The sequence below is a fragment of the Nilaparvata lugens genome, chromosome Y (genome assembly GCF_014356525.2).
Source record: "Nilaparvata lugens isolate BPH chromosome Y, ASM1435652v1, whole genome shotgun sequence".
NCBI lineage: Eukaryota > Metazoa > Arthropoda > Insecta > Hemiptera > Delphacidae > Nilaparvata > Nilaparvata lugens.
Genome location: NC_052519.1, coordinates 8,675,372 through 8,744,508, shown reverse-complemented (window position 1 = coordinate 8,744,508; position 69,137 = coordinate 8,675,372). Strand labels below are relative to the sequence as shown.

Genomic DNA, 69,137 nt, shown 5'->3' with positions numbered 1-69,137 from the left:
CTCAAATCACCAGTCTCCCTACTAACTTTATCCAAAGAGGCTAGCAAGAATGCAATTTTTCATGGAGCAGATTTGTGCAGCATACCCAAATCAATGCAATCTCAGATTTTAGAATATGGTGAAAATCATGAATTACAATGTACAACTAACAGCAACAGCCTTCTTTCTAAATTGTATGCTATATGCAAAAGACTCGATATTAAAGGCCTCATGAACATGATTGCAGCTGAACACTTGGCATGTGAAGATGTTACAGCATTGTATCTGCAAAATCTAGACTTTCGAGAAGAAGATACCAATTACATATCGTTTGATAAACAACAGGGTATAGATTTAACAAAAGATTTCCATTTACCATCATGTTTGGACCATCAGTGTTTGTGTCCCATAAATACAATAGTAACATACAAATATTGTTGTCAGGAATTCTTTGACATTACATCAAATATGTTTAAATTTCAAAATAAGAGTATATATATTGATCCATTCATTTTGAGAGAAATTAACCTGGAGGAATATCGTTCATTTGACAGAAAACCCGAAGAGTATACTTTTGATTATATTATGAGAAACCTAATCTATTTTCACTATAGGTAGTGGACACTAATAATGATAACAAGATAAAAAAATAAAGTATGAATTTGTTCGCACACACACACACACACCACACACACACACACACACACACACACCACACACACACACACACACACACACCACACACACCACACCACACACACACACACACACACACACACATACATACACACACACACACACACACCACACACAAACACCACCACACACACACACAACACACACACACACACACACCCACACACACACACCACCACACACACACACACACACACACACACCACACACACACACACACCACCACACACCACACAAACACCACACACACACACACACACCACACACACACACCACACACACACACACACACAACACACCACACACACACACACACACACACACACACACACACACACACACACACACACACACGCACACACACACACACACACCACACACACACACACACACACAACACACACACACAACACACACACACACACAACACACACACCACACACACACACTCACACACACACACACACACACCACACACACACACACACACACACACCACACACACACACACACACACACACAACACACACCACACACCACACACACACACACACAACACACACACACCACACACACTAACATGAACTCACTCTATACTACTGGATTGCTCTTTGCAATGAATGTAACTTACAAAGACAACGTCAGACATTCATCACAGTATTTCTACATAATTCAGCATCTTATGATACCCACCTAATTGTCTCTGCACACGGTTCCGTCTGTAGTGATAATTCTCATAAATTACCTTTAATTCCTCAGACAAGTGAAAAATATATATCATTTACTATACAATTGTCCAATCGAATCCATCTCAGATTTCTTGATTCGTACAAATTTTTACCTGATAGTTTGGATTCGTTAACATCCAATCTACTTCAACCTGCTGGCCTTACACCAACTATTGAGCAAATAGCTTGTATTCTCAAACACACATTGAAACATTTCGAACATCAAAGTTTACCTCTTGTATCATGTAAAGGAATTTTCCCATAAGAATATTGTGATTCTTGGGCTAAAATGAACGATGAAAGTTTACCACCTATAGAAGAATTTTAAAGTTCTCTTTGTGATAGTACAATAAGTGCAGATGATTATCAGCATGCACAAAAGGTTTGGAAACACTTCAATTGTCGCACACCTGGTCAATACAGTGACTTATATTTGAGAACAGATGTCCACTATTAACAGATGAGAATTTGCCTGTTGCATCTTCTTCTACCTTCTCCACCACCAACTCCTCCTCCTTCTCATCCTCTCCTTCTCCTTAAAGAAACAAGTGGTAGTAGCAATGATTTTATTGGTTGTGTTATTGTGTGTGTTATAGATGATATCAAAGATTATTAGGTTGAATGTTGATGCCATTGAAATAAGCTATAATATTGACCAACAATGCATGCAAATAAGACATGCAGATACTGCAATGGTATCAGCTCGTGTTCAACAAGAAAATTGTGGAACTTATTGTGATAAATTCATATTCAAAATGAATATTAACAGACTATGGTTTGAAATAGAATTGACAGTACGAAAAAGTAATTTTACATGTGTTGAAACAATTGTAAAGTCAAACAGTGTGTCATTTTACTTCTCATCATTTCTTTTGAAAGGTACATAATTATTAATGGTGAAATACTATGGTTCTTGTTCTCCTCAACATCATCATCATCAACCATATTATTGTGGCTTGTATGCCACTAACACTCTATAGTGTGTGTTCATGTTTTATATATGAATCTTTCACTTATTATTGTAATTATTATATGTTACCATCAACACTGACACTCTTTGTTTTGTAATTCAGAAGTAAATCATAGTGTTTATAGGATTGTGTATGTGTTTGTCAAATCAAAATTTGTGACTTGTATGCCACTAACACACTCTATAGTGTTCATGTTTATAATATAAATCTTTCACTTATTATTGTTAATATGATATGTTACTAACACTCTTGTTTGTTATACAACTGTCACTCTTGTTTGTTATTCAGAAGAAAATCAAAGTTCTGTTCATTCCATAATGTGTTTTAAAAAAAAAGCATAACTAACTCACACTGTCACTCTCTCTCTTCCTCCTCTTTCCCTACTCCACCTACTCACGCAAAATGACTATACTTACTGTAAGTGTTCACTTGTAATATAGTGTCTGTACAATGTACTAAACACACAACTGAACTGTGTCAGTTGTTTTTCTAGGGGAAAATCAATATAGAAAGTTTGTCTTGTGGCAGTTTTACATGCCTACCCCAATGGGGAAGGGGTAGAAAAAAGTAGTTGTGTAGGCCACAAAAAACACTTCAATCAATAGTGACAATTACAGACTAAGCTAAGCCGCTGCCACCCCGCCCTCCCTTCATTCCTCCGAGCTTGTTAGCCAAAAGGAGAAAATCAATAGCTCATAGTGTCAAGCTAACGAAAGGTAGTAATCAGGATAAGAAACAGGAGTTGTTTATGCAACCCGCTTCACATCAAATCAATACTTGGACTCGGGTGACACTGAAAATGCTTCCTTACTGGGTAAGGAGGGAATCAATAGTGTTGGTACTACTTATTAATATTTAATTTCAACATCTGAAGGGGAAACAGGACACTTGTGTTATTTCAATAGCCTATTAGATGCACAACAATTGTATGTCTGAAATCAAATCAATACTTGGACTGGGGGTGACACTGAGCGCACGCGCGTGCACCCTGCTTATGGCGGGAAAAGATTTTGTGGTTATGCTATCCAGGGAGAGGGAGAAAAATCTAGTTTGAGGTTGGAAAAGGAAAAAGGAGTGAAATTTGTGGCGGGAAATTTCAAGGTCAAGTGATGTCACTGATCAGCTGATGATGTCACTAACCAGCTGTCACGTGACGTCACAACTCAGCTGAGGTGGCGGGGGTGGGGGACATTGCTGGTGGTGGGGTGGGGGGACAAAACAGCTGATTTTGTTCTATACTTCCCCTTCTTATCCTACTCACACATACACTTATATATTTTGATCTTTCTCTGTCAATCCTGTTCTAACCCTGTCTCGTCTGCAGAATCTCATAAAAATCCCAGATAAGTTGATTTAATTGTTCTTCTGTTAAATGAGCATTTTTTTCTATGATAACCTTCTTAATTCTATTGATAGACTGTTCAAGAATTGTGCACTCACATTTCCATGACCCTGGGATATCACCCTTCCCCCAGAATTTATCGTATGATGTACCATATAAATCACAAACAACAATATGATCATATCTTTCACTGAACCAAAAACCTAATTTTTCATTATCTCTCACAAAAGTTAAATATTGTAGATTTGTCCATCCTTTTTCTGCTAAATGTTGTAATGTATCTAGGTGCGTGTCCAAGAGTTCACTTAATTTATATCGATAACTCATTTTTTCTAAAGGAACAGAATGGTATCCACTCAATTGATAAAAATGTCTATCTATAATGAATTGAACGCACAAATCTGAAGACTTTGAGTCAGACTCCACTGATGCCGCACCAAACACGTTATCCATCTCAGTACAGTAGCTTGATGTATCACCAAAGACAAGATCACTACTGACAGATTACCTTGCTCTAGCTTATTATTATTATGAAAAGCACACTCTAGCGATAATTTATTGTACTTCTCTCACCAAGCGCTTTACTACAAAGTCGATATGTTCCAATCAAAAGGGAATACAATTTTCTATCATCAATAGAGACTTGTCAAGTATGTTGTAATTTTTGTAGAAATTGCAAAGAATTGGACATTCATAAATCTATCTCTCAGACTAACATCGAGAGAAGCGTTTTAACACTTGATATAGAATAATGTTTGATTTCTTACTAGCAAGGATTCCTGCATCAATAGTGGTTTATCCCATTTCCTAATCTTATTTCGTACATTTTGTATATATTCCAATATTCTCTTACTATCACATTTTTTCGAAGCAACATGGAAAAGTAATAGCATATAATAAAGAGGAGAACAAATACTATTCTCCAGATATACTATTCTTCATTGCAAGCTGATAAAAATTGACTGTTGCTAACACTAGGGTATTTTCACTTGTGGAAAGATACAATAAGTTGAGGTGAGTATATGCATACCACATAATTCTATTTGAGTTCATGCAGCGCATCATTCTATACTACAGAGTGTGAGTTCACTTTCATCAAGATAATTCTTCAATATTCATTTTTATATTGTTGACTAATCGTTCAAGTAATGACATCATCCAATAGCTTTGATAAATCACTCAGACAGAATATTATTTTTCTCCCCACAGAAAACTAGCTATTTTCCATTAAACTTAATAGCTGCTGAATCTATCCAACAGTTGAGCTGTCTTGAGTGCTCACTTTGTTTAAAGCAAGCTTCTCCTAACATTGAGTTGCTGATTAACCACCAGAACAAGGTAACGATTAGGATAAAATATTTAAGATATATACATCTATTTAGATGCACAAGATTTACCTAAGAATTCACAAATAGTAATTAACCTGAACAAACACTAGTTTCACAATAGTTACTCAATTTATACCAATTTCAGATCAGTGAATTTGTTAATCTAACAAAAATCATAAACTATTACAGTTTTCATTCGAATCTCATTAGTCAACTTATTAGGAAGAAGAAATCTTCTCACTTTGTCCTTACAAAAAGAAACAAGAATCGTTATTTGGGATAAAGTTATCCAGGATGATGTGAATCTTTTTGGAAGAAATAATCACCACTGGAGAGATGTAGGAATGATTGCATTGAAACATTGCTGAAGCGTTTTTTCCAAAATTTGAATCAACATCTAAGAGGAGTGAGAACATGCAAGTTCGGTTACCAGCCATCAGGCTTGCTTTGCTCGCCATATCCGTCTAGCTCTGCCCCCTGGACCCCCAACTGGATCGTCCAAAAATGAGATCAGCGGAGTTTCTGGTTTTGTTAAATATTATCGTACACACAAAAAGAATCTTTCCACAAAAGAGATTGTTTTAGGAGAGGACTGCACAGGTTGTACTGAATGGTAGATAACACATCTAGTAAGCATCAGGCTGTAGTCACTACATGACTATGTGTTTTCATCAAACATATTTTTTACAGATTCCAATGAAACATTTAAGTTGGATGAATCACTTGATAATTTCGGTGCATTTTCATTATTTCCAGCTTCTGATAATTGTTTCTTGTCCTCTGCTTTTTCTATATATATATACATTATAAATCATCGCATATTGTACACCTTTAATTGTACATAGCTGCACTTATCGAAGCACTTAGCTTGTTCCTCCCATCCAGTCTCAATCCTCCCACACAATGATAACACACTTTTTTCCTGTATAGATGAATCCTACCTCACTGAGTTTGTTTGATGGAAATGGACCTATGTAGCAAAGGACTTGAGACTTGTGAGTAGAGAATTTAAGGTAAACAGCTGGTTTTATTTTTAAAATATTAAGTTTCTCTGTGATTCCAACAATATCAGTATATTCTCCAATATCTCTTTTCAGCATTACACCGTATTTAAGGTTGTAATCTCGATTGCTATCTACACTAGATATAGTTACATTTCCAATAGATAGTTTACAGCTAGGTGATGATCATGTATTGCATCATTAGACTCCAACCAACACTGCAGAATGCGCACTGCACTATATCATTCATTTTTGTGAAGTAAAACCAAGCCCTAAGCATTTCAGAAACACTTATAAATGGTACTCACCAACATTCAAATGTTTTCACGTTAAAATTTTGTTTACTGCACACTATACGTTCTTGATTCTTCACAATCCATTTTTACACAAAACTTTTCCAATAAAAAACACAATTTCAAATATCGATTTTAAGCTAGACAAACACTAAATCATCATTCAAGGATTAGCCTGTTCCAATATCTATTTCAACATTGGTTGTGTGATGTCTCTTCTCCCACCTAGTGCCAAGCTTGAATTAGAAGTGTATTTGCTAGCATACGAAGTGGATGGCTGGACAGTCTTCTCTACTTTCCTTCAATATTTGCAATAAAGACTCTACATTCAGTTTGGTTCTTATTTCTTCGTTTCTTATGTACTCCAACTTAGTGTAACATTTAACTGCTCGGAGGAACCTCATTTTGCGTGCATGCAAATACACTTCCATAAGCAATTAGTCTGTAGAACTTCATCTGACCGGCTTGTCTTGTATAAACTCTTCATTTTATGCAGACGATACTGTTAAACACAGAAGACCAACTTCAATTTGCACTTTTCATGTTAAATACAAACTTCTTAACAAAAACAGAAAATCCTTACTTGCATATTTTTATCTGAGAATAAAGCTAGTGAGAGATTGATTGTGTGCTTTACTCGTGTAGATTACAATATTTATACTGGTTTTTACACTTATATACTATACAGCTAATTATAAATGAATTTACATAATATAGACTAAGAAAATGTTTTTTGGAGTGCATATGATATGAAAAAAGCAATTGTCAATAGCTGTAGCTTATATTGTTATGCATCAACATGAATTAGTGGAGTTTTGTATTCTTTGCATTCTTTGGGAAGAATATTCAAAACATCCTTGCCACTAACTCTCTACCTCTAGAACGAGAAACTTGAAGAGTAATAGGGTTTTAGCACATCTACAAAGAGTTTCTTATCTATAGTAGTCTGGGATTGCTTCTCTCCCATGAGTCAGTGATTGATTCACTTTAATCTGTCAGTATAAGTTTAATTGGGTTCTTATATGTTAGAGATTCATGATGCTGATGGATGAGAGACAACCTTGTAAGCTGTCAGAAGTAAAACTTGCTAATGATCGACTGAGAGGAAAATTGGAGCATATCTTCCAAGGCTGTCTCTCACTACACTTGCATATGAGAGAGAGAGTTTCTTGTTGTGTTTTACCAGTAAATAGAGTCAAATATGGTCATATATCTCTTGATTTCAATTTCATCTAATGAATTAGATCTGATTGCAAAGAATATTAAATTTTTGATAGGTGAATGATGTAGCAATAGCAAAAAAAAAGTGATAAAGCTTCACCACATCGGGACTAGCAGATTATCAACAGAATCTCAAAGTGAGTATTATTATTTCTTGCTTTCATATTACAGAATCAAAAAGTGATTCATCCCAGGTAGCACACCTACGTGTTTCCAACGTTGAAATTTGGTTGTTGAGGTCGAATAACCGTTAGTGGTTGAATTTTTCAACGTTTTAAATGCAACATTGTTTTCAACAGTTGCTCTCTCGTTGGAAACACATTGAAAACGAGCTTCCAATTCTACCACTCACAGTGCTACAGTGCACAAAAAACAGATCTAGCAACTCTCGTCAACGACTATCGACAATCAATGCCATTTCATGTTTGAATTCTCATCACGTTGATGAAAGCTGTGAACACTTTTAGAAGTGTCTACCCATTCCACTTTGATGTCTTGGTAAGTTCATTTGATTTATTATTTTCATTTAAAAAATGAGATTGTTTGGTGATTTATTATCCAAACTTGAAAACAAATATTGTGTGTTATTCACATGTGTTTACATTTGAGGTTAGGGTTAGGTATATTTGTTGAATTAGAGAGCTCTGATTTAATATATTAGAAAATAATATAATACAATGAGCTTGGTTTCAAGAATATTGTACATGTAGTTTTCTACTCAACTTCCAAATAAATTACAATTACTTTGATTCCTGCACAAATATTTTCATTTTGCTATCTATGTATTGTTTTTGTCACAAGACTGCTTATGTTAAGAAATTCAATCGAACTCAATATAATAAAAAATATAAATTTTTGTCAAATATAACCCAATTCAACCTGCAAACAATGAAAGTATGTTGCTATGGCACTCATAAAAATAGTCTTTGTGGGCTAACATCAAAGTGATTGCTTTCAACAAGTTCAGTAATTAACTTGGTGATCCAAGAAATTGAAAATGGGTGTCCGGAGTTCAGCTCATGAATATTAACATTTTTCAAATATTGTCATTCCATGGTGACAAAATTTAGCTTGAACTTGTTCATTTTAGAATTAAATTTTCAATTAATTTATGCATGTTCACAACCCATATGTCAATGATATTTTTGATTAATTTCATTGCGATTTCAAACTTTTGGTCTAGGTTTACAAAATTTAGTAGGCCAATAAAAAATGGTTGAAATATTGGCATACAACTGTTTTTTTTTTCATAAAACTAAGTATGTACCTACAGTAACTATAAAATTTTACTCATAAATCTAAAAAATAGATTTTTGACTGTTTTTATATAGAGCCTTATTTTTTTAGTTCTATAGGCCTAATGAAAAAGGAGTATTACAAGTTGAAATTCGTCTATGCTACAAAATTTGGAAACCAAATATTCTTACTTCATTCTTAGTCTGTTTGAACGTTTCAACAAACAGCTGGCGTGACTTTCTTGTTTGACTATTGTATAGTAATGGACTATTTTTATCTGAAAAACAGTCATCACCTCGCTTTGTGATTCAAAATATCAATGTGTATGACAAAATATTATAGATGTGCATTTGAGAAAAATTTCTGTACTTGTTGTTAAAAGCAATTCCCTTTTAACAATGCAACCTTATGTTTCAGATACTATCAAAAAATCTTGTGGGTCGACTGTGGGCTTTGAGACCCAAATTGGAGACGTTATTAAGGATTTGCTAAAATATGTGACAGAGTATTTTCAGCAGAGAAAAATACAACTAATTTTGTCAGTAATTAAAAAGTATTATGAAATGAAAGTGGAAAGTTATTTTGAATGTTCGTTTCTATTGGAACACTGTAATAAAATATTTGTTTGTCTATTGCATAAATCACAGACTATCATCATACCTGAAAACTAAAATACAGGTAGGTTTATAGGATGCCAATTAGCAAGACTGTAATATTGTCTTCTGAAATTTACAGCTGGTGTAAAGTATCAATAAATTGAATCGTTTAATTCTAAAACCATCATCTAGGTATGGCTAAATAAAAACTAATTGACAACATCAGCTGATGGTTTAGAAAGACAATATTATTGTTTTGCAAATTGGCATAGTTTAAACCTGGCATAAATGTCAAGTAAAAATTTAGATGATCTATATCATTTACTAGAAAGAATTGAGCTATTTTTGCTCACCAAAGATGAAATTATCATACTAAAAATTCAAGATTATTAAACAACTGCTGAACTCTTGAAATAATAGTTTCAAGTAATGTTTCTCACAGACATAAAATGTTTTTGAGCTTGGCAGAGTATACTAAATTATCATGGTAATTTGGTTGTAACAATCTCAGTTTTTGAACAAACTTCCATCATACTAAATTTAGTGGATCAAAATTGAAGTAATATGGGAATGGAAAGGAAAATAAAAATCTCAGTACCCTTTTTGAATCATTTAAATAATGATTAATAATAGTGATTGAATAATTCAAAAAGGGTACTGAGATTTTCATTTTTTTTTCTATTTCTATAAAAAGTAGCCCTATACAGAAAAAGATGAAGTAATATGGTTTTATTGTGTGTTTGTCACCTTACCAATGTACTGCATTGCACGGTAATATTTCTGTTACATGAAATCATATGTGAATAAATGGAAATATGATTTCATATTTTCATCTTTTTTCAAACGATTTCAGAAATATTACCATGTGATTGATAAGGTACTGGTTCAAAAGTATGGCTAATTCAACGTCTATCTATAGTTGAAAATAATGGTTGTCACGACGTGCTTCCAACATCTATTTATAGTTGAAAATAATTGTTGTTACAATGTTTTTTCAACTATTATTCAACATTGAAAATAATGTGGAAACGGCGGACAATTTTTGGTGTTTTCAATGTTGAATTTCAACGTCTTTTCAACATTAAGGTATTATGTGTTTCTAACATTATTTCAATGTTTCTGTGCTATCTGGGATCAAGTTAATATGCAAATAATGTGCATAACTATTAAGTGAATCAGTAATTTCCAACACTTGTAATGTGAACAGATGTATTAGTATAATTTATCAAATAGTTTCATCAAATAACTAACACTAACCTTTGATTTGCTGTGTCCTCCCACTCCTCCTCCACTCCCTCCTCCTCCTCCTCCTCCTCCTCCTCCTCCTCCTCCTCTCCTCCTCCTCCTCCTCCTCCCCTCCTCCTCCTCCTCCTTATCCCCCACTCTAACTCTGCTGATTGCTTCTCATGTTATCAGATCATGAAATCATGATGAAAAACAACTCTAAGTTGAGTGGATTTTGGAGCATATGCTGTGAGTAAAAATAACACAGACACACTATCTCGCACTAGTAATTTACAATCTACACAGAAAAGTTTTCTCTCTATTTGTTATGCAACATGACAAGACTTCTGTAATGTTTCAGATAGTATACTTGCATATTTAAGGTTGAATTTATGCTCAGATTGCACATGCACTGAGTCAACATAAATGTGTAGTCTTCCTAATATTTCTGATAAAGGAAGAAGCAAAAGCTCGGTGAGTGGGATTTTATTCACAAAATCATTATGCTCAGATTGCACATGCACTGACTTGACACAAATGTGTAGTTTTCCTAATATTTCTGATAAAGGAAGGAGCAAAGACAGAGTGGGATTTTATTCGCAAAATCATTCAAGATTCGGTAATCCGAAGGTTCTTCCTTTTGAATTGAAATTTTCCTATAGGTTGACTACCATCTCTTTCCATTGATCATTATTCCTCTCCAATAATGTCATTCCACTAATATTATTTGTTAGCTCATTCTAATAATCATATAATAACAAATAGAGTGAGAGGAGAAAGACAAGTGTAGAATAAATAACAATTTTCGCCAAAACAAACAAGAAGAGAGATTTACTCCTGGTGTTCTCATAATGGATTGTTTTTCAGAATCAAAGATGATAACAGTATACACTGAATTCAAATGCAGCAGATCACATCAGCTTAAGTAGATGAGATTTAAGACTTTAAGGAAGTTTTTCTGCTCGAAATCCTCTCCCCCCTCGTCAATCCCGCCTCCCCTTCCCCCCGCCCGCAGGGTGGGGGGTGTTCTAAAAATAGATTTCCCCCCTCTCTCTCTCTCCCTCTCTCTCCCTCTCCTTCTCCTTCCCTCTCTACCCCACTCTCTCTCTCTCTCTCCCTCTCCCTCTCCTTCTCCTTCTCCCTCTCTCTCTCATATCTTATCTTATCTAATCTAATCTTATCTTATCTAATCTAATCTTCCCCTCCCCCAGTGAGGACGAGGGGGATGGAGAAGGAGAGAGTGATCTCTCTCTCTCAGTGAGGGAAAAAATAGTTTCCCTGTGAGGGGAGTAAGGGGAAAAATAATTTCCCTTTGAGGGAAAAAATCTCTACTGTCAGATTGAAGTGAATCCATTCGCTATCAAATTAAAGTGAATGCATATTTCTACATCTAATAACTTATACTGTCAAATTAAAGTGAATGCATATTTCTACATCTAATGCTTAATAATAATAATGGTTTGCTTTCCACCTGACTAGGTGGAATTGAGAATTCAATTGAGAATTCATTGAAACTTGTACAATCAAAATTCTCACTCATATTTGATCTTATTAGCTTGAGTGATTAGAGGCAGGTGACAAGTGTGTGTGCTTAATGAAAGTACATCGCGTGCTACACAAACTTTCCTTATCAACATGTTGATGGTATTAACTTAATGGATAAGAACGTGTGCTACGCCCTCACTTTCCTTATCATGATGGTGATGACAAACACTTAATGGCTAGCGCAACCCAGTGCTCGGCTCAAGGTTTTGACAGAGCAGGATACTCCCCTCGTTTCTCTGTCTCTCACAAGTAGCAGTCAGAGATTGAGCAACTCATCTGTCTAGCCAGATGGCACATCAGCTCTCTCCTTCTCTTACTCACTCCATCTCTTACTGGCACCCTTCCTTCTAAATTCCTTTTTTGCTATTCTCTATTACGAAAGGCGAGTGAAGCAAGAATACAGACAATGACTAACTAAGTTCCATTTTGATCGAGCGTTCCTATACTGTCAGATTAAAGTGAAACCATATGCTCCTCTCTGCGCAGCGATCTTTGCGTTACGAAAGGCTAGAGAAGGAGAATTCAAACAACACCTTTCTAAACTCTCCTTTGATCGAGCTTACTCTACTGCCAGATTAAAGTGAAACCATGATCTGCACTCTGATCTTTGCGGCTACGCGTTATACCCCTTACCAGTCTTTTTGAGATTTTATGTTTTCGGGGTCGATACGACCCCTTTGTACTGTGCTAACCCCATTTTTTCTGTAATTATCTCGGCTACCTGATTTTCTGTAAGGTTATGTTGTTTGGCCTCTATCCAGTTCATATGAAAACTAACCCGGGCATATCTGGACACGATATCATGTGCTATCCTGTGTATGAATGAATTAAGATAATCTATGAATGGAGCCGAACACTGCAGTCTCATGACAGTACCCTCTTCGAAATTTTTAATTGCCTCAGCTATTTCATCACGAACACTTTTCACAACGACTTCCATCTTGTTTTTCTTAATAAAATCTCCAATATCATTTTTAGTTGCATACTTTTCTGCAATTTGATTAATCAGAATAGCAATGGCATCTTTTGTAATGAATTGTTCAATACCGTCCATAATATTAGCTTTTATTGCACTTGTCATTTCAGATAATCGTTTTTCAAAATCTTCCTTTGTTAATGAAGAACTAGTCAATTTTTGCAAAGTAGATTCTGAATATTGCCTATCAATTAGCGATGGCTGTGTTTCATTTACTCTAGTAAAAATTTCTGTACTAAGCTGTTTTAATTTAGTATTGAGATAGTTTCTGTCCAGCACCTCCAAATTCTTAATTTTATCTGATATGGCTTTTAATTTCTCATCTAAATAAGCTTTACCAACTTTATCGTTGTTAATACTCACCAACTGGGATGAAAAGCTGTCTGTTTAAGTTTTTACTCCTCCTAGAGCAGATTCTAAAGTTAGAGTTCTCTCTCCAATAGCTTTATCAATATTAGCACTAACATTTTGTAATGTACTTAGAATATGTTCTCTTTCAATTATGCCCACTCCAATATTCTTCGTATTTTCTGAAACAAGTTTGGTTATTTGCGGATCTAAATAAAATTTCACAGCTTCGCTGCTTCCTTGTTCATTTATCGATTTGATTATCTTCTGCATTATCGAGTCAATATCAAACGTAAGATTAGCAACAGCAGCCCCAGCACTAGGTGTATCAATTCGACCGAATCGATGCAGAGCCATCGTAACACTAAACAATTAGTTTTGCTTCTTTTAGCTCTTCAATTATAGACGCGATCTCAACATCATGTGCAGTGTTGCCAGAAGCTTTTGAGGAATAGAGTAAATTTAATCTTTCCACTAATTCGTCAAAATTATCAAAGTATTGATAAATTCTATCATGAGAATTATATTTTGCAAATTTCAATAAACCCCATCCCTTCTTTTTACCAATTTTTTTACTGGGAAATAACTTCTGAATCATTTGCAATTTAATTCCCTGATTTCGTTTAACATACCCTCTTCGATCTAAATGTATGCCTGTAAGTGTTAAGATTTTTTTATACTTATCCAGATCTCTCTGATTATAAAGATTCGAATTCGGTCTTGAACTGAATAATAACTCAAGTAGACCGTGTGTTAAACGAAATCTTTCATTATTAATATCTATATAACCATCATTGAATATTACTTGCTGATTTTCAATATAATACACGTCATCTTTAGAATTGTATGAAATTCCATAACTAATTGAATTATTCAATTTTTCCGCATGAAACGTTTTTAGATATTGTGACAGCACATCATCGTTTTTACTGGAACCAAGTCAACTGTTTTCAAATTTAGTCGAGCTTGAAAGATTGTCTGTTGAACTCTCATAGCTTTTATCATAACTCGAGTGTTCATCACCAATTTCCATACTCTCTTGTTCCTCTTTTACTTCTTCCTTTTTTACACCAGAGTGAAAACTAGATTTGGTTTTTCCCAATTCAATTATAGGTTCTATCAATGGTGATAGAGTTTTCCTATTGTATTCCTCCGATCGTTTTTCAAAATTAAGCAGGCTTCTATGCTTGTCGCTGATTACTTTTCTCAATTTCTTAATCTTTTCGATTAAACTCTCCTTCTTGTTATTTACTATGTTCCTTCCTCTCCTCCTCCTCCTATGTGTTTTAGACAACATGACTGTACAAAAGAATTAATCTCTACTGAACGGAAAGAATCGTGTCCAGTGAATCCCGATATTTTCCTTCCTTTATAACACATTCTTTCAAAATTGTAACAAAATTATGTGGTTCACGATTCCAAACTGTATGACAAAGTTTACTGAAATCTTTATAAGAAATATCTCCTCCAACATGATCTCTGTGGATTAATTTGAGACTCAATAAATCCATCTTAAAAATTATAATCATATTTGCATTGTCTCTAGTGGAAAAGTTCCTGTGTAGCTCCATAACTCTGAATTAAATATGCTGTGTCAATATTTCGATGACGTCCCATAGTAAAATATTCTCTTATCTGTGGCACATTGCTCAGTTGTAAGTCATCAAAAATCACTAAGCTATATTCAGGGATAGGGTTCGGATGGGGAATTTGGCTCACATCCTCTTTCATGTGAAATCCGATATCTTTCAAACCTGCAAATACCTTCTTGAGAAAAACATATTTTGGTTGATATAAGCTCTTGCTAAATAAGTAAATGTGCTTAAATCTTAAGCCATTTTCAGCAAATACTAAATTAAATAAGAGATTTGTTTTTCCTCCAGCACTGAGAGAAATAATTAACATTCTTGCATTATGAGGAAGTAAGTCTCCATTTTTACAAAATTCAGGCTTTTCTTTATCTGTAATTAATTTATCAAAGTAAACAATTGGTATTTGATTTATGATTACAAACGTACAGAATGTGATCTGATAAGCTACTGAAAATTTTTACAAAAGTTAGATCAGTGCGGCTATGAATGAGAGCAATGACCGAGCACACATGCATTAGCATAGAGGGGCATATCACTCGACATATTGGAATGTAGACACCACTCTCCACCTCCTGTCATCATCATCAGACAGAGGATGGATGTATCTACCTTCTCTGTTCCTCACCCTCTTTTCTGCTTATCAGCTATTGAGTGTGCAAAGATTCTTATATTACGAAATGAAACTATGGATTGAAATGCGAACCAATGTTTGATAATAATACTTCTATTATATTTTCAACGAATGTACATCATGATATTTACAATAGATTATTTACAATAAATGTACATGATATTCACAATAGATTACAAAAGATTATTTTTCATCTAATAATTGATCTTTACTAATATAACTAGGTGTTGAAAATCCAATCCATTCCACCAACAATCCTTTTTTATCACGTTTTAATATTTTTTCAATCAAATACACTTGTCTCTCCGATTCGTTTAATTGTGTTTTTTTAATTTCTACTGCATAAAACCGACCACTAATTACTTCACCGTTTAGATCTCTCAGTGAGTAGGTTATAGGTTTAGAAGGAAATATAGAGTGAATCACAAAATACTCTGCGCTCCTGTTTATGTTATAAGATTTATCAAAAAATAATTGTTTCTTCGAGATTTGCACGATATCACCTAGCTCATATTTTGGTTTTGAATTTTTCAATAAATATCGTCTATTGAATGCAGAATTCAATGACATTAAAACATGATTATGATTTTTCTTACCAACATCCTTAGGTTTCATTCTAATGGATGAATGCGTTGTTGAATTATAATTTCGAACTAAACTGTCTAGTTTGCTTATCGAGTTTTTGGTTTTTAGAAAATACTTTATCCAGAAATATGTATTTATCCTGTTTCAAACTTTTACTGAATAGATATAGATGACTGAAACTGAGTCCATCAGTATTAAAAATTGAATTCAATACTAGATTCGATTTTCCACATCCTGATGTGCCTACAATTAATGCTTCAACATTGCTAGGAAATAAACATCCATGTTTATTTTTATTTTCCTGTTCAGTGGAACAAGAACTCATAACCAATCATCAAAATCGACAATAGCTAATCCATTTTTTTTTTTCATTTTTTGTAATATCTTTCTCTTCTACCATAATATTCTATGTTGTTAGTATGAAGACTTCCTTACTACTGTTCAATCAATTATATGTGTACATACTTAATCAGACTAAACTGGCTTCATATATTATTCTAACTTACACATACCTTTACAACTAGAGTAGCTTGGTTTAATTCAATAAATCAACATAGAATGAGAAACATTACACAGCATTTTATTTTTGATAATTCTTTACATAATTCAAGTATATAGTTTACATTCATTGAATATGGTATGCAATAATCAAAAATTTGTACAATATCATCTTTATTTTTTAAACTTTTGTCAATAGTTATAATAATTTTGCATTTATTTATTCGTAACTCACAACTAATACATTTATTCCTTGAACCTCTACAAGTATCACTATTATTATTACAATTAATTTCCACATTCAAAGCTTTTAGTATTTAATAGTTTTATTCTCTCCTCAATTAACGAGTTCATCATGATTTCTGTAAAAAAGTTAAAGTTATAGTTTGTAAAACATTGCTGATTTGCCACACATTTTCATAATTTCAAATGTAAATCTTACACTATCAATGTTTTTATCTGTTAACCTATCATCAATGAAATGATACATTTGAATATTCAACCAACCTAATGAATTACAATAGCAAAATTCAGGAATTTCCTTTGATTCACATCTTTGATGTCTATCAACTATATTCTTATTTATAATATAACATACACTTATATGTTCTGACTTCTGTTCTTCACTTTTACCAGGTTTTATAAATGTTAAATATTCCTCAAACGTTAGTCCTTCTTTCCCGAAATTATTCAATTCTAATATTGTTTCGTCAATAAGTTCAAAATAACAACATCTATATTTTTCATCGATTTTTTTCGAAAAATAGTTCTCATCAAATGAAATTGAATTCATCTCCAATCTAAAATTAAACATAATATGCTATCAATCTTGTTCTAGCCCACTCTCATCTGAACAAATAGATAAAAAATTCCAGATTAGTTCATTTAATTGTTCTTTTGTTAAATGTTCATTTTTTCCTGTTATACATTTTTTAATTTTATCGATAGACTCTTTAAGATGTGCACAATCACATCTCCATGAATCGGGGCAATCTTTTCCCCTGTAAGCATCATATGATGTACTGTATAAATCACAAATTGAAATATGATTATAGTTATCACTATGCCAAACTCCTAATTTTTCATAGTCTCTCACAAATGTTAGATATTTCATATTTGTCCATCCTTTTTCTGCTGACTGGTCCAATAATTGCTGATGCATCTCCAATAGTTCAGTTAGTTCACAATGATAACTTTGTATTCTCGCCATTTCTTCTAAAGAAACAGAATCATATTTACGTAATTCATTAAAATGTCTATTTATAATATATACTGAGCTTATATATTCATCAAATGATTCCGTTCGACAGCTCATATCTGAAAACATATTAAACTATAAGTTGGAATGATCAGCGTATATAATCAATTGTAGAATATTTACTTAGTTAGTAGTTGACTCTTATCTATCCAAGACGGTTCACTAAAACCGAGCCACTTTACGAGATAACGCTTTCCAACTTTCTTCAATATTCTCTATACAAGATAAACTTGCATTTCATATAGGTGAGAAATCACCTCGCTATGCTTTCAATGAAGGCTATTTCAACGACCCCCACTCCTCCTACCACTGTCACATTATTACACAGCATATCACATGACCAGTCTTTGTCAGCATCCAAATCTTGTTTCAATAATTCTGTATGACGTCATTTCTCAACTATCTTACTATAAATACCACTGCATTGATCTGCATTCGTTCAGTTTGATAGTGTCAACGGTGGAGTAAACATGGATACTTCCAAGGTGTTTAATGTGCATATGCTCTGTGGTAATAAAATCAAGCCTACCAATGAGTGGTTTGATTTGTGGCTTCTATCAGAAAACTTGTGTGATGACAACCTTGTGACAGACATTGGAAATATTGATTATACTGCTGGGGAAGAACTGTTTGTGCAGGATTACTCAAATCTTGTGCCTATCACAGAACCTTTTTGTGACAATATAATGCTTGTGAAAATCTGTGCTTTGGATGATTGTGAGCCAATGGATAAGAGACGCTTCGTTCTAAAAAAGGATATATGTGGTGCATTCAACTTATATTTAAGAGGCAAATTCTCTAATATGGTGTCAGCTAAACATGGAGTCAAAGCAAAGCTGGCTTACATATTGGACAGTGGAAGTGATATGTCTCAAAAGATTCTACAAGTGCTTGATAAAGATGATTACAACGAGGTGAAACAAAAATACCAGGAACCAGTGGGGATACCTTACAAAGTGGAGCTTGCAGATGTCCCAATTGCTACATTGATAGAAGAACTACCGAGATTATTGGAGCAGCTGAGGAAGGAGCACTTCTATCTACTAGACTTGGGCATAACACAGGACTTTGCTGGAATATTCAACAAGAATGGAATGTGCGACTTTCTAACTACAAATCATTGTTTCTGTTTCCAAGGAGAATATAAAGAAGACTATAATGTGATAGTAGATAACAATGAAACTGTAGGGATTGATTGCTTGACTTGGGTTAATGGTAATGTGAGGGTACAAATTTATAATAAGTTTGTATGTCAAATCACAAGCGCTGGTGTAAATAAGCAGTTAGGTAACCATATTGTAGACTTTATTGCCTGTGCAGATACAAGATTACAGGAAACCTTAACCTCTGATGCAGCTAAAATGCATGGTATTACAAGTTTGGAAGCTACAATCTATAACTATAGTTTAACAAATAGAGACAATAGCAAAATCTTTGACCCTATTCAAGATAGCTTGTCACTCTTGAATGATAGTAGAAATTATTTCCAAAATGCCCCAATTTATTCTGTGTCCTTGGCTAAAATGTGGAGAAAACTGACAGATAATTTAAAAAATAGTTGTTGCTTGGTCTATAATGATCTTCTACAATATGTTTACTGGGGTAATAGCAATACCAAGAAATTGACTGGAGTACAAGTAAAGCTTCCCACTGACCCACAACATAGAAATAAAATAATTTCTCATGTTATTTCTGCATTCAGTTTCAATTTACTACCTATAAATTATGTAGAGATTTTTGAGGATCCATCAAACAAAAATATTATCAGTTTCTCACAAAAGTGCTATATTAAGAGTGGCAAGACACATTTCTCCAAGTCAACCACAGTTCTCTCTACCATATCCAAAGTTGTTGACCTAGATGAGTTGGGCCTTGTAGCAACAGGTAACTTGATACCACAAGTCTTAAGAAAACGAGCAAACATAACTTGTAAGCTTCTCCCATACCCTGTTGAAGAGATACAGCCCTCGTCTCCTATCACAGTGCTATCAGCCAAGAAGCGTAAGCTAGAACTGGATGGAATTGATCTAAAACGGAGGGAAACTGAGTTTTTTGAAGCCACACAGTCATTTAGGGCACAGCATAAGCAGCTAGAAGAATTTGAGGAAGGAATAGGAAATTTGAGAGAGGAACTTGAGCCATATTTCATTCACATTGGCGAAATTTTGATCTAAGTAGAGTGTACAATGTGACTGCATTTACTGTAAATAATAAAGGAAAATTTGCATATGTAGGTGTTTTAGGAGAAAAGGAAGGCTCGAAAAATGTTTACTTTGTAAAGGGGTGCCACAAAAATGTTTTTATTAATACATACAATGCAATAGAAGACCTTAAGAAAGAGGGTTATTTTGTAATCCCTTACACTGACAAAAAAGGAATTATTTGTCTACCAAGGGAAGAGAAAATTTGTGTTATTACAGTCAATGGTATGACAAGCTATAATGGTCATACATTTCCTAGAATAGAATCACTTAAGTTTCTGTCAGATGTATGGAAAAACTTGGAAGACACTCCCTTCACACAAAAAGAAGTGGAGCAGTATTATAACATCACAATGCTGGAAATTGAAGGGAAAGTAAAAGTAGGACAGAGTAAAAGATTAGAAGAGTTACCAGAAGGTATAGAGTTAGTCATTATTGCAATAAAAGAAGTGTACAATAGAAACAATACCCAGTATATTCTACAGTTTGAAAATCTGGAAGAATTGTATGTGTCAAACTATTGGTTAGAGGAGGAATTTGAGAACTCTAACATTGATTTGAATTATAAAATTAGAATCAAGCTAGATGTTTTTAAATATACACCCAGTAGGAATAAGGAAAGAGTTACTTTCTGTATTTGATTTGTCCATAGATATGGTTTGATGTATGTATAATAATTTAAAAATAAAGAAAATTATTGTGACATTGACTGTTGACATTTACCTCTCCCCCCTTCTCCGCATTCCTCTCTCATTTTTTCTTTCCTGCTAAACGAGTGGAGGAGGAGGAGGACAAAGGAGGAGAACAAAGGACAATTTTTGTCCTCAGAGAAGAGGAAAATTGTCCTCGAGGGCAATTTTTGTCCTCGGAGGACAATTTTTGTCCTCAGAGAAGAGGAAAATTGTCCTTGGAGGGCAATTTTTGTCCTCGGAGGACAATTTTTGTCCTTGGAGGGGAAGATTTTTGTCCTCGAAGGATAAAATTGAAGTAAAAATGAACTTACATGTGTTGATTTGACGAAATGACAGCTATCTCCTCGGCTATGCTTCTCTCAGCTCAGGTAGCTCCTCGACTGTGGTTGTCTCAGCTCAGGTATCATCTCAGCTTAGCTAGCTCCTCCGCTATGCTTCTCTCAGCTCAGGTAGCTCCTCGACTGTGGTTGTCTCAGCTCAGGTATCATCTCAGCTTAGCTAGCTCCTCGGCTATGCTTCTCTCGATGCAGGTATGTTTTCCTCACGAGAGCACAACTGCTTATGAGACCGAAAACCGAGTTGTGAGGTGAGAAAATGCTGTGAAAAACAATGAAATATTTAATAACTGCAACCAAATATTAGAAATCAATAAGTAAGTGTTATTTCAAAAATATCAGAATGTAACGGATTATACTTACTTACAATCAAATGTCAGCGTTGTGCTGCTGGTCAACCTCTGGAGAGTGGAGTACAGCATGCTCCAATTGCACACGCCCCCTCGTATGCTCTCTCTCACTCGTACAAGCCTGCAACAGACAGAGAAACGACTTGGTATAAAATCAGTTGCCTCAGAGGAAAATCACCATTTACGTTAGAGAAGAGTTAAGTGAACTTATATACCCTACGTGAACTTCTCCCTAATCATCATCTACACAATGGATTCATCATCATCTTCAAGCTACATCATACCAGACAGCCAACCAACAGAGCAGCAGCTCAACTACTGGCAGCAGCAGCAGCAGCAGCAGAAAGCTCGCAGCTCGGCTGCCACCTACGCTGCCACGGCTGCCACCTCCACTGTCTCTGCCGCCTCCTCCTCCGCCTCACCCCTGAAGAGACAGGGAATCTTCATTCAACGAGAGAGGAGATCGTGATTCCGGACAGTCCTCTGCCACAATCTACACCGGCTACCTGGGCGCCGCAACGAGTGGTGCTGTCAACTCAACCCAGCAAGCAGCCGGTGAAGAGGAGGCTAGTTTTCAAGGACGAGGGCGTGCTCACTCAATCAAAGGTTAGCTTAAAGAAATATTATTATTGTATTAACATGTAATGTGCACAAAATCTTTATAAAATGTGAATTAGTTTTTTAAAAACTAATTTCCAATGGATAAAATCTTTTGTGCACATTACAAGTCTATGTTTATTTGAATGAATGAACTATGAAATTACTGATTCTCATACTGTGAGCGAAGTCAAGACTGAGCTTGACTTCTAATTGTGCTATCGAAACAATCCGAACACAGATAAATTTTCATGATGGTTGCATTGAAATTTGGATAGAAATTCAAAATAAACATGTTTTAGTAATTTCAATAACAAATTCGAATATGTTGCATGAAAGATTATACTGAAACAATTTAATTATCTAGCAATTTGAATTGAGTTATGTTGAAGTAATCGGAGAATTTGCGAGTTATTACTTACTATATTAAATTACTGATTTGAATAATACATTGTTATTTGAATTATGAAAAATCCGATCACATGCATAAACTGTTTATTATATTTCGTGTGAAACAAAATTATTGTTGATAAAAATGTGCATGTAATGAACTGAAATATTGATTCGAATAATACATTGTTATTTGAATTATGAGAAATCCGATCACATGCATAAACTGTTTATAATATTTCGTGTGAAACAAAATTATTGTTGATAAAAATGTGCATGTAATGAACTGGGATATTTTTCGAGTCAATTATCTAGCAATTTGAATTGAGTTATGTTAAAGTAATCGGAGAATTTCCGAGTTATTACTTACTTTCAGTTTTGAGTAGTGAATCTGTTGAGCAAGTTCTCTCTCTCTCTCTCGTATGATTTGATGATGAAAAATCTGGAACAAATAAGAGTCTAATGAAATATTTTTCCAACAGAAACGTGTGCCGGAAGAGGACAGCTCGATCGTGCCTCTCTTGAGGGAGGAGGAGGAAGTGGAGACAGAGGACGAGGACGAGATGCAATCGGAGAGCTTTCTGAGTTTTTTGAATAGCCGTGTCGAGAAGCCATGGACGCCTCTCCACGAGTTGGAAGAGGGGTTGCCATATCCGATATGTGATGTGAGAGAGGCATCCAACCAGCACGGGCGGCGAATTGTGCTCAAAATCTGGGTACCCGGACTACATACAACAAATGTTTATCCTCCAGAAAGATTTACCCAGATTTCGAGCACAAAAGACATTGAAAATTTTAAATTAAAGTGCAAAACCTTATCTCTGTTTGTAAAGCATGTTAATGCTTTTATGACTGACATAAAAATTGTTAAATGCTAAATTAGCATTTAGCATTTTTTATGTCACTAACCATCTAGCATTAACATGCTTTACATGTTAATATGTATGTGTCAGTAGTGTTCAATAGATAGTTTTTCTGTTATTCTATAAAAATTGTTCTCAATTCTCACCTGTTATACACAGTTCACTAGAAGTAGTAGTAAAACACGTACACAACCAGACGTTCAGTCACCACTATGCACTTTTATTATGAGTGCTTGTCTATGAGAATGTCTTTTTATAGCTTGTTGTACGCACGCACAAGGGCAAGCATCAGACACAGCAAGCAGTCGCTCACTCAGTCAAGGCCGACTTCAGTCAAAGGTCGGGCATTGCTCCCTCACATCTGTTTTGGCATGCGCCCATATCTGTATGGGCGGAGCACTTCCTCCTTTCAAATTGTGTTTGCTTTTTCAGATTTGCTATTTGAAAAGAATAATTCTTTTAATGAAAGAAAATTCTTTTCAAATAGCAAATCTGAAAAGGTGAATTCGATTTGGAAGGTGAATTCATTTCTAAATTGATAGAAAATTCAATTTTCTTTCAGATTAAGTTAGTGTAATGATTAATTAATAAACTTTAGTTAATGTTCAACCATTGAGTTGTAAGGTAATAAAAATGGTATGTAGGAGAAAGCAAACTCCAAGGAAACGAGGCAGAGGTTCCTTAAGCTCTGCTGCCAGAGTACTTAAGGGGGCGGCGGGTGCTGCTTCAGGTATTACTTCAACTATTTCAAATAAATTGATCGATATTACACCTGTGGAGATCCCATTAGCCCCTGGCTACCAGTATTGTGGCCCTGGCACCAAACTTGAAAAGCGATTAGCAAGAGGTGACCTGGGAATTAACAAACTTGACCAGGCTTGTAAGGCACACGATATAGCATATTCACAAAATAGTGATAATGCAAATCGATCGAAAGCTGACAGAGCACTAGCGAACTCGGCGTGGGAGATTTTTAAAAATCTGAAAACTCTTCTTGCAGAGAGAGGACTAAGCTACCTAGTTACAAACGTGATGAAAGCTAAAAATTACTTTGGTTGTTCTTTGAGAAAGAAGAAGAAGAAGAAGAATGAGGGAAAAAGTTATGGTAATGATATTATGCGCAAAGCTATAGCTCAGTTGAAAAAGCATATTGCAGGAAAAGGGTATTTTTTGAAGCCTTTTCCTAGTATTAGTGGGGGCAGAATTTTAATTCCACCCCCACCCACATCATCATATGGAGTGAGTTTATTCCCCCAACGAAGAAGTAAAAGACATGAATATTGGAGGAGAATTGAGTAATTATGATTTGATTGATTGGTCGAAATTATTACAGATTCGTTTAAGAGGAATATATATGCTAGATGCATTACCCAAAAAATTCTAAAAAACGAGAATGCCATTGTGAATTTAGCAAGGGAAAGCAAGGATGGTACACATTAGGTTGCATATAAAAAAGTCGGTTCTAATGTTTGGTATTTTGATCCAATTGGAAATTTACAACCGCCATACAAATTGGACAAATATTGTAAAAAAGAAAATGGAGTAAATATATTTTATAATGTTGAGCACATGCAACCATTAAATAGCAATTTTTGTGGTCATCTCACATTATTGTTTCTTGCAAATCAGTTGTAATTAAGTGTTTGTGCTGAACGCACACACACACAAGATGGTTGTTATTACATTAAGATCTAACACAAGTAACCTCTATGAACATTTACAAGAAATTATAGAATTGGATAAAAATCGTGAATGGGAAATTGGATCGATTAATTTTTGTAGTTACAATAGTATTGCAAACATAACAAAGGAACAAATTCCAGCTTCAAATATGGTGATAGATTAATCGAGTTGGATACGGGTGCATATGAAGTTGAGGATATTATAAAATCTTTAAAGAATAAATTGAATATTGATGTTTTAGGATCACTAAACTCTGCATTTAATAGATGATTCAAATTAAAAGTGTTGAAACCAAAATATAAGCTAGGTGATATTGTGAGAATTTCTAAGAAGAAACAGATATTTGATAAAAAATATCTAATGAATTAGTCACCCGAATATTTCTGAATTGTGAGCATACATCCCACAAGACCTATCACTTACTCATTAGAAGATCTTAGTGGTGAGATAATACAGGGTAGGTTTTATCAAGAAGAAATTACAAAGACACATTTGAATGAATCTGAAAGAAATGTTTATTCTATAGAAAAAATATTGAGACGAGATAAGGATAAGTTGCTTGTGAAATGGATTGGATTTCCACAACCATCATTCATAAATCGAGAGAACTTATTAGAGTAAGATTGTAAATAATAATCAGAGTAAGATCATATGTTAGATCATATGGTATAATTTTATCGATTCACATTTGTTGTAAATAATTAGAGTAAGATCATATATGATGTGAATAATGTACATTATATAATTATCTATCCACATCTGTTGTGGATAATCATTGTAATATTATTTACATTGTGTGTGTTTTTTAAATAAAAACAACTTGAATTGAATGTTCGCTCTTTCATTTCTCATTTTTGTCATAGAGAAGTGTGAAGTACTAGTAGCATGTGGCTAGCATGTAGCAAAATGTCTAGATGTTGAATAGGTGAGTACATGTTTGTGTGTCACCTAGAAATGCTTCATTAGTGAGTGAACCAGAGACATGAAACAGTTCGTTCTGTTTGTATATCTCACTTTCTCAACATGAACAAACTCATCATTGTGAATTTCGATAAGTTAATTGCACAAGAGGAAAAGCCTGTATGGTGTAAGAATGGTACATTGAATTCTCATTGTAGGCCCATCTGCATGTGGTAAAAAAAATTTATTGTTCAACTTGATTTTTTCCAAAAATGGATTGAGATTCAAACATATTTTTTAAATACTAGAAGTCAATATCAAGATAAGTACTTGTTTTTGAGAAAAGTCTTTTCAAAAAAGAAAGGTATTAAATTTCATGTCAATGATATTCCTGAGAGTATTCCACACCCAAATAATATACCACAATATTCTCTAGTTATATTTGATGATTTACAACTCAGTCACACACCTCAAATAAGAGATTATTTGACTATGGGTAGACATTGTAATATTGATACAGCATATTTAATTCAAAGTTATGGTGCAACACAAGAACATTTCACCAGAGATAATGCAAATATAATTGTTATATTCAAAATTGATCAATTATCACTCAAATTAATACATAGACTATGTGGGTGAAGATATTTGCTTCACAGATTTCAGTGAATTGTGTTCAAATGTGTGGAATTCTAAGAAGCATAGTTTTCTCAATATTATGACTGAATATGTAGCTAATAGTGGAAAATATAGGCAGGGTCTGGATAACTTTATTGACATTCAGTAGAGAGTGAGTAGCAGTGAAAGAATGAGGATGTCTCATAGAAGACAAAACGCTAGCGTTGCTCTAATCGATAAGATTAAGAAATTGAGGAAAGTTATTAGAGATAAACATAGAAGCATTGTACATTTTGAAAAGCAATCTGACGATTACAGAGAAAAACTTTTTAAACCGATTATCACACCTCTAGTTGAAATGGGGAAAACTAAATCTTCTCACCAATCTGATCAGAGTTTTATACCAAAAAATGAGGAACAAGAAGAAGACGAAGAAAGTATGGAACTAGGAGAAAAACATGATGATTTTAGTGAAACAATAGAAGTTGCATCATCATCAGCAGCTGAAAAGGATCTAAGCAACTTTAATTCAATATTTGAATATTTAATTCAACTAGGCTTGAGAGTGATACAAGCAGCAAAATAAAGAAGATAAAGAATCAAGTGCTTGCACAATATTTGTATACATTTCATAGTGGAAAATTGGATAACTCGATTCCTTATGGAATTTCCTATGATTCTGACCAAAAATTATATCTTATGGGTGAGATGGTTGTTAGCTTTGATAACTACTCCTTTTATATTGATAACGAAAAATTCCGAATTACACATGGTCTATTAGAACTGTTATTTGCCCAAAGACCAAATTCATATCTCTTCGATGAGAAAGATCTGAATAAATACAAGAAGATTTTATCAATAACAAAAGTTCATTTGGATAGACGAGGATATGTGAAACATAACAGTGGTGTAAAGTCTTGCTTAATTCAAATGCTGTTTCCTGTTAAAAAAGCAAGTAAGAGAGGTTCAGGGTTATTGAAATTTGCAAAAAATACTTCTTGCAATAGAATTTACCAATATTATGACAACTATGATGAATTGGTTCAGAGACTTCATTTATTAAAATCATCAAAACTTGCTGGACATTCGGATCATGATGTTGAGATTGCATCAATTATAGAGGAATCACATGAAGGTAAAATTATTGTTTAGTTGCAGAATGTGCGTGCACAGATTCGGAGGTAGAAGCGAGAGAGTTGCTGCGAAGAAAGAGATTGTATGGAATGAACCAGATCTTGTCAGTTTTAGTGAGAGAATAATACAGGCAATTAATCAACAGGGTGTTAGTGAATCTCTGCATTCGTATTTAGATTCACAATTATCTAATATAGTTAAGAATATTGGATTAAACAAGATCGAAAAGGAACACATCTTCATTACATTACAATAGTTATCTGACAATATCGATAGGGGGGTTGAAGAGAAATCTATCTATTTGGAGAATTCTCTTCATGATCTCAAATCAACAACAGAGATATTCAGATTGCACTTGAATACGATCAACGATAATAAAGTTGACAAGAATCATTTGAATGAGAAATTAAAAGTTATCTCAGACAAGATTAAAGATTTGCAAGTATTAGATAGAAATTATTTAAATACCAGATTGAAACAGCTTAGCACAGAACTTTTTACTAGAGTAAATGAAACTCTTTCATTATCGGTTGATAAGGAATATTTGGATAAAACTGTGCAGGCATTGAATAACATTGTTATAACAAAACAAGAGTTTGAAGATCGATTATCTGCAATGACTAATACGATAAAGACAAATCTTATGGAGGGGATTGAACAATTTGTTTCAAAAAACGATTTAAATACATTGCTAACTACGTATAGCGAAACTTATGTATTGAAAAATGATCTGAGTAGAGAAATGCAAGCATTTATTAAGAAAGATGAATTACAAGCTACAGTCAAATAAATTCGTGAGGAAATAGCATCTTCAATTAAAAATACTGAGAATGATGAAGTGACAAGATTAAAATGTTCAGCTGCATTCACTGATTATCTCACTTTATTAATACATCAAATAGCCCACCAAATAGTACGGAACTACGCGGAGGTAAGTTTTAATATGAATTGGATTGAGGCAAAACAGCATAATTTGACAGAAGATCAAGTAGGTGATTTAATTACTGATAAAATGGGTCGCACTATCCACAGGAATGTTCTAGAACCCTAAAGTTAGAATCATATCAATCTTCAACTGATTTTTACTATGCAAATTGCTTGGGAGAAATTGCATGAAAAATAGCTAGCAACATTCTATTTTAATGTGAGAGAGTGTTCACATGCATTTTTTCCAAGGTGAAACAAGATTATGCACAAAACATGTTAATGGTCGAATTTGAGATGAATTAGAGCAGAGATGCATTCGTCCTTGTGAGCTCTGTGAAGTAAAATTGCAAAACGTGCCAATGATCGAGTATTGAATTAGACCGGAACCACATTCGTCCTTGTAAGCTATGTGAAGTAAAATTGCAAAACGTGACAATGCTCGAGTATTGGATTAGACCGGAACCACATTCGTCCTTGTACAGTCTCTGATGTGAAATTTTGAAACATGTTAATCATCAGCCAAGAGGAGAATTGGTGCGTAATGATAATGTCCAAGGTTGTCTCACGGTAAGCTTGTATATGATTGTAATTAGTATATCCTCATCTATAAATGTTGCTACATAGTGCTGTGAGATGAGTGAAAACTACAACAAGAAATGACAAACTTTGATATGCCAATGTTTTTCAGTTTGATTGGTTCTATGTTAAGAATGTAAGATTTGGTGAGAATGATTTAATTTATATCAATATAGATTCAGAAGAAAACTTTGAATTCACTATTATTCTTCCAAAAGAATATTCAACTGTGCTGAATACACACACACACACAACATAAAGGGTTTTAAAAGGAAAAGATGGGATTTGAATGCTACTGCTGGACATGTATTCTTGGAAGAGTGGTAAAATCTCATCCTTGTTGTCAAGTACATCTAGAATTTATGACAGTAAGAAGTTCGTTCCACTTAAATCTGGCAGAAGTTCGTTTCACTTTAATCTGTCACTGGATTGCCTCTCTCTCTCTCTCTCATACATATCTCTCTCTCTCTGCTCCAACATCAAATAGACCATGACTAAATGTAATTGAGCATGACTGAATGTAATTAGACATGACTATATTAACTAGAGCATGACTAGAGAGAGAAAGAGAGAGAGAGAGAGAGAGAGAGTATCATGGTTATCATCTTCTTCTTCTTCATCTTCTTCTCCTTCTTCTTCCACCTCTTCTTCTTCTTCTACCTCTCCTTCTTCTTCTCCTTCTTCTCCTTCTAAAGGGGCGGCGGAAGGGGCAGGAAAGGTAGAGGTGGGGTAGGATGGGTGCGGGGGAGTGGGAGGGGGGAAAAACTCGTGGAAAAGTCTCGCAAATACGGCAAATAGAGACTACTCGTATGCTTCTCACTCTCTATAAGCTAGTAGATGAGATTCAAGACTTTAAGGAAGCTTTTCTGCTCGAAATCCCCTCCCCCCTCTCACCCTTGTCCATCCCGCCACCCCTTCCCCCCGCCCACAGGGTTAGGGGTGTTCTAAAAATAGATCTCCCCCCTCTCCCACACTCTCTCTCTCTCCCTCACTTCTCCTTCTCTCTCTCCCTCTCCCTCTCCCTCTCCTTCTCCCTCTCCCTCACCTTCTCCTTCTCACTCAACCTCTCCCTCTCCCTCACCTTCTCCTTCTCACTCAACCTCTCCCTCTCTCTCTTATCTTATCTTATCTAATCTAATCTTATCTTATCCAATCTAATCTAATCTTCCCCTCCCCCCAGTGAGGACAAGGGGGATGAAGAAGAAGAGAGTGATCTCTCTCTCTCTCAGTGAGGGAAAAAATAATTTCCCTGTGAGGAGAGTTGGGGAAAAAATAATTTCCCTTTGAGGGAAAAATTCTCTACTGACAGATCAAAGTGAATCCATTCTCAAATCCTCTACTGTCAAATTAAAGTGAATCCATATTACTACATCCAATAATCTAATGCTGTCAAATTAAAGTGAATCCATATTTCTACATCTATACTGTCAAATTAAAGTGAATCCATATTTCTACATCTAATAACTTATACTGTCAAATTAAAGTGAATGCATATTTCTACATCTAATGCTTAATAATAAGAATGGTTTGCTTCCCACCTGACAGTTAAGAAAACTCAATCAATTTATATTGAATTTTCATGTGCTGTACAAGCCGCAGGCGTTATTGTTAGAGTGTTTCTCCGAGAATATCTATAGTAAATTTAGAATGAGCTAGCATATCCAAAAATAGGTATAGATATCCTCAGACCTATTTCACTTGGGGGTCATACTGAAGCTCTATTGATGTCTGACATATCTCAACAGAGAGAGGTCAATGATCTAAGTTGTTCTTTTACATTTTTTATCTGCAATGTCATACAAGCATTTCCAAAGTTCGTCAGCATTTGTAACAATAGTTGACAAATCATTTGCACTACAATAATGTAGATGACCGCTGTCTAGTATATCCAGCAATTCGAAAATCTCAGATAAAATTGGAAAGTGTACATTTTCTGTTTTTGTTAACGCTGAATCAACATCATCGCCTTGGAATCCTGTTGATAATTTAATATTCTTTGCAATTGAATCAACTTCATTAAATGAAATTGACATCAAGAGCCGAGTTAACTTTTTGAATTTTGCAAAGCTAAAACACTGCATGTCCTTGATTGCTATGAACTATAATTGATAAGGCACGAGGTGCACTTAGCTGTAACAGATGTCTGTGAGGGGGCGTATCCCGCTTCTAAAAAAAATAATTGCAGCTCGCGTGCTAACAGCAAAATGGGGTGGGCGTATGTCTGTGAGGGGGGCGTATCTCGCTTCTAAAAAAAAAATTAATTGCAGCTCTCGTGCTAACAGCAAAATGGGGTGGGCATATGTCTGTGAGGGGGGTGTATCTCGCTTCTAAAGAAATTAATTGCAGCTCGCGTGCTAACAGCAAATGAGGTGGGCGTAACTTTTTTGATACGTGCTTGCTCAATCAAGTCTAGACTGAAACTAAACCAAAATGCACAAGGAAATATCTGAATGAAAAATTTGTTTTCAACATAGAAAAAGTTTTTTTACACATTTCACTACAACAATACATAACTTCATCTTCAATTCTAATTAGCTTATCTATAGACAAATTATGAGGACGATAATAACATAGATAGTCTCTTATGTCATTTGAATTAACCGTGCTTAGAAAAATGTCTTTCAATTGTTTTGCCAAACTATAATTTTCACGAGATGATTTCTTAATAGCAATTTCGCATTCATCATACCAATCAATACAGTTTTTTAACCTCACTTCCAAATAGTTGTCGGCAGCTAACCACTTTGTCAGATCCATGTTGTTGAGCGAATGAAGAAAACTATGTGTAGGCAGGTACTATTATAGAGTAATTAAGCGGCCTTTCTTCATTAATTGACAACAGACAACATGTACGTGCTTTATGCAGTCTCAATGCATGCATGCAATAAACACACTGAATCTCTTTTCTGTTGTAGAAGAATCCATAACAAGCAAAGTTTCTTTTCTGTGAATTCGTGTACATCGGCGCCATTTTCATACTTTGCATTTGATTGTTTTTGCACAAAAAATTATTTGTTTGATACATATTTTTAAACAACAGAGAATTATAATGTTGCGCAGAGAACAAAGAACACCGCCCATCTGGTCTATTTTTATGAATGTTACACACAGCATAACACCATGAACTAGTGAAAAAGCTGAAATCGGGTTTTGGAAAATCCTCAGGTATACATTGAATGTTAGTATGTAATCTTCTTAAAAACTTTGCTTTCTCAGTTCCTTTTGTGAAAATTTTCTCATAACCTGCAAGGTAATCACGTATTAATGAGTCACTGTATTCTGAATCTCCATCTTCCCATTTTATTTTATGATAGTGACGTTCTAACCATGTTACATCGTTATACAATTTTGCACTCAATTCTGTCTTTGCGAATGGTGATTTGAAATGGAATACAATATAATTATTGAACTGATCAATTATGGCAAGTTCTTTCACAATAATTTGATTACAATTATTTAAAAATTATTAATTGTTTAAACCAGTGAAGATCAACTGTAGCAATTTTCGCACTCGCTTGCTTGTTCACTTCTTTCTCTTCGGCGGCGGGCTCCTTGAATCCTTCGTCTTTCCCCTCCTCTTCTCGTTTCTCCTCCTTCACCTGCAGCGGCTTCGGTGTACTGCACCTAGCTTCATAATAGGAACTATCAAGATTGCACTGAATACCAATAGAGCGAGTTTGCGGCTTGTCCAGAATATCAGAACACAAAGAATAGGACATGTTGCCTGTTCAAAGGTGAAACTGATAATGAACCAAATTTGTCAGAGTGCATACCTTATATAGCCAGTGCACAAATTAATGAACTTCTTTCACCATGCTCATCAGAGGTGTGTACTCCATCATACGATCGCTAATTAAAACGTAATAGGCAGAAGTATTTGCAGGTACTGCACTATTGAATTCCATTTCAATACAAACATCTGTCGATGATTTCAAATGACTTGCTTGGTGCAAACAATCTACAACAATCAGCGGTGTTGATTCACAAAACGTTTTAAAGTCAATTTCTGTTCCGAGTTTGCTATTGATTGAATGATTATAATACAAGGGTGCGAAATCCAGGAACATGCGGTATAATACCTCCTTTTTACCTAGCAGATTTTCATATGGATAATACTCGCTGTTCAAATATACTTTAACATTGTAAATACCGCAGCTATCGAAATTAGATATTGATTTTTCAATTTTATTCTTACGATCAGTTTGAAATGCAATTATAACGTATTTTGGACTATCAAAACTTGATGTGGTGCGAACTGCCCAAGAATGGTTAAGTGAATTCTGCAAATTTGGTAATTCACAAATTTCCCAATGTCGGAAACCTAATTTCAGTGGAGTGTCAGCATCGAGCAGTCTTAAAAATTTCAGTCTTACATGATCTTCTAAAGTTATGTAGGGCATTCTCCATTGCAGTTTTGTAATTTTCACACTAACGTTTGTTCCATTTGCCGACTCAACACAATTTAGATCTGTCGGCGACCTCAATAAGACAAGTTCCTGTTTCAAATTTAAAATTATTCTTTGAAAATCTTCAAAAAACTGGAGGATTAATTTGAGCGGTATACAGAAAGTGAATTTATTATCCGTTAGCTCGTATCCTGCTCTGTCAAAACCAGCCAAGTGATATGTGTTTTTATCAAGCGTATTCTTCACTAGAATAGCTTTAATTGTGGATGTTAATCCAATCAATCTTGATTTAGAAATTTGCTGACCTGCTAATTCATATCATATTTCATCAAAAAGGTTGCCGATTACGTTACTGCTTAATTTATGGTCTGCTGCAACTGGTGCATCGGTTGGGTCTGTTCCCGGTTTTGTACAGTTAACTGTTCCCTCAATAAATATGAATGATTTGCGAAGTAAAGAATAGACATCTAAAGAATTTATACCAATACATTCCTCGTCAGAGTTTTTTATTTCTTGACCCCAATATACTGTATGAGTATGGAACTGAAATTTAGTAATATCATTATAAAACTGAAGGTCTGTCTCCACATCCAGAATTTCACTAATTGCTGCGCCATACATGACGCCAAGCAACTATAAAACCCGACAAAGCACGTTTGTTTTTAGGTGTTGACGCTCTCACGTTCGTCTCTCTAATGACATCACGTGTACACGTCTCATTTGAACGTGGATTGAAAACAAGATAACCCATTACTTTTCACGTATATGTAACCTGATTGTAATTGTATCTCCACGGAAATCAATAAATGATCCATTCTGGTCCATTACCTTTACATTAATAGTTTGAATTCGATGCGTATTCAAATGTACATAAATAATTGGAGAGGATACTTCATTTATTAAATAGCCGCTAGGAACCTTTGGTAAAAGTTTGTAGATCATATGTTTTTGTTTTCCGTCAGAGTAACTACCACATGCTAAATTACACTCAACTACATTACTGTCAACACTTGTTATGTTAACCAAATGCTGAGAATAATGCCATTTATTTGGCTACAAAACAACATTATCAAAACCAAGTATCTTAGCAATCGAATCAGAACGTGTTAAATCAATAGGCTTATCAGAATGAATTTTAATCTTCATAGTATTTGCGTTTGCACGTATAATAAGTTTATTCTTCTTCTCAAAACACGTTTACGATGTTTTTTAGTTATATCTTCAGGTCGCATTCCAATGCTACTGTGTACTGTATTGTTATAATCATCTAAAATATTTTGTAAGTTATTAACCCAGTTTCTACTCCCACATTCAGTTAAAGATCAATATATTTTTGATTTTATTGTACAATTAAATCTCTCAGCGATACTAGCTTTCTTATCAGTAAAAACAGAATAATGCTTGATATTATACTTATCTAACAAATCTTTCACATGCTTATTAAAATACTCCTTCCCTCCATCTGTCTGGAAAAAATGCATATGTTTATTCTTACAAATAATGGGTTTGAGTGCATCATAAACACTTTGTGCAGTCCTATTCTTCAAAGGTATACAATAAGTGTACTTAGAAAAACAATTAATAACAACTAAAATATAACGATATCCTTTATTGAATTCAGATAAGCTACCCATCTCAATCAGATCTGATTGATATAAATCATTCTCATTCTTACACTCATATCTATGTGTGGGGTAATTTACACGTGCAGCAGAGTGAAGCTCTGCTGCTAATTTGGCTCTAATATTACTCATTCTTCTTCTTTGTGTGAGGACACACTTGAAACAGAATTCGATGTGTTATTAGCTACCTTGTTACACACACACACTGATCTGTGCCATCAGTTTGCTATTTTGTAGTGACCGAATGGTAATGTATCGACTCTGTTCTCTGCAATAAAGCGCTTGTCATCGAACAGGCTTAAACAAACCTTTGCGCATTCAATTTGATGCATGTTATGATTGAAGGATCTCAACATATTACATTTTTCTATATGTTGGCATCGTTCAATCAAACATTTCTTATACAAGTCAAAACTAAGTTTTCTATTTTTCACATGTGTCTTCACACCTTTTGCTACACACTTATTTACAGTTTCCTCCTTCTCATTATTTACAAGATATGAATACAATTTCGCCCGTAATCCCAGAAAAGATTTTAAAGGAATTGAAGCTGCCTCATCCTTAAACTCCCCTACAACTTTATCACTCTCATTGGAGAAGCATTTGTGCTAAGCTGGGTAATTTGAAGTGTCAAACAATTCTAGATTTTCTCTTATCAGTTGGTAGACGTCGGGTGTCTCCAACGATAAGAGGAAGCTATCTGTATCAGTCATACAAAGCTGGATGCATTGCCATGGTATGATTTTTTGCAATTTACAGTAGAAAAAATCATACATGTGTAGTTTACTCAAATCCAGGATGCAGAAACCTGAATAGATTGGCTTATTCATTTCTAGTTCCAACTTTCACAAGAAAACCGCAATCACATCCGAACTTATTATCTGCCAGCATTTACATAGGGGATTTGAAATGTACTTATCCAGACGCTTGGCGTCTGTGATAATTTGAACATTACAATGATGGCAACTATTCTGTAATGACTTCCCATAGCATAAATTGCTCATCTGTTTGAAGAAAGAGACTTCAATTTTTTTTCGCAGCTTTCCTATCACAGGTATTGAACTCAATGTAGTTCTTCAACCAAGGCGATTGGGAAAAGCTAATGATGCGATGTACTTTTGTTGATTGCAATCCCAATTGAAGGTCCAGTTTCAAATTTGAGTAATGAACGATGTACCTCTCTTGATCAAAAAGTGTGTTCATGAGTTTTTTAGTCAGAGTTTGACCATTCTCATTGGTTTGGTACTCAAAGAACAATTTGCTAGGAGGAATTTGATGAAGTGGAGCAAGAGGGAAATTGGCATGCATATCATGTAACTCCTGTGGGTACTTGAGATCACATTCAATCACATAACCAGTTTCTGATTCACTCTCCAAATTTGTAAAGTCAAGAGCATGGATTTCTTCCTCTGAGAGGAACTTGAAATTTCCATAAGGTAAGAATTTATTCATAGAGTGGGCATACAAAGAATTACAATCTATATAAAGCAAATAGTTACTTGGTTTTGTGGGATCGTATGTGTCAGGGATGTGTTTGTTATTGGCTTTGTAATAACGCCTGCCAATAAACGAAACACCACCGCGCATTCCTGATTCAAACATTAGATGTATATCGGGATCTCTAATCAATTGGAGTTCAACCTGGGTGAACTTTAGCATACAATTCCAAGTGTAATGAGCAAGTGAAAGAAAATGAGTCACATCGAGGCCATATGACCTAAAAAGCAATGACCTCATTTCTTCGAAAACCTCAACTTATAGCATGACGTCTAGGCACAGATAGAAATCATGATACTCGCCAAGAGATTTCAACTTGAATGTTGAGAGCACTCTTTGTGCATGCTCATATTCTTTGGGGGAGAGGGGTGTATCGTTAAGATCATTATAAAAACATTCTATCAGAGGGAGAGAATTCTCAGTGAATTTTTCAGGGCAAGATATCTACGAATAGGGATATACTCCTTTTTTTAACAAGAGCTGCCTATGTTCGAGATTGGGGTCATTAAATACTAAAAACAGACGTTTGAACTTCGATTCCATATCTGTACTATCTACCAAGTTGCGCACTAATACTTCTAAAGATTCATTCATAAATTTATATTAAACTTGATTTTCCCCACTGTCAATGTCAAAAATCTCTCTGATGTATTGGCGATACAGGAAATCTCTTTTTTACATTTTCCGAGAGCTTTTAGAATTAAATGACTGTCAAATCCGCTGAATTTATGGAAGTAACAGCTAATCATATCATCAGTTCAAGTATTTAAATTACACGACACATGAGCAGCACACAAAAACTTTCCATTTTCATGTGCATGATGGCGTACCTTTGTGTCTGTTTCGGTAAAAACTTCATTGCAAAGCCCGCACTTATCAGCTTTCTGAATGATTTGTAATACTCTTTAAGATTTACATCATATGGTCTTGAAATAATCAATTTGTACAATTTTTTTCTCCTATCAATACCTCTAAATGAATAATCTGAAATCCATGGAGTTAATTTATCAGGTAGTGCATTGGTACTATTTCTAGATTTACTATATTTACATTTTTCTATCAGATCTGATAACTGGCTGATGAATAAATCGAAAGCAGCTGAAACAGAACTCTTATCTAAAACTCTCTCCCATTGCAGCCTCTGTAATTCGGCTTCCAATTCATTGAAGTTTATCACCAAGTTACTTTTATTACTTGAATCTTTTATATTACAACTTCTTCCTATTTCCAGTTCTAGAATTATCATTGAATGATCAGTATTCCAAGGTGTAATATATGTGCATTGTATTTAACTGTAAATTTCAATTGGCTAAATCGGATAAAACAGTGATCTAAACAACTTTGGGTATCACCTAATATTCTGATTTAAAAATACTAAACACTGACTAGAATCGGATATGAGTATTAAATTCAATTCTTATTATTTTACTCTTAACCAAGTCGACTAATATATTCCTTGAAACACACAATTCAAATACGCAATTCTGAAGTGACTATGAATATGAACAGAATTTATTATTAAAATTTACTTTGAACTCTGAATAACAATAAGTCTGAAAAATAACTCTGAATAATAACCAAGACCATAAAATGAGTAGGCCTATTACATTTTGACCATTGACAGTTCTAAAGAAAACAATAATTGAAACCAGAAACTCAAATAAAAAATTGTTATAAAAGGAAATACATTTTATAAATTTACCGAGAAAAAATAATATAGGGAATTTATAGAACAAGTACATTAAGAATTTGAAAAGACTTACAGTTTTTCTAGATCTTCCATTTTCGTGACCGTGATCACAGATAAACCCTGTTCTTTCCGAAGAAAAATTTTTCCACCTCTAACCCATAAATAGCTATAGTTCTTTTCATTCTTCACTTTCCGAGCCGCACTGAACAAGGTACGTCGGGCTGGTGATAGGCACTCATTCAGGTAGACCGGCTCCGCTGGCTTCGCCGTCAGACCGATGTCGTGCGTGTTGAAATTACGCTTCACCCGTCGTTTCTGCAGCAGCTCTTCTGCATCCAGCCTTCTTACCATCCTGACTATAATGCCAGGATGCCTTCCGGAACCCACCTTGGAACGCAGGCGATGACAGGCGTCTATCATAGAATCATTCACCGGGAAACCAAGCGATCGGCCAATATCTTTGACTATGGTGACAACATTTTCTCCTTTCTGCACTGGTACGCCGTGAATTTCGATTGTATTGCGTCGCGAATACTGCTCAGCCTCATCGACCCTCAACTGGAGATCAGCAATCTGCTTACGAAGACCATTATTTTCACCTCGAAGCTCATTAATTGTTTCGACTAACTTCGTGATTTCCTCCTTCTGGTCCTGTACGATTTTTTTAGTTTCAGCTAGCTCTTCGTGACAGGAGTTTAACGAAGTGCCGAGACTAGTTTCCACACGCTTGATGTCTTCCTTGAGCTCGTTGACTAGTTTAAAAATGTCATCATATGTGACAGTGGATTTGGATTCGAGCACCATACTCTTGCGTCGCAGCTGGGAGCACGGCGTGCATCGCCACACGTCGCCCTGATCCGACAAGTAGTTCACGTCGTCGGCGGATAGGTTGACGCACTTCCCATGAAAACTCTTATTGCAGTCACTACACAACACTTTCACTTTCACGTTCTTAAGTGACTTTGGACATACGTTGCAGATATCGGCCATTATATTTGTGTGACAACTAAACTTGTAATTCAACAAAAAATACGTAAAGTCTATAGAATAATATTTCAAGCAGACCGTAACAAGAACACTTTTATCTAAGATAACGAGAGCGGCAGCAGCAGGCGTTCGTACGGCTCTGAGTCTCAATCATAACTGTATCATATCTCATATATCATATCTCATGTATCAAATCACAATCATATCTCACTGTATAAATAGTCTATTCATGACCTGTCCCTTACCACTCTAACACACTACAACAGAGACAATATATTGTCTCATCAGTGAGCTAGATAGAGAAGACAATATTGACTATGCAAAGTTGCTATATTTCCACTCTAACACACTACAACAGAGACAATATATTGTCCCATCAGTGAGCTAGATAGAGAAGACAATATTGACTATGCAAAGTTGCTATATTTCTAGATTCATTTCACACTGTCAGCAAAATACATAACAAACATCAATGCTTCGCATTCAGCCAATGCTGACTGTTCTACGATAGTCCTTTGGCCATATTGTTATACTGTATATTGTAAGCATTCTCACTATACTATAAGTATAGTGAGGTCCACGTTATAATGGCAGTGTTTGATTAGCAATGGTATTGCTATCTTGCTATCTTCGTCTTTCATTCAACAAAGCAATTAGCGCTCTCTTTCTCGCTTTGCTCTGTTGCCAGATCTTATTTCAATAATGTACAATTAATAATAGATCAACAAAATATTTCATCTTTATTATGTCAATTCATTATTAATTTATTGCTTAATAAAATATTATTATTATTATTTTAAACGAGAAGACATAATATTACCATAGAGAAAGAATAGCATAAGTAGATATCCCATGGTATAAACGCCCTATGTTTATGTCGCAACTTTTACTGTTATCTCAAGCCGATTACTGTTGATTATTGTCGAATTCAACTGTTCTGTTGGGGTGAGAGGGAGTGAGTGTATGAACGGCACAATATGAGAGACTACCAGTGTCACACAGCTTCACGAAAAAGAACTATGTGAACAACTACATGAACTATCGGCTTGAGATAATAGTAAAAGTTGCGACATTAACGCCCTATATCATGGGATATCTACTTATGCTATTGTTTCTCTATGATATAACATGAATAAACCTGCATCAGCTACCGTCTATAGAAGGCATTGACAAGACAGAGGTTCGGCAAGGTTTTTCTCGGCTATTTTCTCCACTGCTATTATAACGTGGAGCTCACTATAGCAACAAAGCTACCCATGCAACCAATGCTGATATTGCTACCTTATTTCTCTAGCCTATACCTGAGACAACTGATACAAGTATCACTTTACTCTATACATATAATGAGATTCAATCTTTACTGTAGGTATTCCTTATTGAATAGCTTCAAAGAGCTTCCCATTCAAACTGATGCCGTCTGTCAGTGCTGCAGAATTTGCAACAAGGTTACTAGAAATCCGAGTCGCCCATTTCACTAGCAGACTTTGGTAGCGGAAACAGTGATAAGACAGGGCTACCAGCTAAACCTGGTAACCGCTACTGTAGCGGATGGATAGCGGTTCTTGTTAGCTGTTACCTTTTTATCACTTCCTATTCCTACTTAACCGCGAATTTTTAATTTCAACCACGAGTTTCATACATTGCAAATTATATTAATCTACTAGGAATAAATTTGTTTGATGGATGAATTACGAGACTAAAATTTTGATAAAATGCAATACAGTATGCTGAAATGAACAAAAAATATGATTTGACTGACAAAATTGATCTTTTGATAATTATTGGGATTTAGTTTTTCAAATATTATTTTTCATCAATCTACAAAACTTAGCCTACTTCATCAAATAAAATTGAATGATGGTGACTAATTCCTAGATAAATAATATCCTTCCTTATTTATCAGCATATTGTTGAATTGAAAATTAGAAAGATCTAAGCAAGTAAATAAATAACATTACATTTTAAAAATAATAATTGCAATATGGAAACAAAGTTACCGTATATATTCACTTCTCCTTATATGGCCATCAAAATTGATAGAATGAATGAAAATTCTTAAGTAATTTATTGAAATGTTTGATTATTATATTGATTAATTTTTCAATTACAGTAACTTAATTAATTGAAAATGGCAAAGAAAAATAGTCGATTCATGTCCTGGTAAATTGATGAAACATTTCGAAAGCTATATAGGTAACTACTTACTTGAATTTTTATTTCATTCCGTTTTCAGTAATATTATGAGGATTTTTTTTCATGAATATTACTGCCAAGCAGGGCTAGATTTAAACCGGTGCACAACAGAGCTGAACAATATTAGTACCTACCTAGGCATATATTCAGCAGTTTAATTTCATCCCAGTTAATACATTCAAGAGAATTTAAATCCTATTCTAATCCTGTATGTTATGTTTGCTGTCTTTCAACTAAAACTGAAACATGAAAATGAATCGTCATCATGATATAAACTACTATTGACCTAATGCTGATGATTTTTATTTAAACATGACACAGGAAAAATTCGTTTGAATAGTAATCAAAATTGATACAAATGGGCCAATTTTATTAGATAAAGAAAAAATTTTCCGGGGGAAGACTACAGTATATTCCCTCCAAATGGAGGCATTCCATACTCTCCCGGAGCATAGCTCCGGTACTTTCTTGTGCCAAGTATCAAATAATTAAACTATGCTTTTTAGATTTCTATTTAAAAAAATATTATGCACATAATTATATAGCCTACCTGTATGGGCTACAATATAGAATGCAGTTATTATACAAGATATGTATCTTATCGCTCAAAACGATGAAAGATTCAAGGCTGCTACCGTACTCCTTTAAACCAGTGACCGCACTTGAACTAGCTCTGCTCAATAATCGAACCCCACCTTGGAATAATATTATATCATATCCATCAAAAATATTGATATATTATATCCTTTCCATGTCCACATCATCATTATTTCACATACACCGCTCTTTCGAGGAACACGTTCAGTAAAAAACTTCCACAAAAAATAGGAAAACAGACTATCATAAAAATTTTTAATTCTTAATAACGTATAAATCATTGCGCTCTTTATTTATTGTTAAAAAATTATATTTTAGTTTTTTATATCGACATCTTCTATAAAATTATTGAATAAAATCTCAATGCCCATTGCAACTTCAAATTCAAAATAATTAATCACAGTTATATCTATGCAATTGTAAATAAGACAAAAAAACTCATGTCCCTTAAAATAAGAGTGACGTCTCTGGTGGATGTGCTGCCACATTTCCACTTGTTTGTCAAGTAAATTTAAGGGCTCATTTTCGAGCTCGGGATTTAGCTAAGTTCTAGACTTTAAACAGCTGAAGCCAGAAAATTGGCTTTCCGAAAAAAGGCGTATTCGTAGTTTTTATGGTAATCTTCATTTTCTCATTTCTATGTTTATTGGAGACGTTTATTGCCTTGACGAAATGATACATTTCTAAATAATTCAAAATAGGTAGCTGAAACTTTACACTATTTTCTCTTTATTTTATTTTGTGTTCAATTTTATAGTTTTTCAAAATTTAATTTTAACGTGCACTACAACGACGCCCCGTTTCTGAAAGCCAATTTTCTGACTGCAGTTGTTTAAATTCTAGAACTTAGCTAAATCCCGAGCTCAGAAACTGGCCCTAATATTTTATATTTTCAAATCACTCCAATTATTCCAGTCCGTTCATTCCATTCAGCTGTATGTATGAGTGAATTAACGAAGTTGATAAAAATTGTGACCCATTAAAAAATATGATTCCACTCTTGGCAGGATATAATTAGCAAACGCGTCCGAGTCCCTCCTTACAGGGATAATAAACCGATTTTCAGTAGCCGCTACCAGGTCTAGTAGACGCCAAAAGTAGATTAAATAATAACAAAAGTGCACTTAAAGTGAGAAAACGGAAAAAAATGACATGAATTCAATAATTATAATAAAATGCTGTTTAATTCATAAATAGTGAAAAATAGACTCAATTACAATTTTACGATATAATTCTAAACAAAAACACTTATTTTAGAGGCAAAATAATCAAATTGTTAAAAAAGATTGCCATTACACTACTTCAACAAACAGAGTGCCCCAATATTAGATTTTATCAACTTTTGGGTTATACAGTTCAAGAGATTTAGGTTATTACAGAATGACCCGAAAAGAATGGTCGGCTTTTAAGTGACTATAACTAGAATAATTTCCAACATACATTCTATTTCTATATTATGAGCTTGTTCAATTGTCTAATTTCAGAAAACGTCATAATTAACAAAACTGCTTCAAAGTCGTCGACGTTCCATTAGGTGGCATGATTATCTTTTGGCCTTTGTTTGCCGCTTTTCCTTTACAGTATCACGTATGTTAATTATGACGTTTTCTGAAATTTGACAATTGAACAAACACAGAGATATAGGAAACTAAATGTATGTTGAAAAATATTCAAGTTATAGTAATTTAAAAACCGACCATCCTTTTTGGGCCATTCTGTATCTCACAACAACACATAACGTTCACATTACACATAAGGAACTAATTTTATCATCGGAAGAAACATAAATTATCAGCCATACTAAATTAGGATATTTATTGAGAACAATATTTTCAATAAGTCAAAATCACACTGATTATCCAGAAGCGAAATGCTAGTTGCAATTCAATACAGAAGTGGAATTAGTGTTAATCTAGCTCTAGAAGATCCACATTTACGAGTAACATTTTGAATGAATAACGCAACACATTGAAAAACTGGTTATTTATATAGTAATCAGTCTGCTACTATTTACATTTTATATTACATACTACTATATTTATTCCATTTACATTTATGACAGACTGGCACACTGTCAAACGAGAGAAGGAGGTAGTAATTTCAAGCATCTTTTAAAATGAAATGTTAGTAGCAAATTTATGTTTAAGTACCTTGAAAGTAAAGCAACTAGGAGACATAATTTTAGGGCCGGCCTCCGAGCTCGAGATTTAGCTTAGTTCTAGACTTTAAACAGCTGGAGTCAGAAAATTGGCTTTCCGAAATGGAGAGTAGTCATGGTTTTTAAGATATTTATTTTCTCATTTCTAAAATACTGGAAACGTTTTTTCTTGACAAAATGAAGCATTCCTGAATAATTAAAATAGCTGAACCTTTACACAATTCAGTCGTTATTTTATTTTGTGTTCAACTTAAGTGTTTTTGGGAAATTTAATTTAAACGTGGACTACGACGAGGCCCCGTTCGGAAAGCCAGTTTTCTGACTCCAGCTGTTTAAAGTCTAGAACTTAGCTAAATCCCGAGCTCGGAAACCGTCCCTTAAAATATTTTTATGGTAAACTTATTCGCATTGATCTGGCAAAAACCCATGCACAATTCTGGTGATTCACAACCGGACAAAGATAATTCAAGAAACATAAATTCGGGTTGACCGTCACCTTTCAAGTAATTCATCTAGCACTTCAATCTCAGGGTTTACTAAAATGAGGATTATTGACATATCGGAGATGTTATCAATTGACTTATTATAGCATGGTAATCCAAGTCTGAGCAGAAGTAATCTATGATGGAGCCTGGTGTATAGACTAGATTTTTTTAAGATTTCGTCTTGGAGACCAGGAGGGAGTGTAAGACAAGGCATTCTTATGAATACTCAAATTCCATACAGTACAGAACAGTCAAAGTGTATAAATCACCAATCCATACGGAATAGTCAAGTGAAATAGATGGTGATGTTCTTGGTTGTGTGGTATAATAGCAAGTTCCGTTGAAGCGGCGACAAACCAGTTCAACTGAAACAGGAGAAAAAAGCAAGTAGAAACAACAGCAGATACCAAGGAATAATAGGCTTTTAATGAAATTGTTATTACTTCATTACAAGGCATATAAGTGCTGAAATTATTAAATATTGAATATGAAAAATATTCAATATATGAATATTTCTTGTAACCGGTGGAGGGTTTTATCATAGCCACCTCTAATACAAGGCCCCGGCCTTGCAACGTCGTAGCGTAGGCTAGAATCGAATACATGATTGGTGAAAAAGATCAGCTGGTATTTAAAAAAATCTTTTTACCAATCATGTATTAGATTCTAGGCCTACACAGCAACGTTGCAATATCGTAGGCCGGGGCCTTGTATTAGAGGTGGCTATGGTTATTTATAAGCCTCTTCAACTCACATCGTACATAAAATTATGTAGCTGAGAATCTCTCTATACGATGACTCAGTTAATTTTCCAAAATATGAAATATATAAAAATGCATGTGGTTCGATAGACGTTATACCACTGCTGCGCGAGGTATATCGAGGGGGTGTTTCTTCTCTTCAATAATATTTTCTAAAATTATACTGCTATGAAATCTCTTTTGATTGGTTTAGGAGCTTTAGTGACAAATGCACAGATTATTATTATCATTATTCAATTGTCACCTAGTTAAGCAACTAGCAACTACGAGCCAGGAACTTCAATGAAAAATATTCATAAAATTCGACTTCAGGCTTATCAAACTAATCAAAACTAATAAATAGAATCATGTCACATTTGAAATTTTCAAACAAAATAAAGTTATTCAGCAATCAATTCAGGTCAAGAAGGCATATTCAATTTTTAATTTCAATACTTGGGAACTTGCTAACTTGCTGCAACTATTGTAGGTTTGGGCCTCGGTCATTATATGAAACTGAACTTTGAGCTATGAGCTTATAAGAAAACAACAAGAGTTTGGGACTCACCATTTTAACAATTTAAACTTGGACTCTTTAGAAACACTCACATACGATTTAAGAAAACTCACTATACTTGAGCTCACACGCACAAATTATTTCCTGATTCTTCTCTTACTAACTCTATAAAATTTGATTTCCTATTTATATAGATAAAAATTACTGATAACTGAAATTTGTCATTTGTCCCTTTGAATGGGAAATTGACCCATTCAGAGGACCGAGGCTCGCACACCGTTACACGATGCTTTCCGGTAACGTCTCAATTAGGACTGTGGCCTTTTCACTGAAAATTATTCCCCTTCCACTAGCGTGAGCATAACTTTCAGTGGAAAATCCAAAGCTGCAAAAAGGTCAACGTTCGTAAAATTCCCAAATAAAGAAGCTTTTTCGACATGAAATTGAAATTGTATTTGAAAAATGCACGAAAATTGCTTTAATTTCGACAACTAAGCAAAAAGTTAGCAAATTCAATAAAAACATGGTCAATTCTCACACTAAAAACTCAAGGTTCAACATAAGGTAAAAATCAAAGTTCATTCAGTTCAATAACCTACAAAAGAATATAAGATACACAGAAAAAAATAACTACAATTATATCCACTCAATATCACACTATTACATTTCAAACAATATGAGTATGAAATATTCACAATACAGACAATTAAAACTTACAAAACTACAATATGATATATCCAAAAACTGTATAAAGATTTCCCTTTTGACACTGCCAACTGAATGAAATTTTGTGAGTTGTGATTACAGTAGGAAAGAAATAATTCTTGTTAGGATGTAGTAAGCTTAATGAGCTCACCCATCATCTCTCGTTCATCACTGCTCATATATTTTCTATGATATGCACAACATTCTATAGTGAGGTCCACGTTATAATGGCAGTGGAGAAAGATAGCAAAACAACGTTGCCGATCCTCTGTCTTGTCAATGCCTTCTATAGACGGTAGCTAATACAGGTTTATTGATATATTTGATTTATTTCTTGTTTGAAATAATCAATTTTATTTTATTAAGCACGAAATTATATTTTCCAATAATTTCATACTGAATTTTAATGTTGAAGATGAAATATTTTGTTAATTTATTATTAATTCTACATTGTTAAAAGACGATCTGGCAACAGAGTAAAGCGAGAAAGAGATAGCGCTATTTGCTTTATTGAATGATAGACAAGGATAGCAATACCATTGCTAATCAAACACTGCCATTATACGTGTACCTCACTATAGGAAGTTGTATGGTCGCTGAAGAGAATGAATTATTATTGATTGTAAGCAGGATTATACCAGGGTCATCTTTTTCAACCTCCGATCTCATATCATACGACACCAACAAGCGATAGGGGGGCAACTTTCACAGAGCTCAACAGTTAAATATCATTCCACCAAACGCCCTGTGATCCATGCGGCCAGAAGTCAATTTTTGTCAAGTTATAGAACCACAAACATGGCCGCCTAACTTGAGTCTGCTGCCAAGTGCTAGTTACGTAGCGTTATTATTTTTTGCAAGCAAAATGCAAAAGTTCAGCATAAATCTGAAAATTATTTTAATAATGTGTGGTTACCGGAAATCAGATGCATTTGAGTACCAAGTACTAAATGAAGTAACGTGAGTAATCAAAGTATCGTTTCTATTGAATACGTTAAGTGTGAGGGATAATGGCTGCATCAAGTAGATGCTTAATACCAACATAACAATATCACTGAAGAGAGAAAGAAACCGAGGATTAACGTGCCGTTCGTAAGATTTGGAGCCAAGCCATATGAGGCGTTTTTTAGACGAGTCGACAGGGCAGGAAGCTCTCAGATTGACTGATTGGGTAGGCGTTCCGGAATTAGCTGATAATTAGCCAATCGGTGAGCTTCCTGCCCTGCCGACTCGTCTGAAAAACGCCTCATGTGGCTTGGCCCTTGGATCGTATGGATATATTGGATATTACGCTAAGGAGGCGGACCTCAAACATAAATTCGGCAGACATCTCTAAAAAAACATAAGTAAATTTGTAAATTCTCATTTGAATAAGCTTGAGATAATATGTCAGCAACAGACTAAATTTTTCAAAATAGTTTTTAAATAGACTATGTCTGAACCCCAACAAACCGACACTGTTGGAGTTTTGATGGAACATGTGTGACAAGCTCATGTGAGCATCATCCGCAATAAAAAAAGCTTTCCCTGAAAAGGTAATCTCTCATTTTTGAAAGTTCCTTGGCACCTACGTTCTCATGATTTGACTATCCCAGACATATTTTTTGACGTATTGTTGTTTGAAAACAATGAACGAAAATTTCGACAATCAATATAATGAGATGAAAACGTAGCCTCAGAGAGCAGTGGAAAACATTTTGTTAACAGGAAGGACGCCATCTATGCAAAGTTATCATTATGACTTATTTTTCGTTATTCTATATAAATTCCGATTTTATAGGGTTGCGTAGTCGATCTCATTACTGATGTTCAATTGTAAGCCATTAAAGTTTTTCCCATTAATGTAAGTTCAGGTTGAGTAGAACTTTTGAAGTTATTGTTAGAGCTTAGCAATTAATTAGTTTATTAATATCACGATAACTATTTTTTGAAACTCCTTGAAATCATTAAATCAATATATCATGAAATAGACATTATTTTATTACTTTAAAACATTTGATGCCATTCACTTTATTTTTAATATTGTTGTTTAGCCTATGTACAATTACTTCATGGATGAATTTTCTGAATGAATCAGCATCAAAATGAGATTGCAAACTTTTACCTAACAAAAGTTTGTGGGAATAAAAGCATATGAGTGGTCCACAGTTATGTCCATCTTTTTGTAATGCATGTGGTGGAGTGAATGGAGGGGTCCACTCTTGAACATTGTCTCCTAACAATTTACTTAGAACAGTTTGACATCTGTTAATAAGGTATAATTGGGGACTCGACTGTTATCCATGTTGCAATGAAGAGGATCAATGAACAATATTTTTCTCTCAGTGACTTGAACTGCAATGAGAAATCAGTGTTGGTTAATACAACAAGGTAAAAATATTTGGCTGAAAGCTTTATTGTCTAATTGAGGTAATCTATTTATACAGTCATCAACGGAATTGTTGGGTTGCATAATGATGTCAACCTCATATCCTCTTATCAGTAAACTATTATTATTCATATTTGTTATGTGAATACGGAGAAAAGCATCAATAACTGAATCGTATAAATAGCCTCTAGTAAAGTGGTTTTTAGTGAATTTCATAATTTCAATCTCCTCACGTTTCTAGATGTTAAAATCTAAGGACTTGAGTTCAAGATCAGAAACAAAGAAATCGTCTATGACTTTTTTCTGAACTGACGCTGCTTTAAAATCAGTTATGGGATTTGTGAAAGTACTTTTTTATTTATTGTTCCTTTTGAGCAATAAGTGAACAACCAAAACAAATCATATATTGAAAAGAAACCAGAACCAGCAGAATTGGAATTTAGACAAGACGCCTACACCTCTGTCTGTTCTTACTTTGTCTCTAACATACTCTCTCTCTCTCTCTCTCTCTCTCTCTCTCTCTCTTCTTTCTTCTCTCTTCTTAAGGTCAAAACTTCACCGTTCATGTGAAAACATTACAGTAGTACCTTAAATTTTGCATATTTCATCAGTTCTCTGGCTCAATATTATTGTAGAACTCTTCAGTTTAATACGATTCAACATACTATTTTACTGATTCTGGTATTTATTTATAACGCTAGAACGTAAGTTGAATTTTGTATTGTTAAACACATGAATAAAGGAATCTGAATTTGAATTTGAATCTCTCGCACTCTATCTCTCTCTCTCTCTCTGAGTTTGATAAAGTTCACTAAATAAAGTACTCAATCAATCAATCAATCTCTCTCTCTACCACTCTCTCCATCACTTTCACTCTCTCTCTCCCTCACTAAGTCTATTTCTCTCTGTCACTCACTCTCTCTCTCTCTCTCTCTCTCTCTCTCTCTCCCCCATACATCTACCAACTCTTCTGCCGTTGGAATAACCCACCACCATGTGCTTTACCTGGCCTGTCAGCATTGGTTGAATATGGGACATATTGATGCTATTCATAAGGAAAGCTGACAGTTTTAAGTGAAACTCACTATAATAGCCTATTCAAAAATCAGGTAGAAGTCGAGTGAAGGTGAAGACAATGTATTCTGCATCATACCTGTATGTTTGCTTGTAATCAAGTTGATAGATAAATAAATGTAGTAAAATACTCTTTCTAATGTCGTATTTTATCAGGGCACTATCATAGTTGCTATTGTATTTTATGTGAAAAAGTTTTTCAAGAAAGGGTACTATGGAATTTTTTCTTGAACTAATAGTAAAATACCTCTAAAGTACCTGTACAGCACCAGAGTACCTATCGTGTGGTCCACGTTATAATTGCAGTATTTAATTAACATTGGTGATCATTCGACAAAACAGACAGCGCTTTTTTTTCTAGCTCCGCAACGTTGCCAGATCATGTTTTTTGAACAATGTAGAAGTATAATAAACTAATAGTAATTGGTATTCATTTATTTAAAATATAATATTTCATATAATATACATAATTAATAGATAATTATAATCAATTGAAAAAACATTTCATCCCAATAATTATAAAAAAATGATTCAATCATTGAAGCACTATGTTTTATTGTTGAATGAAATATTATTGATTATTTGAAGCAAAGCTGAGCAGGTAATTAATATGACATCAGATTGACCGGTAACAACTATCCTCTATACAAGGCAGTGGTAGACTGGACATCACAGTCCAAATTTCCCCACGTCTTAACATAGAAAAGTAGTCATTCTATTTGACGTCAGTAGAGATAATCTAAGATTTAAGACGGGCTTTTTTGCTCAAAATCCCCTCCCCCCTCTCCCCCCTCGTCCATCCCTCCTCCCCTTCCCCCCACCTGTAGGGTGGGGGGTGTTCTAAAAATAGATTTCCCCTTCCCCTTGCCTAGTGGAGGTGAGGGGGAGAGAGAGAGAGAGAGATATATCTTTCTCTCTCTTTCTAAAAATAGATTTCCCCTTCTCCTTGCCCAGTGGAGGTGAGGGGGATGAAAAGAGAGGGAGATATATCTTTCTCTCTCTTTCTAAAAATAGATTTCCCCTTCCCCTTGCCCAGTGGTGGTGAGGGGGATGAAAAGAGAGGGAGATATATCTTTCTCTCTCTTTCTAAAAATAGATTTCCCCTTCCCCTTGCCCAGTGGAGGTGAGGGGGAGGAAAAGAGAGGGAGATATATCTTTCTCTCTCTCCTTGCCCAGGTGAGGGGAAAAAAAATTCCCTTTTAGGAGGAAAAATTCCCTCTCTATACTGTCAGATTGAAGTGAATCCATATTTCTACATCTAATGCTATACTGACAGATTGAGGTGAAACCTAAAGATGTGGGGAAAAAAATCTCTTTGAGAGGGAAAAATTCTCTACTGTCAAATTGAAGTGAATCCATATTTCTACATCTAATGCTATACTGACAGATTGAAGTGAATCCATATTTCTACATCTAATGCTATACTGACAGATTGAAGTGAATCCATTTCGCTATACTATGATGCCAGACTCACTTTGAGAAATTCCTTTGGTGTCAGATTAAAGTGAATTCATATTTCTACATCTAATGCTATACTGACAGATTGAAGTGAATCCATTTTGCTCTAATGATATACTACGATGACGGGCTCAAGAGAGAGAGATCTCCTTCTTTTACTTGTGGCATCTCTTTCCCGCACCCTTCTTTATTATGAAAGGAAAGGAGATAAGGATCAATTGAGAAATTCTCTCCCAGTATAGATGAGGGGGAAAAATTCCTTTGCTGACAGATTAAAGTGAATCCATATTACTCTAATCCAGAGTGAGGTCAATGACTCTCTCTACATCTAATTGAATTGAGAAATTCTCTCGCATTTAATGCGAGACTACATTGATCTAAGTTCTTTTACATTTTTTATCTGCAATATCGTACAAGCATTTCCAAAGTTCATCGGAATTTTTAACAACAGATAATGACGAATCATTTGTACAATCATAATGTAGATGACCGCTGTCTAGAATATTGAGCAGTTCGAAAATCTCAGATAGAATCGAAAAGTGTACATTTTCTGTTTTTGTTAACGGTAAATCAACATCTTGACATCCTGTTGAAAATTTAATATTTTTTGCAATTGAATCAAATTCATTAAATGAAATTGACAACAAGAGACGAGATAATTTTTTGAATTTCGAAAAACCATAACACTGCATCTCGCAGATGTTTGACGTGTGTCGAATGAGGGGGAAAGATTTCTAAATTGATGAGATGCACGTGTTATAGGCGCACGTGTACTAAAGATCACCCCACACGTGTGTCTGGTCTAGCTCTAAGCAGCAACTAAACTAAAAAACGTGAATGGGATATTGGAATGAAAAATCATTTGAAGGCAGAAAACGTTTATTACACATTTCACTACAACAATACATAACTTCATCTTCAATTCTAATTAGCTTATCTATACACAAATTATGAGGACAATAATAACACAGATAGTCTCTTATATCATTTAAATTCACCGTGCTTAGAAAAATGTCTTTCAATTGCTTCGCCAAACTATAATTTTCAGGAGTTGATTTCCTAATTGCACTTTCACACTCATCGTACCAATCAATACAGTTTTTTAACCTCACTTCCAATTCGTTGTCAGCAGCCAACCACTTTCTCGGATCCATGTTGTTGAGCGAATGAAGAAAACTAAGTATATGCAGGAACTATTATAGAGTAATTAAGCGGTCTTTCTTCATCAATTGACGATAGACAACATGTACGCGCTTTATGCAGTCTCAATGCATGTAGGCAATAAACACACTGTAGATCCTTTCCGTTGTAGAAGAATCCATAACGAGCAAAGTTTCTTTTCTGTGAATTCGTGTACATCGGAGCCATTTTCATACTTTGCATTCGATTGTTTTCGCACAAGAAATTATTTGTTTGATACATATTTTTGAACAACAATGAATTATAATGTTGAGCAGAGAATAAAGCGCAGCGAGAATGTGGTTTATTTTCATGAATGTTGCACGCAGCATAACACCATGAACTAGTGAAAAAGCTGAAATCAGGTTTTGGAAAATCCTCTGGTATACATTGAACGTTGCTATGCAATCTTCTTAAAAACTTTGCTTTCTCAGTTCCTTTTGTGAAAATTTTCTCATAAGCTGCAAGGTAATCACGTATTAATGACTCACTGTATTCTAAATCTCCATCTTCCCATTTTATTTTATGATAGTGACGTTCTAACCATGTTACATCGTTATACAATTTTGCACTCAATTCTGTCTTTGCAAATGGTGATTTGAAATGGAACACAATATAATTATTAAACTGATCAATTATGGCAAGTTCTTTCACAATAATTTGATTACAATCTTGTTTAAACCAGTGAAGATCAACCGTAGCAATTTTCGCACTCGCTTCCTTGTGCACTTCTTTCTCTTCGTTGGCCTCATTGAATCCTTCATCTTTCTCCTCAGCGGCGGTGGACTCTTCGAATCCTTCTCGTTTCTCCTCCTCCACCTGCAGCGGCTTCGGTAATCCTTCGTCTTTCTCTTCTCGTTTCCCCTCCTCCTCCACCTCCAGCGGCTTCAGTGTACTGCACCATGCTTCATAATAGAAACTATCAAGATCGCACTGAATACCAATAGAGCGAGTTTGTGGCTTGTCCAAAATATCAGAACACAAAGAATAGGACATGTTGTCTGTTCAAAGGTGAAACTGATAATGAACTAAATTGAGCAGAATGCACACCTTATATAGGCGGTGCGCTCTATCAATAAAATTACTGAACTTCTTTCACCATACTCGTGAGAGGTGTGTATTCCAACACACGATCGCTAATTAAAACGCAATACGCGGAAGTATTTGCAGGTACTGCACTTTTAAATTCCATTTCAATACGAACATCTGTCAATGATTTCAAATGACTTGGTTGGTGTGAACAATCTACAACAATCAGCGGTGTTGATTCACAAAACGTTTTAAAATCGATTTCTGTTCCGAGTTCGCTATTGATTGAATGATTATAATACGAGGGCGCGAAATCCAAGAACATCCGGTATAAAACCTCCTTCTTACCTAGCAGATTTTCATATGGATAATACTCACTGTTCAAATATACTTTAACATTGTAAATACCGCAGCTATCGAAATTAGATATTGATTTTTTAATTTTATTCTTACGATCAGTTTGAAATGCAATTATAACGTATTTTGGACTATCAAAACTCGATGTGGTACGAACTGCCCAAGAATGGTTAAGTGAATTTTGCAAATTTGGTAATTCACAAATTTCCCAATGGTGGAAACCTAATTTCAGTGTAGTGTCAGCATCAAGCAGTCTCAAAAATTTCAGTCTTACATGATCTTTTAAAGTTATGTAGGGCATGCGCCATTGCAGTTTTGTAATTTTCACACTAACGTTTGTTCCACTTTGAGACTCTACACAATTTAGATCTGTCGGTGACCTCAATAAGACGAGTTCCTGTTTCAAATTTAAAATTATTCTTTGAAAATCTTCAAAAAACGGGAGGATTAATTTCAGCGGAACACAGAAAGTGAATGTATTATCCGTTAGCTCATATCCTGCTCTGTCAAAACCAGCCAAGTGATATGTGTTTTTATCGAGAGTATTTTTCACCAATATAGCTTTAATTGTGGATGTTAATCCAATCAATCTTGATTTAGAAATTTGCTGACCTGCTAATTCATATCGTATTTCGTCAAAAAGGTTACCGATTACGTTACTGCTTAATTTATAGTCTGCTGCAACTGGTGCATCGGTTGGCTCTTTTCCCGGTTTTGTACAGTTAACTGTTCCTCAATCAATATGAATGATTACAAGGTAAAGAATAGACATCTAAAGAATTTATCCCAATACGTGCCTCGTCAGAGTTTTTTATTTCCTGTCCCGAATAAACTGTATGAGTGTGAAATTGGAATTTAGTTATATCATTATAAAACTGAAGGTCTGTCTCCACATCCAGAATTTCACTAATTGCTGCCGCTCCCCCGCCTAACATTTCGCCAATCGACTATAAAACCCAACTTTTCTAATATTCTCGCGCTTTTAGCTGACAAAGCACATTTGTTTTTAGGTGTTGTCGCTATCACGTTCCTTTCTCTAATGACTTGATTGGTCTTATTCGAACGTGGGTTGAAAATAAGATAACCCATTACTTTTCACGTATGTGCAACCTAATTGTAATTGTATCTCCGCGGAAATCAATAAACGATCCGTTCTGGTCCATTACCTTCACATTAATAGTTTGAATTCGATGCGTATTCAAAGGTACATAAATAATCGGTGATGATACTTCGTTTATTAAATAACCGCTAGGAACCTATGGTAAAAATTCGTAGATTACATGTTTTTGTTTCCCCTCAGAGTAACTGCCGCAAGCTAAATTACACTCAATTACAATACTGTCAACGCTTGTTATGTTAACCAAATGTTTGGAATAATGCCATTTATTTGGGTGCAAAACAACATTATCAAAACCAAGTATCTTAGCAATCGAATCAGAACGTGTTAAATCAATGGGTTTATCAGAATGAATTTCAATCTTCATAGTATTTAAATTTGCACGTATAATAAGTTTATTCTTCTTGTCATCAATATTCAATTTATTCTTTAAAGATTTTATAATATCCTCAACTTCATATGCACCAGTATCCAACTCGATTAATCTATCACCATATTTGAAGCTGGAATTTGTTCCTTTGTTAATGTTTGCAATACTATTGTAACTGGAAAAATTAATCAATCCAATTTCCCATTCACGATTTTTATCCAATTCTATAATTTCTTGTAAATGTTCATAGAGATCACTTGTGTTAGATCGTAATGTAATAACCACCATCTTGTGTGTTCACCACAAACACTTAATTACAACTGATTTGCAAGAAACAATAATGTAAGATGACCACAAAAATCGCTATTTAATGGTTGCATATGCTCTACATTATAAAATATATTTACTCCATTTTCTTTTTTCCAATATTTGTCCAATTCGTATGGAGGTTGTAAATTTCCAATTGGATCAAAATACCAAACATTAGAACCAACTTTCTTATATGCTACCCAATGTGTCCCATCCTCGCTTTCCCTTGCTAAATTCACAATGGCATTCTCGTTTTTTAGAATTTTTTTGGGTAATGCATCTAGCATATATATACCTCTTAGCTGAATCTGTAATAATTTCGACCAATCAATCAGATCATAATTACTCAATTCTCCTTCAATATTCATGTCTTCTTCTTCTTCTTCTTCTCCTTTGTTGTTCTATGTTTCTTAACTTGAGGGAATAAACTCACTCTATATGATGCTGGTGGGGGTGGGGGTAGAAGTCTGCCACCACTTTTAGGAAAAGGCTTCAAAAAATATCCTTTTCCTGCAATATGCTTTTTCAACTGAGCTATAGCTTTGCGTCTAATATCGTTACTATAACCTATCCTCTCCCCCTTCTTCTTCTTCTTCTTTCTCAAAGACCCACCAAACGCCGCTTTAGCTTTTATAACGTTTGTAACAAAATAGCTAAGTGCTTTCTCGGCAAGGGGTGTTTGAGGATTTTTGAAAATGTCCCATGCAGCGTTCGCTAGAGCTCTGTCAGCTACCGCCCGAGTTTTATTATCGCTATTTTGAGTATAGGCTATATCGTGGGCCTTGCAAGCTCTATCTAACGAATTTATACCTTGATCACCTCTCTTTAACCTTTCATTAACCTTTGTTCCTGGTCCGCAATACTCGTATCCGGGAATATGATTTTCTTCCCCAAGGTTATCAATTACCTTATTTAGAATAGTTGATGTTACATTACCTGCCAAACCTGTCACACCTTTAAAAACTCTTGCCGCTGAACTCAAGATTCCTTTACCCCGTTTCCTCGAACTCTGCTTTTTTCTCGAACTCTGCTTTTTTCTCCTACATACCATTTTTCATTACCTTTCAACTCAATGGTTGAACATTAACTGAGGTTATGGTACACCAACTTGATTTGGTTTAATGTTCAACCATTGAGTTGGAAGTGAATTCATATTTCTACATCTAATGCTATACTGACAGATTGAAGTGAATCCATATTGCTATGATACATTGCTTGAATGATAAGAATATTATTTCAAATCTGAAAGGTGAATGTGATTTGAAAAGGGGAGAAATGATGCTGGACCACCCACATCTGTGGGAGCACGAGAAGGAGGGAGCAAGAAGCTGGCAGCGCTTGCCTCCACAGCTGTGTGTCTCTAGCGGTAAGTCTACTGAGCATGCTCACAACAAACTATAAAAGACGTGCTCACCTTATTTGAATTATCATTCACAACAGAGCAGCTGAAGCATTTCTTCTTCTTCTGTGTGATATTCATTACAAACTTATCAACATCAACAACAGGTAAGAATTGAAAACAATTTTTTATCAAATATGCACACATTTTATTCAACTATTCACACACACACACATACATCTATACAATTCGTAACACATAGGTCAACGAATTGTATACAGATATAAAAATTGTTAAGCTTTAACAATTTTTATATCTGTCCAATTTGGAGACTTATGTGTTACTACTAACACATAATTTTTACAAGTTTCGTTGAAATGGCGTATTTTTCCCGCATCAATGCAGGAAGCAAATCTTTGAAGCAGATACACCTCGCATTTGCTTCCTGCATTGATTATTTTTGAAATTACACGTCGCCCGTGCTGGTTTGTGTGCTCCCTCACCGCGACGATGCGGTATGGTTGATCCTCCTCCAACTCTCGCAGCGGCACCCATGGCTTGGGTAGAGGTTTGTTGACGAGTTGCACAAAGTCCAATTCAGCCTCCACCTCCTTTATTAACGGTGCGAGTGAGGAGTCCTCATCCACCACACGTTTCTGTTGAAAAATATTTGATTAGTGTCTTATTTGTTTCAGATCTCTACATCAGATTATCATCGAATTCTCTGCATAAAGTGAGTAATATCAGTTATTGAAATAACATTGTTGCATGATCGAGTACTTTTAACAATAATATCTAAGCAGATCAAATAATATTTCCTTAGCATCAATTTCTATTCGGTTCAAATAATATTTCCTTTGCATTCCAAGCACTTCAAATAATATTGGTAACAATGTTGCATGAGTGGCTACTTTAAACAATAATATCTAAGCAGTTCAAATAATATATCCTTAGCATCAATTTCTATTCGGTTCAAATAATATTTCCTTTGCATTCCAAGCACTTCAAATAATATTGGTAACAATGTTGCATGATTGGCTACTTTAAACAATAATATCTAAGCAGTTCAAATAATATTTCCTTAGCATCAATTTCTATTCGGTTCAAATAATATTTCCTTTACATTCCAAGCACTTCAAATAATATTGGTAACAATGTTGCATGATTGCTACTTTAAACAATATATCTAAGCAGTTCAAATAATATTTCCTTAGCATCAATTTCTATTCGGTTCAAATAATATTTCCTTTGCATTCCAAACACTTCAAATAATATTGGTCACATTTATGCATGATTGAATACTTCAAACGATAATATCTCATAATACCATTTCTAATCAGTTCAAGGAAATATTGCTTGCATTCTAATCAGTTCAAATAATATTCAGATCAAATAATATTCATATCAAATAATCAAAGACTCGTATGTGCACAGATTTTTTAACAATCAATCACGGAAAAAATCTGTGCATACACAAGTTAATAATATTTGTTGAAACTAACCTTTGATTGAGTGAGCACCTCATCCTCCTCTTCGCCGCTGACTTCACCCTCCTCGAAAATTAGTTTCCTCTTGGCCTGTCTCTGCTTGATCTTGTTGCTCAGCGTTGTCAGCGCCGCACGCCACGGCGCCCACATAGGTGCTGGACCCAAGCGTTGGATGGGGCTGTCCGGAATCACCATCTCGCCCCCTGGTGATGTTGGATGTTGTGGAGCGGGTGCGGGTGCAGCGGAGGCAGGAGCTGAGGTGGCAGCGCCAGCGGAAGAGGCGGCGCGGGACTCGGCAGCTTTGCGCTGCCAGTAGTTTAGCACATGCTGCGGGGGTGGGCTATCCGGCAGGATGTAAGATGGTGAGGATGGAGAACTCATCTTGATGTGTGAAGTCTCTGTTGTCTCTGATGTAAATGATAATTTTCCTCTCATCGCTTGTGTTTATATAGCATACATTTCTCTCTCTGTTCCAGACACGTGCAAGCGAGAGCGTGCTACAAGGCAAAAAAAATTCGAATTTCTCCCCCAACAACACATGCTCCCAGATCGTTATCAGATTGTAAGTATCCCACACATGATCATTTTTCGAATAGCATCCATGTGTTAGAAGACAAAAAAAAAAATCTCGTCTAGAACTTAGCATGAGACTTCACCTGCTAGAAATTCCCATGTCTACGCCCCAATAAAACCCATGATTCTAATTTTATAATTCAAATCAATGTTGGATCCTTCAACGTCGAAGTAAGAGCACCTCATTTTTCAAACATGAATCTTATCTTGTCAGTGTTTTCTATCATCAATATGACATTTTAATATTTAATTTATTACAGTGGCAAAGTTGTTGCATTTCATTTATTTACAATATTGCACACATACTTGATTTTGATCTTTCTTTGTCAATCCTGTTCTAAGCCTGTCTCATCTACAGAATCTCGTAAAAAATTCCAGATAACTTGATTTAATTGTTCTTCTGTGAAATAGCATTTCTCGATTCAGTTATTAAATATTTCATTGTTTTCACAGCATTTTCTCACCTCTCAACTCGAGTTCCAAACCTCATAACCAGTTGAGCTCTTGTCGAGACAAGACAGCTGAGAGGAATCAATCATAGGACAGTATCTACACCTGAGAGGAATCAATCATAGCATAATCATCTACACCTGTAGCCCACTATCTTCACCTGTAGCCCGCTATCTACACTCGAGGAGATTCACGCAGCATCAACCACTACATGTAAGTACATTTTTACTTTGATTTTATCCTCTGAGGACTATTTTTCTCCTCCGAGGAGAGGTTTTCTCCTCCGATGACTATTTTTCTCCTCCGAGGACAGGTTTTCTCCTCCGAGGAGAGGTTTTCTCCTCCGATGACTATTTTTCTCCTCCGAGGACAGGTTTTCTCCTCCGAGGAGAGGTTTTCTCCTCCGAGGAGAAAAAACCTTCTACAATATACTGCATGCATGTGATTTATCTTTAGAATATGATATATCCGGTACATCCAAGCCCCGCTCTTCTTTCTCACACTCATCGTATAAACAAAACGGTAAATGTATTACTTTTTCAAATGGTTCATCGATAATATATTTACAATAGACACATTGCAGATAGAATGGATTTTTATGTAAGAAATAACCATTTCTCGCAAAATACTCTGCTTTATTGCGTAATGATTTACAAAAGTCACAATGTAGATGGTGTGGAGGTAGTTTTTCAAAGTACTCTCCTTGAACGGATGAATCTTCTACACAATTGAAAGTTGAATATCTTTCTTCATATTCTCGTAGAATATTATTATCGTAATTCTCCTCTTCAATTGTTATATTATCTTTCCTTCTACAGTTTGGACTGTACCTTGCATGTTCTATTGCTGGTATGTCACTTTCTTCCCATTTTCCCAAATAAATTGAACAAAATACACATCGCACAATGTCTGGTGGAGATGAGAATATAAATCCCTCTTTTGCCATGTTTTCCACGGACAAATGCGGAGAAGATTTCAACCATCTTTTATCAAAAGACAATAATCTTAATCTTTCATGCAACATCATGTGATCTTGAGATATCATTTTCACACACCCTTCTTCTACCAATGACAATTCACAACTAAACATGTTGTTGTACTCTATCTCATCCTGATCGTTTTGTTTTTCAGAATCATGCCGAGGGAACGCAGACTACGTGGTATCAATTCAAGCGCAGCCCGCCATCGCATCAGCCTCGATGAGGAGGATATCGACATCACCAGCATGCTCGAGAGCTCGAAACCTCGAGTTTTCGATATAATTAGGGAACATGCGGCACGCTATGATGGGAATGTAAAGTGGTTCATTGTCCTTAACGTTTTGCTGTATAAATGAGTGGTGATGGATGACAAGCAGGTTGGTGACTCTGTCTCATCTCTAATAAATCTACATAGTTACTCCAACATAGCGCTAAACATGCTTGAGAACTATGAAGATTTTAATGAGCATTTCATGTTAGCTGTGAGAAAAATCCTCACATCTTTTGAAAATTTCGTAAGATATGGGAGTGGATGGGTGCTAAAGAAAATTGAATCACTGGATGTGAATGTGATTAAATTTAATCCTATATACACATCCAGTTTCATTCAAACACCCCAGTTTTTGAAAAACAAACATTGCATCATAAATGTGAAAAATCTCTCTGACGAAAAATGCTTTTTATGGTCAGTGCTCGCGTATTTCCATCAGAAGCCAAGGAACTCGGACTTAAGTGTAAAGTATTTGAGCAAGTTTGCTCACACACTTAATACGCGAGGTGTAAATTTCCCGGTGACGACACGCGATATTAAGAAATTTGAAATACTCAATCCGGACATTGCAATTCACGTCATCGCATACGAGAACAAAAAGTTTTTCCCCTTCCGTACAAGCATTTTCCCCACGCGTTAACACCAAATTAATCTTTTAATGCTAAAAGGCGATGCAGGAAAAACTCATTTCTGTTTAGTAAATACCGCGAATGGGAAAAACGGGCTATCTCGTCTTCTCTCCCACCTTTCAAAATGCCACGGTCAAGTACACATTTGCAATTTTTGTTTCCATAGATTTACATCGACCAAATCTAAAAATTGTGATGGTAAAGCAAATTTGTTGAAACATGTGGAACTTTGTTCCAAGTTTGAATCTCAGCGCGTTTCATATCCTAAACGCGGAGAGACAATTAAATTCAAGAAACTAGGCACGACATTGAAGAACAAGTACACCATTTACGCGGATTTAGAAACATACGTTGTTAATATCGATAATGATGATGATTCCGATTCTGATGAAATTACTCGTAGTTACACAAAGAAAACGGCGCGACATATTCCCTGCGGGTATGGTTCGTTGTTATCGATGTTAACGGGGAAATCGCCTACGGACCTGTACTCCATAGATCGAGTAGTTTAGATGAAAAAATCATGGAGAAATTTCTTCAGGAAATTACAGATCTCGGCGACATTTTGTATGAGGATATGAAACGAGAAATTCCGATGCAAGCTTCATCCGAAAGTCAAGAGCGTGAATTTCAAAATTCAGTAAACTGCGGGCTTTGTGCTGAACCGTTTTTAGACAGCGATATTAAATGTCGTCACCACGCGCATGAAACCGGTAATTACTTGTGTGCAGCACATGTTTCTTGTAATTTAACAGCTCGTACTCCGGAGTACATATCGTGTTATTTTCATAATTTCTCCGGTTTTGATTTGCATTTAATTCTAAAATCGCTCGGTAAATGTAAAAAAGAAATTTCCTGCATCGCAAATACGTCAGAGAGATTTTTGACACTTTCAGTAGGCAAAATTAAATTTTTAGATTCCTACAAGTTTATGTCTGAATCCTTGGAAGTATTGGTGCGTAATTTGGTAGAAAGTACAGACATGGAAAAGAAGTTCGAACGATTATTTTTGGTGTTTCATGATCCACCTCGCGAACACAGACAGCTCTTGTTGAAAAAAGGAGTATATCCCTACTCGTACATGAGCTGTCCCGAAAAATTCGCGGAAACATCGCTTCCTCCCATCGAATGTTTTCATAACGACTTAACTGATACACCTCTGTCTCGCGAAGAATATGAGCATGCGCAAAGAGTGTTCTCAACATTCAAGCTGAAAAATCTGGGTGAATATCACGATTTTTATTTATGTTTGGACGTAATGCTATTAGCAGTAGTTTTTGAATCCATGAGGTCTACGCTTTTCAGCTCATACGGCCTCGATGTGACCCATTTTATTTCCCTCGCGCACTTCACCTGGAATTGCATGCTGAAACACACTAAAGTCGAACTGCAATTACTTACAGATCCGGACATGCATCTTATGTTTGAGGCGGGAATGAGAGGCGGAGTCTCATTTATCGGTAAACGTTATTGTGAGGCGAATAACAAACATCTACCCGAAACATACGATCCTTCAAAACCGTCTAATTATCTGCTTTATATCGATGCAAACAGTTTATACTCGGAAGCTATGAGCCGAAGCTTGCCTGTTGGAAATTTCAAATTCCTCTCAGAGGAAGAAATTTCCAGCCTTGATTTCGCGAATTTGGACAGCAATTCAGAAACCGGGTATATAATAGAATGTGATCTCAAGTACCCTCAAGAGTTACATGATAAGCATGCGAGCTTCCCCCTTGCTCCTCTCCACCAAACGCCCCCGCGCGAATTGCTGTCGAACTACCAAACAAATGAGAACGGTCAAACTGGAACCAAAAAGCTCATGAACACACTTTTCGATCATGAAAAGTACATTGTTCACTATGTCAATTTAAAGCTCTACCTTCAGCTCGGTTTGAAATTATTGAAAGTGCATCGCGTCATCAGCTTTTCCCAATCTCCCTGGCTGAAAAGCTACATCGACTTCAATATCCAGAATAGACAGAATGCGAAAAATAAATTTGAAATATCCTTCTTTAAGGCCTGTTGCAATCTGATTTTTGGTAAGACAATTCAGAGTAGTCGTAAGCAAATGAATAATAAAATTGTCACGGATGAAAAACGGTTAGATAAGTACATTTCAAATCCGCTATGTAAACGCTGGCAAATAATTAGTCCGAACGTGATCACGGTTTTCTCTCGTAAGTTGGAACTTAAAATGAACAAACCTGTCTATTCCGGCTTTTCCGTACTGGAGTTGAGTAAATTCCATATGTACGATTTTTTCTATTGTAAAATACAAAAAATTATACCGTGGGATCGTATAGAATTGTGTATGACTGACACCGACAGTTTTCTTCTAAACCTTAAAGTCGAAGATGTGTATCAGTTGATTAGAGAAAATTTGTCCCTTTTCGATACTTCTAACTATCCACCTTCCCACCCTTGCTTTTCCATGGAGAGAAATAAAGTTGTAGGAAAGTTCAAGGATGAGACCGGGTCAAAGCCTGTCCATAGATTTCTTGGACTTAGATCCAAACTTTACTCATATTTAGTATGTAACGAGAATGAAGAACCTGTAAATAAATGTATAGCAAAGGGTGTACAGAGCGGAGTAAAATGTAGAAAGCTTAATTTTAATTTATATATGAAATCATTGTTTGAACGTAGTGAACATGTAGAAAAATTTAATATGTTAAGATCCTATAATCACAGCATGTATCAGGTTGAATGTGCAAAAATCTGTTTGAGTCCTTATGATGATAAGAGGTATATTGCTGAGAATGGTGTTGATACTCTCCCATTCGGACATCATAGAGTGCCCACAACACTCTAACTGATTGGTCAGTATGTCCCATGACAATCATCCGACACCACTGATTTTGATTTGTCTGTTGTAAATATCATGAATATTATTAGATCTAAGTTAGCTTTAGAGCTTCATAGCGTGCCGCGTGTGAACTATCCCACTCGCAAATGTGAGTTGAAAAGTGAAAAAGACTTGCTTCAAGCCGATCTCATTGAGATGACAAGTTTATCACGTTTTAATAAGGGTTACAAATATATCTCAGCTGTTATTAATTGTTTTTCAAAATTTGCATATTGTGTACCATTAAAAGACAAGACAAGCCAATCTGTATTTAACGCTCTCGAGCCAATTATTTCTAAAAATAAAGGAGTTAAGCTGTTCCAAACAGATCAAGGAACAGAATTCTTTAATTTAAAAGTTAAAGCATTATTAGATAGATATAGTATTAAACATTATCATGTTTTTAGTGATAAGAAAGCCTCCATAGTTGAAAGGTTTAATAGAACACTTAAAGCAAAAATTTATAGAAATTTAACTGAACATGGAACCAAAAACTTGATATCGCAACTAGACAGTTTAGTTCGAGATTATAATGCAACAATGCATTCATCCATCAGAATGAAACCTGAAGATGTGGGGAAAAAAGATCGTAATCATGTTTTAATGTCATTGAATTCTGCATTCAATAGATGATATAAATTGAAAAATTCAAAACCGAAATTTAAGCTAGGAGATGTTGTACGAATCTCAAAGAAAAGGGTTCTTTTCGATAAATCTTATAACATAAACTGGAGCGCAGAGTATTTTGTAATTCATTCTATATTTCCTTCTCAACCTGTAACGTATAGCTTGCGAGATCTAAACGGAGAAGTAATCAGTGGTAGGTTTTATGCAGAAGAAATTAAAAAAACACAATTAAATGAATCCACTGGCAAGTTCGTGTCGATAAGTAGAGAAAGACTTATACGTCGTCTAGCTGTAACAGTAACTGGAACTGTTACTTTTTTCAAAGGATACTTGCAGCTATTGGCATTGATTATTGTCGTTACTTCGTTATTAATAGCAGATATTGTTTGTTCCAATGAGTATCGATACGGTATTATTAGCCTTGTAACCGATCATTTCTACCGAGCATAGTTGAGATGCTGGCTTGGCTTGTATGATTAGATAAGCCAGCCATTGTTCGTTCCATTGTGTCGCCTGCTCTCGTGTTTTCCCTCTTATTCTTGTTTGGTTCTTTGTCTCACTCTCTCGACGAGCGCTCACTGTTATCGCCTTCACTATGGGTGTTATCGAAGATTTGACATTTCAAAGAGATGCATTAATTCGTAAAATAAAACGGATTAATGAAATTGCCGAAGCTGTCGAAAAAGATCCGAAAAATAAAAAAATGAAGAATTTATTGAAAGTTATGGGGGAGCATATCGATCACCACCAGGTGGAGTTCAATGACATAATAGATAAGATGCAGAGCTACTATAACAAACAAAATCCTCGATTGGAAACAAGTGACCTTGAAAATTTGATGAGCCAATTTGATGACACTTTTTTCAATGTCAAGGCTATTCTCGAAAGCTTACCATCCACTCAAACAAATTTGAATATTAGTTCTTCCAATGTAGCTTCTCCACCTACAACTGGAAATATCTCGCCAGTTGCCCTACCTAAGCTTCCTTTAATGACTTTTGACGGCGATTTGAAAATTTGGAGTCAATTTAAAGACTTATTCGAAGCCACGGTTCATAATAATGGTCAAATTGCTGACATACAAAAACATATGTATCTTCGGTCTGTACTGAGAGGCGATGCACTGTCAGTCATTTCTGTAGTCCCATTGACAAGTGATCTTTATGCTGAGGCATGGAAATTATTATTGAATCGCTACAATGACTCTTACAATCTGACTGACGCATACTTGCAAGCAATTTTTGATATGCCAGCAGTTAATAAGCAACCAGACTCGCTACGAAAATTCATCACTCATTTAGCTGAGTATATTGCAGCACTAAAACCAATTGGTCATGCAGTTAATGACTGGTCGATTCCGTTATTATTTGTCTTACGTAAAAAACTGACTGAAGAATTGAGAGAGAAGTGGCAGAGACTGCTAAGAAATGGAACAGTATCCGATTTGAAAAACTTCCAAATATTTTTGAATGATGAAGCTGTTATTTTAGAGGCTACTAAATCCACTGATTTATTGGGATCATCTACATCGTCAGAAGCCTCCTCACGTAAGCAGTTTGGGAAATCGAAACCAACTATGGGAAATTACAAGGCTTCAGCTATGATTGTTAAATCGAAATCGGGCGAGCTGAAATGTATTGAATGTAATAATTCTCATGAACTGGAAAATTGTGAAGTGTTCTTGAATCTCAAACCATCTGATAGATTAAAACGTGTAAAAGAATGGAAACTATGTATCGGCTGTTTATTGGCAGGGCACTTTATTAGAGATTGTAGAAGAAGGAAGCCGTGCAGTCACTGTAATTCGCGTCATCATTCGCTCCTCCATTTAGAGCCGAGACAGCCGCCTGTTGAAAACACCAACACATTGGCCGGTAATAAACAATGAGCAGGGTAGACGTGCACGACGTCGCTGATCAAAGCCATCAGACATTTGTTACTGACTCAGCGAAGAAAGTATTTTCGAACGTAAATAGTTCCTTAGTATTGTTACCAACTGTTAAATTGGGAGTTCGAGGTAATCAAGGCAATTATCATAAGGTCAAAGTATTATTAGATAGTGCAAGCACCGAGTCATTCATTACAAGGCGATGCATGAAAAAACTGGGTTTAGTGGTACAGAAAACACATAGTTTGCCAATCTATGGATTATCTGATACTAAACTGGAAGTGACAGATGAAATTACTAACTGTGAATTTGAAATACCGAACTCCCCTTCATTAAAAATTACTGTGTCGGGAGTCAACAAAATAGCAGCTACAAATCAGATAAAAAATGCGTACTGGGCACATATTGAAGGACTGGAGCTAGCAGATTCTGAATTTTTCCTCTCAGAGGAGTTTGATATTTTATTGGGTGCTGAATACTTCCCCTTCATTCTGACTGGAAGAAAGGTGATTGGTCCAGCGGGTACACCATCTGCCCTAGAAACAGTATGGGGCTACTGCCTGATGGGTAAGGTATCAGAGGAGAGTTCTACTATCTCAAATAATCTGTGCATGTATTCCAATGCTAATTCAGAAGAGTTGGTGAAGCGATTTTGGGTCGTAGAAGAACCACCTAGGACAAAAAATTATTGGAAAGTGAAATGGCTTGTGAGGAGATATACAAATCAACTGTTTGTCGTTTGAATACTGGTAGATACATTGTAGAATTACCATCCAAGGAAACAAATACGAGGGAGATATCGGATATCTTGAAGTTAAAACTAATGTCGGAGAAAAGTTACCATGATTCGAGAAGAAGAATTGGGAGATAATTTAGAAGAAGTTCCAGGTAAACAGGTATAGCCTTCAACAGTTATTTACCGATCAACGGTAATTTAGGGAAGAGTTAAAAGTGATTCATAGTCCACATGAAATCAAACCAATGGGAAGACCCATACTGAAAAAGGAAATTGGAGAAGATGTTTTTGAAAGGGAGAAACGAAATTTGGAAGAGTTAGATGATGATAGACAGATAATGTTGAAATAAAATGGACAAAATCCGAAAAGGGAGAAGAAATGAAAGAGTATACTCTAACAACTATGTCGTATGGTGTATCATCATCGCCATTTCTTGCCATTTGTACTACGCATCAGTGTATTGAAGTTCAAAAAGTGCTTTCAAAAATTATAAACATAGATTATATTGCAGCTTGGACTTATTCAACTGTGGCAGTGAGTTGGATTCAGTCTTCACCTCATCGTTGGGCTAGGTTTGTGGCAAATTGTGTAAGTCAAGTACAGGAACACCTGTCTACAGAGCAATTCAGATATGTGTCAACCGAATGTAATCCAGCTGATTGTGCTAGTCGAGGACTATTTCTCAATGAATTAATTGGTAATTCTCTGTGGTGGAATGGTCTGATTGGTTAGACAAACCACTGGAGTGCTGGCCACACGGTAATGATGATGAAAATTCCATACAGATTGAATTGGAAGCAAGAAAAATTACACTAGCAACACAGAGTAAGGCTCAGAGGATCAATTCAATCGGTGAAATTGAGAAATCGATGAAGTTTACTCAAAAGAATTGTATCCTCATTCTGGAAACGTTGGCAATTGGAGTATGTATCTAGTTTGCAAACCCGAACAAAATGGTACAGAAAACATAGTAATGTTAACATTGGACGTATGGCTCTCTTAAAGGAAAGTAACCTACTCCCTCTTCACTGGAGACTTGGTCGAATAACGAAGATATTCCTTGAACAGGATGGAATTGTGAGAGTGGTGGAGGTACAGACTGCAAAAGGAAGTCTCACCAGTCTGTCAATAGGGTATGT

At 35.2% G+C, this 69,137-nt stretch overlaps 3 protein-coding genes and 1 long non-coding RNA gene across 4 annotated transcripts in view; 1 reads left to right on the top strand and 3 right to left on the bottom strand.

Moving 5' to 3' along the window:
* The window catches only part of LOC120355141 (UDP-glucose 4-epimerase-like), a 9,231-nt gene extending 3,729 nt beyond the window's left edge, over window positions 1–5,502 (bottom strand). The window contains exons 1-2 of the mRNA XM_039443460.1: window positions 5,475–5,502; window positions 1,814–1,938 (exon numbers count right to left, since the gene is read on the bottom strand). Coding sequence (XP_039299394.1) covers window positions 1,814–1,938; window positions 5,475–5,502 — 153 coding nt within the window. The remainder of the gene's footprint in view (window positions 1–1,813; window positions 1,939–5,474) is intronic.
* A 12,206-nt stretch (window positions 5,503–17,708) lies between these two features.
* Window positions 17,709–21,343, bottom strand: LOC120355286. Its single transcript, XR_005573488.1, has 2 exons — window positions 21,253–21,343; window positions 17,709–18,107 (listed from the first exon to the last, which is right to left on the bottom strand). It is a non-coding gene; the product is annotated as an uncharacterized LOC120355286 (long non-coding RNA).
* Window positions 21,344–38,598: 17,255 nt separating this feature from the next.
* On the bottom strand, window positions 38,599–39,519 carry LOC120355140. Its single transcript, XM_039443459.1, has one exon. It carries the CDS (start codon window positions 39,517–39,519, stop codon window positions 38,599–38,601), a length of 921 nt encoding a protein of 306 aa, XP_039299393.1.
* A 27,738-nt stretch (window positions 39,520–67,257) lies between these two features.
* LOC120355139 overlaps window positions 67,258–69,137 on the top strand; it is a 5,810-nt gene continuing 3,930 nt past the window's right edge. Inside the window, exon 1 of the mRNA XM_039443458.1 lies at window positions 67,258–67,341. Within this exon, the coding sequence (XP_039299392.1) occupies window positions 67,258–67,341 (84 nt within the window). The remainder of the gene's footprint in view (window positions 67,342–69,137) is intronic.

What these genes read in the sequence shown, in the direction of transcription:
- LOC120355140 (XM_039443459.1), bottom strand. Translation starts at nt 39,519, where the DNA reads ATGGCCGATATCTGCAACGTATGTCCAAAGTCACTTAAGAACGTGAAA.